At 34.6% G+C, this 58,789-nt stretch overlaps 3 protein-coding genes across 4 annotated transcripts; 2 read left to right on the plus strand and 1 right to left on the minus strand.

Annotated features, from left to right (window-relative positions):
- Positions 1-6,024: 6,024 nt before the first annotated feature.
- Positions 6,025-25,238, plus strand: LOC132565303 (uncharacterized). Its single transcript, XM_060229942.1, has 7 exons — positions 6,025-6,546; positions 16,558-16,575; positions 17,228-17,248; positions 21,189-21,245; positions 22,497-22,530; positions 24,580-24,661; positions 25,175-25,238. The coding sequence occupies exons 1-7, from the start codon at positions 6,025-6,027 to the stop codon at positions 25,236-25,238; spliced, it is 798 nt and encodes a 265-aa protein (XP_060085925.1).
- A 10,411-nt stretch (positions 25,239-35,649) lies between these two features.
- LOC132565312 (chromatin accessibility complex protein 1-like) lies at positions 35,650-38,892 on the minus strand. Its single transcript, XM_060229952.1, has 3 exons — positions 38,773-38,892; positions 38,322-38,442; positions 35,650-37,656 (listed from the first exon to the last, which is right to left on the minus strand). The coding sequence occupies exons 1-3, from the start codon at positions 38,890-38,892 to the stop codon at positions 37,586-37,588; spliced, it is 312 nt and encodes a 103-aa protein (XP_060085935.1). The 3' UTR covers positions 35,650-37,585.
- Positions 38,893-39,094: 202 nt separating this feature from the next.
- On the plus strand, positions 39,095-55,106 carry LOC132565311 (elongation factor 1-delta-like). Of its 2 annotated transcripts, XM_060229950.1 has the most exons (9): positions 39,095-39,162; positions 39,582-39,696; positions 43,131-43,220; positions 48,404-48,497; positions 52,049-52,245; positions 52,509-52,572; positions 53,344-53,469; positions 54,493-54,611; positions 55,006-55,106. In XM_060229950.1, the coding sequence occupies exons 2-9, from the start codon at positions 39,583-39,585 to the stop codon at positions 55,042-55,044; spliced, it is 843 nt and encodes a 280-aa protein (XP_060085933.1). In that variant the 5' UTR covers positions 39,095-39,162; position 39,582; the 3' UTR covers positions 55,045-55,106. The 2 variants fall into 2 exon arrangements, with proteins under 2 accessions (XP_060085933.1, XP_060085934.1); XM_060229951.1 differs by lacking the exon at positions 43,131-43,220.
- The last annotated feature ends 3,683 nt before the right edge of the window (positions 55,107-58,789 follow it).

The raw sequence follows: 58,789 nt of genomic DNA on the forward strand, positions 1-58,789 counted from the left end.
ATAAAAACACGCTTTAATTGATTTTATTTGATATTTTCTCATAAGGGCTGCCAATACGAAAAGAAAATATCTGAATATTGAACATTCACAAACGTATTTCTGCTGTCCAAACCATCCAGAAAGGTAACACAACTCCATAAGGTAACACAACTCCATAAGGTAACACAACTCCATAAGGTAACACAACTCCATAAGGTAACACAACTCCATAAGGTAACACAACTACATAAGGTAACACAACTACATAAGGTAACACAACTCCATAAGGTAACACAACTACATAAGGTAACACAACGCAACATCACTCGGGCCATTTTTGCAGATTTTTTTTTCATCGAGGGTCCTGTGACGTAAGGTGTGAAAAAAACGCGCTGAATGTGCGGAAACTCATTGTGTTATATGTTAGATCATGTATTAGAAAATGACCCCATAGAAACATACAAGTTGCCGACAGATTAAGCCAAACTTGTATATCCGCCATCTTGAATTTTGCATCTACTCTACAGGTTAGCATGGAAACAGTAACCGAGTACATTTTGACCAGTCAACACACCTGACACCGTACCGTATGCTTTGATAACAAAAATAATTTTGATGTTATGTTTTCGAGATTCCCGCGATCAGTGCTATATAATCTTTGTCATTATGTTACAAAATGACATGATACCATCGTTTTCTATGACTTCGGATAACATCACTGGGTTGTATTCTTCGAGAACGGCAAGTTTCACCGTATGAAATAAACAGAACCGACTCGATATTTTAAGATTCCGGAAACAACACCGAAGAAGGAACATATTTAAGGTTTCCGCGGGCGATCGTCAGAATTCCTCCTTAAATTATTTTAAAAACGTCAAATTCTAGCGACTGCTACCAGGGTCTGCATTCAGGCAATATTTTATAATGTTTACACCAGCGAAATAGATATAAATTGTCGATGGAAAGATAAAGCATTTCCAATCTAATCTAATTAATTGCTTATAACCCTTGTCTATTGCCTGAAAAGTCATTTGCCGAAAATATAATCCATGTCAGTGTTATCAAAAGGGTGCATCACAAAAATCGTCAACACGTTTGATGAATTTGAATTGTTCATTCGAAAACTTAAAGGATTTATCAAGGATTGTTGACATACATAACAGCCATGATGTAAACACTGAGTCCGCTATCAAGGGTTGTTGACATACATAACAGCCATGATGTAAACAATGAGTCCGCTATCAAGCGTTATTGACATACATAACAGCCATGATGTAAACAATGAGTTCGCTATCGAGGGTTGTTGACATATATAACAGCCATGATGTAAACAACGAGTCCGCTATCAAGCGTTATTGACATACATAACAGCCATGATGTAAACAATGAGTCCGCTATCAAGGGTTGTTGACATACATAACAGCCATAATGTAAACAATGAGTCCGCTATCAAGGGTTGTTGACATACATAACAGCCATGATGTAAACAATGAGTCCGCTATCATGGGTTGTTGACATACATAACAGCCAATATGTAAACAATGAGTCCGCTATCAAGGGTTGTTGACATACATAACAGCCATGATGTAAGCAATGAGTCCGCTATCAAAAGTTGTTGACATACATATCAGTCATGATGTAAACAATGAGTCCGCTATCAAGGGTTGTTGACATATATAACAGCCATGATGTAAGCAATGAGTCCGCTATCAAAAGTTGTTGACATACATAACAGCCATGATGTAAACAATGAGTCCGCTATCAAGCGTTATTGACATACATAACAGCCATGATGTAAACAATGAGTTCGCTATCGAGGGTTGTTGACATATATAACAGCCATGATGTAAACAATGAGTCCGCTATCAAGCGTTATTGACATACATAACAGCCATGATGTAAACAATGAGTCCGCTATCAAGGGTTGTTGACATATATAACAGCCATAATGTAAACAATGAGTCCGCTATCAAGGGTTGTTGACATACATAACAGCCATGATGTAAACAATGAGTCCGCTATCATGGGTTGTTGACATACATAACAGCCATGATGTAAACAATGAGTCCGCTATCAAGGGTTGTTGACATACATAACAGCCATGATGTAAACAATGAGTCCGCTATCATGGGTTGTTGACATACATAACAGCCATGATGTAAACAATGAGTCCGCTATCAAGGGTTGTTGACATATATAACAGCCATGATGTAAGCAATGAGTCCGCTATCAAAAGTTGTTGACATACATATCAGTCATGATGTAAACAATGAGTCCGCTATCAAGGGTTGTTGACATATATAACAGCCATAATGTAAACAATGAGTCCGCTATCAAAGGTTGTTGACATACATAACAGCCATGATGTAAACAATGAGTCCGCTATCATGGGTTGTTGACATACATAACAGCCATGATGTAAACAATGAGTCCGCTATCAAGGGTTGTTGACATACATAACAGCCATGATGTAAACAAAGAGTCCGATATATGGATAGTGTTGCCTGTATATGATAAGTTACACAATACAATCTCCATGGTTAAAATATCAAGAACATTTTGTCACACTGAAGCGTGGAAAAACATATGGATGAGATCACAGGGATTCGGCACGAATCCCCGACCCACGGTCCATATATGTGTATTATAGTGATAAGGACTTAACTCATAAGAAGGAAATATTGGGCCTATACTATATATGTTTTCAATGATTTTTTTATATTCCAGGGGTTGCTGTCTGCATTCAGTTCTTCGTAACACATACATTAACTTGAAGAAAACTGTTTTATCTTTCCAATGAGTGTTTCACCCCGAATGAACGAGATTGATCAAGTAGACACCAAGTTATAATCTGATGATAATAATTATTCGGAAATAGATGTAGAAATGGCTAGGCAGACAATTCCCTGTTCGGTTGAATTATTGGTCTCTAATGTGTACCTCAACAACTATGCCGAAATCGCAAAATCTACGATTATGGTGGTATACAGTACCTATGACCTTGTGGTGGTATACAGTACCTATGACCTTGTGGTGGTATACAGTACTTATGACCTTGTGCTGGTATACAGTGCTGATGACCTTGTGGTGGTATACAGTATCTATGACCTTGTGGTGGTATACAGTACTTATGACCTTGTGGTGGTATACAGTACCTATGACCTTGTGGTGGTATACAGTACTTATGACCTTGTGGTGGTATACAGTATCTATGACCTTGTGGTGGTATACAGTACCTATGACCTTGTGGTGGTATACAGTACTTATGACCTTGTGGTGGTATACAGTACTTATGACCTTGTAGTGGTATACAGTACTTATGACCTTGTGCTGGTATACAGTACCTATGACCTTGTGGTGGTATACAGTACATATGACCTTGTGGTGGTATACAGTTGCTATGACCTTGTGTTGGTATACAGTACATATGACCTTGTGGTGGTATACAGTACATATGACCTTGTGGTGGTATACAGTACATATGACCTTGTGGTGGTATACAGTGCTGATGACCTTGTGTTGGTATACACTACCTATGACCTTGTGGTGGGACACAGTACATATGACCTTGTGGTGGTATACAGTACATATGACCTTGTGGTGGTATACAGTTGCTATGACCTTGTGGTGGTATACAGTACCTATTACCTTGTGGTGGTATACAGTACATATGACCTTGTGGTGGTACACAGTTGCTATGACCTTGTGTTGGTATATAGTACCTATGACCTTGTGGTGGGACACAGTACCCATGACCTTGTCCACACAGCATGTCCTTTGATGTTGTCATGTTACGTATGTTGTAGTATCTCCACATTTGTAAACCATAATGTAACCTTTATGTCGTCGATCACCATGGAGTACCGCGTACTTGGTCTAGGCCCGGATCCTAAAACCCAATGTATGATTTTAATGAGTAATTTATATCTCAGAATAAAAAATCAAACTTTAATTTCAAATTTTCTTTAAAGATCTATTTCAAAGTTTTTAAAGTCTCACACTTTGAATGAATTCACCCTCGTTGACACTATTATATATGAACCGTGGGTCGGAAATCCGGGCCAAATCCCTACGGATAACATGGTGTTCTTAATGAGTGTTTATTGTCGGGAATAGATTTTCTTCAACTACCTAATGGACAATATTTAGATTTTGAACTAATTCAGTTTTAAATTCTGTATTTTGTTCCCGAACGGTTTAAACTCCCTAGCATAAGAAGGATGAGAATTGCCATACCAATGATTTCCGAGCTATAAGTTTAAGTTGTCTTGGTAAATTGTATACGTCATACTGAATTGTCGATTGCTCAAATGGAGTGAATCCTATGTCATAATATCTGATACCAAATCCGGATTACAACAATTGATGTTTTTTATTTTATTTTATTTTTGTTTATAACTTATAATACACGCTTACTTATAATTATACGACTCTATAAATCACGTATGTTGTAGTCTCCATGGCCACTACCGGTCCTTTCCACACGGAAAGTACAGAATGACAATCACGATGGTAACACACTCAGAAAAACAGAGCATAATATTTTCTTCTGGAAAATTAAAAACATGCAATATGTTAAGCAATCTTATCAAAATTCGAAGTTCAAATTAACTCCACAGCTAATTTGAACTTCGATATTTTTTTTATTAGATTCGCTTTATCGCCTTATCAACAGCCCGGGTCATTTTGAGTCTCTGGTAGTAGTCGGTGACTACCTCACTGAAAAAAGATACGGGAGGTCGCAAGTCATCCTGAGATCTTACGGTAAAGTGTCTCGGCCAAGGACACAACCACGTTAGCACTGACTGGTCCGTTTCTCCCTGAGAAACACAAACCACAACTGGTAGTGATCGTCGTGGATGTCAAATTGCCGTGTACATGTTATGAAATTTCAATATGGTTGCAGTATAAAAGCGCCATTTAATATTCCCAATATTTGTGCACCTTCATGGACACTATCTTTATTTTTCCTATTTTGCCTTCAGATGGCTCTAGCAATGTCACTTCAGGTACCGATGGATTTTATCTCATTATCAAATATTTACAATTTTAACTTCGCTTAAAGACATGCTGAATCGTTCTTTGCGAGTTGTCTCCCTTGTCACGATCACATCAAAATATCGATACCCCGTCCATAGCAACAAGTATTCAAGACGCGAGCGGTCGACTCATTAAATAGTACAATATTCACCTCGCGTTTTAAATCATTCCGCGTGAAAGCATCAATTCAATTTCCCATCAGGGAAAAATGCTATATCGTGTCGATTTTTTTTCTGCGAGATATTAAATCGATGCCATTTGCTTTGAACTACCTATAACACATCAGTTCTGTTTATTATTAGAGTTCACTGTACATACACCGGTCGTGACCAGTGATCAGCGATCACCTCTGTCAGAGTAATGGGATCGTCCGGGTTTTAATCAGGTATTTAAAGGTACATTGGTAGGTATAAGCCTACCTGAATATACAGGTGTTAAAAGTTGTACCACTACCTGTACAAAGTCTACCTGGGGTATTTTGAAAAGTAAATGTAAATATCAACCGGAGACCTATAGGGTTGTGTACTCTTGGGTTGGTGGCATAATTCTGATATTTTGTGATCTGACCAGTGGGATATATGGAAAATTATTTTACGAGTGATATTATGTCTTCAAGTCTGAACCACACGACACGAGGATAATGTGACAAATATCCACGGTAGGAGGTGTATATATTATATATACGTATATTATATGTTGGAGATTGTGTTTCTATGTGTACTGAATTTGTTCTAGGCTTAAGATATTCTTCAATGTTCCGTGGTGCTGTTTGATATCACATTGATTTGGCGGTGGAATGCACATTATAACACGAACTGGATAAAGTATTACATATTGCGTCGGACTGTAGGGCACTGAATCGAGTATTCAATATTGTGTCGTATCTTAGAATGATACTATAGTATACCGCATTGTGGTATTGGTTTGCTGTTGGGGAACACGAGAGAAATATTTGTTGAAATGTTGTGAACCATCACGGTGGGACGTATACAGAAAGAGACAAAAATGGGGTCAGGAGGAAGTAAAAAAGAGGAAAACAAACAAACAACTCCATCGAAAAAGTCAACGACAAAAACGTTGATGACAAACACTGAAAATGATAACAGAACAACTTCGTTTCAGAAACAAAATTCCGTGAACGAAATTCAATATCCTAACAACAATAGGACACAATTTGACAATAACCAAACATTTCAAAATAACAATGTCCAGAAATCTGTGATGTCACCTCGATCACAGAGGAACAAAAACGAAGATATTGACGATGTTTTAAATCTGGATTCCGAATGGACCTCCAAGAACACACGACAGGAAGTGTACCCTTCAACCATGTCAGATCGGGGAGGGGGTCGACGAGAGGAATCCCGAAATGCTTATAACAGACAAATAAATAATAGCAGAGTGATTGAAGACTACCCGGAAACATACGCCCAAAGAAATGCCAGGGAGCAATATAAACGGACAGACCTTCTTAGACAGAAAACAATATACAGAGATCCAAAGGAATGGGACCCAGACGAACCAAAGGTATCGTATGTAATTTGGTTTAGAGATATGGCCGCTGTAGGCAGTTAGTTTATCCTGAGATTAGGAAGATTGAGAACAAACGTAGAGTACAAAATACGACCGGTTTAGTCAGGCAGCTTACAACAGGAACATAGGAATCAAGAGGAGAGAAAGGTAGATTATCATAAATAATGATATGGCCGCTGTAGGCGAACAAACGTAGAGTACAAAACATGGTCACAATGTATGGCCGGTTTAGTCAGGCAGCTTAAACAGGAATCAGTAGGAATGTGGACAAGAGTAGAGAAAGGTAGATTATCATTAATAATACGGTTTCGAGATATGGCCGCTGTAGGCAGGTAGCTTATAAAAAATGTCAGAAAGGAATTAAAATGGAACAGGCGGCAAAGTTAGATAACAAAATATGATCCAGGGATATGGCTACTTAGACAAAGACAATAGATGTAGATTTTCGGACTGAAGATAAATGGAGAAAAGCAGAGGTCATATGGGTATGATGCATAGGACTTTGTCTAGTTAAACAGGATTCTAGGTATCTAGACAGAAGCAAAGAGAAAATGAAACTTACAGGGTAACGGTATACGATCACTGTTAGAGAAAAATATAGGATTTAGACATCATATTGGAATAGTTCTTAGATTTGTGGACAGAGTCAAGGAATAAACAGAGAGGTAAATAGATAAAGGTATAGTCAGTGATGCTAACTAGAAAGTTAGCCAGTAGTTGTATCAGCTGATGCTTAAACGTTACGAAGTTTACGGTTTTAATACAAAATAATACTCAAAATGTTGATATTTCTAATGGATTTCTATCAGATGCACCCTTTTAGAGAGATAAAATTGTTTGTTTATCAGATTTGTAGCAACAGCAACTTAGTCAATACAAGACCTTAGCGAACAAAGACATGTACACAGCTCTCTTTTCACAGATGGTTAGCTGCAACAACAGCTTCCTGGGGCGAATAGTCTGAAGGGTACAAACGTCGATTTATCAATTATGCGTTATACAGAGAGTTTGCTCCGAGTCATAAAAGATGTGGGATCTATGTACATAAACAACAAGCTTATTAGATTTGCTTTAGAATATCGTTCCATTCGTGTAAAGTCTAGTTAGCTTACCGTCAGAACTTTTGATATACAAAGAACAAGTCAGTTCGATTTGTTATGCACTCTTTGTCCATTCGTGTAAAGTCTAGTTAGCTTACCGTCAGAACACTTTCACACAAGGGGTATCAGACATAAACTGAATCTCGTTATTGTCTGTAACTTAAGTATTTTTTACGTTTTATTGTGTAACATCTGATCAAGGAAAGTTATGTTTCATGACAAAATGCATTATCTGGTTGCATTCAACATCGACATTCGGAAGTTAGGGGTGGTGGATATCGTACATTTCTTGCATGAAATAAAAATGAAAAACAAAAAAACAAAAAAAAAAAAAAAAAAACAGAAAACAAAATCTTATTTAGAGATGATAACGACAATATCAATGTTACACAGCATTTGTACAGCACACAATTCAAAACCAACAGAGTATCTTGAATGTTGTTGGTTAGCTTTCATTTGCTGTGCTTAACATCTCGTTAACGAATATCCCTAGATCTATTTACGGTGTGACATGATAAACTCTGCGGCTATAAATAAGACTTCGGTTACTGACGTATGTAAATGCAGCCATGGAAACTCGTTTCACTTCTATATATATATTTATATATATTTCTGACAAACATATGATGAAATTAGACAATGTTTATTTAATAAATCATTGATGATTCTAAAAACGGACATTTTTTGTTTTTGACATTTGTTTTTTTTATCGTTATATTGGAAGATTTGAGTTGACGCACAGATTGTGATGTATCCAATTAACGTTGTGATCAATTATGCTATATCAAAGGTCAAAGGTCACGGTCAAGGTCACATGGTCAAACACTTTGGTACTACGAGAAAGGTCATGTCACAAGAAACATACATGCCAAATATAGAAGTCCTACCTCTTACATTGCAAGGTTAAAGTTGACAACAGACAAACAGACACCACAAAAATGATATGTTTCCCTCGCATCTTTTATGCTCCCGGATCGAAAGATCCAAGGGCATAAAAAAACAAAACCAGAAGCATACTTAAAACAAACGGAACGAAATAGCGAATTTACCAATACTAAATAGAAGGTTATGTGCTCTGGTTAAACATTATACTACATTACATGTGGCACCCGTCACGATGTTTGTAATAAGACAGAAATAGGATATGTTCAGGCCACCACGATCTGAAATCCAATAGATCTGCTGTCAAAAACGAATCTAGATCCTAGTCTGTGTGAAAACTGAGAAAGATCCCCCGGAGTCTTAATGAATATTACAGATCATCAGTGAAACAAATAGGACCAGTTCCATTTGGAACAATACCGTGAATATGTGTTATTTAAACCTTCGAGCTCGTCAAAATGGATTACTGTGCATTACCGTCTTTACAACGTCTTAAATTTTAAATGTTGAGGGATACGTTAACACATGTATACTACAGCTAGGCGTATGTATAGAATAAACTCGAGCAAAGTATAACGTCCTTTAGACAAATAGGTATAGGCTAGACTTCTGCCAATAACTGTGTTGGATTTTTTAATTGGCAAAGACGTTATATTCGAATAAATAAGTGATTAACTCAAAACGCGAAGCTAGATTATGGGGTATATATATTTAGTTAAGTATAAGCGCTTTCATATGTTTATATGTAAACACGTGCCTTAGAAGACTTTTAGCTAAGAGCTACACGATGAAAAACCATTTCTCGTTTTGCATTCATACAAACATCTTGTATCTCTATTTTCGATACCACATTCCTTTTAATTCTAGTACATGTATAAACATGGAAACTAATAAAGAAATTTACTTTTGCTTCGATTCGTGCTCCACATAGATTTTTTTGTGGCACCAGAGCTGTGATATATCCATTAATCTATCGATTGAGGATACGATGATATTTCAAGATTTCTTGGGTGTGTTTGTCGCCTTGTGAACAGTCAAGGTCATTTTGAGACAGGATATCCTAGTTGTAGCTGGTGAATTCCTCACTGAATAACATACGGGAGGACATTTGCATGTTGTCAGTATCAGACACAACAACGCCAACTAAAACCGATCATTATTTCAGCCTCTTGACAAACCGCCGCGGGTAGGGAGTGTCGAACCACTGACCGGGTAGGGAGTGTCGAACCACTGACCGGGTAGGGAGTGTCGAACCAATGACCGGGTAGGGAGTGTCGAACCACTGACTGGGTAGGGAGTGTCGAACCACTGATAGGGTAGGGAGTGACAACCACTGACCGGGTAGGGAGTGTCGAACACTGACAGGGTAGGGAGTGCCGAACCACTGATAGGGTAGGGAGTGTCGAACCACTGACAGGGTAGGGAGTGACAAACCACTGACCGGGTAGGGCGTGTCTAACCAATGATAGGGTAGGGAGTGTCGAACCATTGACCGGGTAGGGAGTGTCGAATCACTAACAACTGACCGGGTTGAGAGTGTCGAACCACTGACCGGGTAGGGAGTGTCGAACCATTGACCGGGTAGGGAGGGTAGGGAGTGTCGAACCATTGACCGGGTAGGGAGTATCGAACCACTGCCCAAACTATCGTGACCCCCATTTTGCCAGGAATAACGAGAGTAATTATCATGGAAATTATTACACTTAAATTCGAAATACAGAAATGCATTTTGTAGGCGATTTACGTCATATTAAAACTTAAGGTGGGGAGGGGCTCATTTCTATGCACATTATCCTAGTTTTTAATTTTGAACAATTAGAAATGTTTATGCTTTAAAATGTGCAGGTTTCTCATTATCAATTGTTTGTTTTGTTTTGTTTTTTGTTATTCAAATTTTAGATGAAAATATATGTACATATTTATATCAATTTAAAGTAAGGTATCAGATCCAACACTGAATTCCTAATTTCAGAGGTATTTATTTCCGTAGGACAACATAGATCACACCGGTTGTTAACCTGTGCAATGTATACGTGTTACATATTCTACCCTTCTTGTGTATATAAAGTATATTACATGTGTGTGACGTCTAATGTAAGGCTGTATTGTGTAAACTTACAATACTTTTGTGAACTGGTATGTTAGCCTCCTTTAGACAGAAGTAAATGCTATTGAGGTGAAACAAAAGACACATTCTCAAAAAAGGCCCTACACAAGATTAAAACAGGGTAGAGTAGTCGGTATATGTACATATTTTTAAAGGAATGAACCGTACAGTGTTGATACAAGAACGCGACCATTGTCTAAAGTACGGTATTGTAATGTAAATCTGACAATTGACCCATGTCAAATATTTTTTAGGGTACACATGAGTCGTTAGTGTTTCGGATGCATGTGAAATAGTTGTGAAAAAATGTTAACTACAATTAACGATAAAAAGGGGGTATTTTAAATAACCTATCGAACCTGTTGAAATAATGTGTAGTGTTTTTTTATATAGTGACTGGATAACAAATAACGTCCACAAAAGAAATAGGAAATCTCAAAAATATCTAAAAATCAAGCAGCTGTCAATCAAATGAAAGATCGATGGAATCAGGAGAAAAATGTGGGAAAAAGGGCGGTCTAACAAATGTCATTCAGTACAAGAATTAATCGAAGTGTTCTGAACAGGATTTCTGTGTTGCTATGTATTTAAACAATGCAAAGTTCTTGATGTGAGAATTGCCATAGCGACTACATAACCTTAAGATAGAATATTCATCATGTTATTGGACTTCGATACAACATATAATATCGAGATTCCGATAGTAGAGAGCTTGGCTATTGTATGCTTGTTTGATTTTTTTTCATTTCTTACAAATACTATAACATGTTTTACAGTGAAATCATATAAATCCCCTGGGACTCGATTTTCTTGTGTTTTCAACAAATAGCTGATTTGTGGACATTTAATTTCATGGCTAAATATAGCTCGATGAATCAACTGATGTTACCTAGAACAGTTCATTGACATATGAATTCTTGGGTTAGGGTTAGGGTTAGGGTTAAGTTTCCACGAAAATAAATCCCCCAATAAAATTAATATTCCATATTATCAGTAGGTTCTTCTTTTCACTATTTTCAAGAATGATATATAACCGTGAATTATCGATAAAATGATGAAAAAATAAACTGAGAAAGTAAAGAGTCCGTATAATGATTTTACACGAAAAATAGCCCAGTTTTGGTATTTAACCATCAGAAAAATTCACATTTGCAGTAAGTGTTTTGTGAATATTACATTTTTTTCTTGTTTTTTTCCCCATAAAGATAAACTGTGGTGTATTATATTATTTCTATTACAAAACATGTTATGTAATCCGTTGGGTGTGGCGAGATATATGTAATGATAGCGACAGTGAAAAAAGAATGATTGTACATCGGCCAAATCCGACCTCGATCAGAAATGGAAATTTACAATATATACTTGTTAACTCAATAACCAATAGCTATCGAGCGGATTCTCGACTGATTTATTTTGATCGATAAATTGATTAATTCTAGAGTGGATAACGTATATATGGTTTAAATATAGGGCCGTCAGGTTAAAACTCATTAGTTTCACCTTAAAACTGTTTAATGTATCGGTTTTATTCCGATACAACTTTTGTCCGGTCCATTAGCTTTCACTCAGGTTTATAAGGTAAATCCTTTCACCAAAACCTAAGTAATTTTTTTAAAAAAAAAAATGTTAGATTTTGCTGATATGAAATTTAATTTTTTTTTTGTAAAATGAAATTTATGAAAAAAAATCTTAGGATTAACGTATCTCACCGACTAGGTTTCATTCACTTTTGCAATATACACCACTAACGAGTATTATAAGGACGAAACAGCTGTATGATGTAGTATCACTGACGAGTACTATAAGGACGAAACAGGTGTATGATGTAGCATCACCTCCTGACAAAACAGGTTTCATTCACTTATGCAATAAACACCACTAACGAGACAGCTGTATGATGTAGCATCACTAACGAGTCCTAGAATGACGAAACAGATGTATGATGTAGTATCACTGACGAGTACTATAAGGACGAAACAGTTGTATGATGTAGTATCACTGACGAGTACTATAAGGACGAAACAGGTGTATGATGTAGCATCACTGACGAGTCCTAGAATGACGAAACAGTTGTATGATGTAACACCGCTGTCGAGTACTATAAGGACGAAACAGTTGTATGATGTAGCATCACCGACGAGTACCATAAGGACGAAACAGCTGTATGATGTAGCATCACTGACGAGTCCTAGAATGACGAAACAGCTGTATGATGTAGTATCACTGACGAGTACTATAAGGACGAAACAGATGTGTGATGTAGAATCACTGACAAGTACTATAAGGACGAAACAGATGTATGATGTAGTATCACTGATGATTCCTAGAATGCTAAAACAGTTGTATGATGTAGCATCACTGACGAGTTCTAGAAGGACGAAACAGCTGTATGATGTAGCATCACTGACGAGCACTATAAGGACGAAACAGATGTATGATGTAGTATCACTGACGAGTACTATAAGGACGAAACAGTTGTATGATGTAGTATAATGCATTGATTCTAATATATCCACTTCTAGGTTAATATTGAAATGTGGTATTCACTTGTGTATTTTTTACAATCTTTAAATATCGATGAAATTATACCAGGAAAGGAATTCACAAACTAAAAGTAGTTGGAAAGAGTAACACACAATTAAGACAGATCTACAGGGAATTATTATCAGCTATAACAACTGAATTCTTATGATTACAATCTTTTTAAAACCTGAATTTTATACAATTCCATCAGCGTCAGCCTGAGAGTGCTACACAGAAAACATTTAAATATTTTAACATAAAACTCTAGTCTATTGGTTTCATCAGTAAGCTAACATTAATTTTACATATACATTTCTACGGAGCTGTGTCGGTTACAACTACCAAACCAAGACTGTAGTAAATACACCTTTATTATTCATTAAACTTTAACTCCTTTCATGGTAAGTGACGTCAATACGTAAACATACGTTTGATGTCATGGTGTCCGATGTAAATAGAGTAGATTTTAAGTAAAGGTTCTCGAGACCTGTAACGGACTCAAACCTGTATAAAACACCAACAATAACACATATATGCTTTTAACCATTTGTAATAATTTCTGTATATTAATGGTGAGTCTAGATTTTCCTTCTTCCTCCTCCAAACCATTAAAACATAAGATAATCGATTCCTCATGTTCTGTTAACCGCATCAATTGTTGTTATAAAGAACAAGTAAAACAATTTGTTTTAGACCCCTACCAATAGATTGTACAAAAGAAACAGAAGTGAATAACAGATTTCGATACAAAAATCAACAAGAAAATATATTAACATAATCTTAAACAAAAGAAAGATTTCACACAGACTCCTGAAAACGTACAAGGAGAATAAGATCAGGTGTTCCGGAGGAGTAAGCTTCTCCCTTATTTAATAGACTTACAAACATATTTACAGACGTTTACAAATAACACTTGTTGCATGCACCAACGTATTAGTTGATTGTTAATGGTATGTAAAAAGAATACCCATTTATCATTAAGTATAGAAACTACTTTGAAAGTAAATGAAATTTGTATGAGAAATAAAAGCTTTGAGTCTTTTTGTAAAAAAGATTTCAAGAATCATATTTTGAGTTTTAAATTAAGTGATGATAGCTGAATGAATGTCTTGTCAGATGGACAGGCTTAATGCAATATATCTGTTGAATAACGGACACGATAGTCTGAATGGACAGCACGGCGTTGGTCTGAAGTCTGAATGGAACAGGAGAAGAAAATGCTTCATGTAAAATAGGCATTACAAAGCAACATCTATATTTTAGGCCAGAGTTTGAGCTATGTACATACGTTAACTAGACCTCAGCACACCTTGTAAACATACTTACGTTTCCTAATTACCGTCACTGATATCATAATGATCTGCGATAAACCGACTCTTTAAAGTGACACGAGATTATCTCCATGTCCTATTTATAATATCCTAAGGTGACGTGTTCAAGTTTTTGAAAATTATTTCAAATAAAACAATTCCAACACTACTAGTCATTTTTCTCAAACGTTTTCTTTCATATCATTATACCTAAAGCAGCAGCTTTGACAACTCAAAATATTACAATATTGGGACCTGTTCACTGATATTTATTTAGATAGAAATAAAAATGATATAGCAGATGGGTCTATCTTAGGCAGTCATTCCTAAATGGGCACGGAATTAACACCCGTTTTACGTTTCAATGTATATTTTTTTTTTCAAAATGATCAAGATGCTTGTTTCAGAAATCATTTTTATGACAGTATGTATATATACATAGGTCGAGTATCCTTATGGATACACAAGTATCTTCGTGTAAAGCGAGGTAGATAAAAATGAAGACTAAAGTTTGCAGTGGGGGCCATTGTCGCCTTTTAGTTGTCAGGGGGTCAAGAATTTGTATATTATTTGTTGGTAGGTGTGTGGGCCGACACACCTGTGTGAAAACATAGGTCAGGTAAATCTATCACTTTATTGTAGATACAAGGATATAACGAGGTCAAAAGGTTGACAGAATTGTGACTTGAAGTGATGTAATTTGTCATGTTTAATAGGTAGATTTGATGGCTTGTAAAGCATTGTTGATGGGGGTTGGTTTATCCCAAGCCTTTGCTGTCATAGGGAAAACGCCCATTATGTGAACGTTATGTTGTTAAAGAGCTATATTACAAGTCTATATAAGCACTGGAAAGAGAGGAGAATTATGTAAAAAAAATAAAACATTCTAAAAATAGCTACAAATAAAATATCCTTTAAATATTTATGTAGCATTTTGTCTCAGCTTTTTAACTGCCTTGTGATTTAATGTGCTAACGTTGTATTTTGATATATCAATATTTCCAGCGACTTCGTCTTGTCAATTTCGTGATGAGAAAATGGTAATAAAATCACGGAGATAAATCAAAATACAGGTTCAAATCTATGATACTAAACTTACCTTTATACTGATTTATCGTGCAAATAACTTTTAAATCTATGACAGCACTACAAGTATTCCATTCCGCAAGTCACCGGGGCTAACATATTTGGCTTGTTTACACAGGTATCCAGTTGATAAGGATCTAAAATTGTCAATACACGGTTTGCATAATATTTAAAACTAAAAGGTTCACATTAGTGATTTGATTAGATTAAATTTTTTCACAGATAAAAAAGATAATGCAATAATGTAGAAAAAGAAAACACGACACAGTTCTGTAGATTATCACCTTAGTTTTTTTTTTATTAATTACAGCATTATATAAACAGATTTACAGCAGTTCGTAACACTAAGTAGTCAGTAATGATAAAGGCTACTGAGTGTAAGTCATTGTGTTGAGAAAAGTTCAAGTAAGGTTTAGGAAGGCCATTGTAACGAGTCATATACCAGGATAAGTTAAAACAAAGCTAGTTTTCAGAATAGGCAGGGTCCGGATTTCATTGGTTATAACTACTATTATGTTCAGAGCGAACATATTAAACAATAGATTCAGAAAAGACTCAGATCTGGCTGAGTAAACGTCCGTTTTGGAAGAGTTCTCTTACATTATGAAGTGAATAATTTGGTCAATTTAAGGTATCCTCTAGAGGAGTGATGTCAGACTGAGTGAGCAATTTCTGCTGTGATGCTTTCATATCGTTATTTCAGAATCTACAATTTATGCAAATGTTTGTGTTATGTCTCATAAATAATATGTTACCTTTAAAGTTTTAAAGTATTTTTATCATACGAAAACAACACAAGAATAGTATATATATAGTATCAGTATACCATTAAATTGCGTCATCATTTTACAAAAAAAAAAAAAAAAAAAATGCATTTGTGTAGATTTTCCTAATGGTGATTTCAGTATATTGAATTTCGTTTTACAAATATTTGTCACATCGCATTTGTTGCTAGTATACTCATGAACTGACCATGCTTTTTCTCATTTCATTATAGCCAGCAGAAGAGAGTCAGGTAGACCACATTTTTTTCAAATACATTTATCTTCATTCTGTACACATGATAACTGCAATGTTTCTCTATGTAAAATGACGGATTCACGACACACGATCTTAACAGAATACTAACGATGTTAAGATTTTAGAGCGTTGGAAATCTTTGAATCAAACTATAGATTATATTACACCTATCATAAGATAGCATGTTCATTCCCTCATATATGTGACCAATGAAATTATCATCGTTTCTTCCTTTCTGTAAAAGTTGTTATTTTCGAGAAGATACGATTTTCGAGAAATCAATAAAATTGCAAAAGATTCTATAAACGTATTTATTTTGGTGAAATCAAATTTGAGCGCAATATAAGTTTTGAACAAATAAGCACAATGTTTTACTCCAGTATAAACTGCAATGTGTTTAATGATATCTCAGCGCAATATCGTTAACGCTAAAGTAAGACAATGGCTAAATATATACAATAACAGCAAATCTCTATGAAAATGATAAAGATAGAGAATACCATAGCCCGTTTCATCATTTCCTTATTTCTTCAAATGTGTTGTTGAACAACGAAAATTTTTACCTTCGAGAAAAAACAACCTTTACAGTATTCATTACAAATTCTCAATTATAATCATAACCTATCATGTTTTCTTTTTACATTCAGAGCGACGAGGAACTCGCACAGGTATTCATATGACTGTCATTCCCATTTCTATTTACGTGTATATGTTATATGTGAAAGATTTCCCTCACAATCACTTTCATTTATATCATTATATCATTATTACAATAGCAAGACTTTAATAAAGAGATGTCATTTTGAAAGATAGTGTCTTAAGGAACCTCGCACTGAAAATTCACATTTTATTCACTTACTGCTAATCCTTCTATCACCTATCTGCCATTTCACCTCGTTGGGATAAAAATGTATCGACTCGTGTGCCAAGTCTTACAGATGCCAGTTATTTATGCGGCTATGAAGCCATATTATCGAACTTATACTGCCGTAAATCATGTTTCTTTGTGGGGCTCGAATTTCGTGAGTTATTTTGTAAGCTTCTGAATTTTGTTGAAAAATTGTACCCAGAAAATAATTTCTGCTTCAAAAATGTGATTAATAATTTAACATTTGAATAACTCGTGGATATTTGTAGAGTAGGAGTACCCAAGGAATGAAAATAAAGCCCTAATGGAAATTAATGATTTTAATGTAACTGAAGTGTGGAGCTATAATGTAAGGTTCGAAAAACTAGATTTATCATTTTTGATAACCTTATAAATAAAAAATTTAAAGTAAATAAGATAAGATGGAAACGTTAATCTCAGATTCAAAGAAGTGATAAATATTTTTACAATTTTGTCCATCCAATAGTTTATCATCGTTTTCAACATTTATGAATGATAAATTCTCTACCAATCGTTTGAAATCCTGTAATTCAATTTTCAAAATAATGAGTATTTTCTTTTCAATATAGAATGAGTCTATCGTATGTTTGTTGTTTATTGTAGTACAATTTCTAACACAAGAAAAAGAATTATTGACATCTATCGTATAAATAGTTTATCGAATTAAATGGAAACTAATTAATATAATGAATATACGATTGATTCGCTGCCAGATTTGGTCTCGTGCAGAAATGGACGCTTTTATTTTCTTCCTTGTTTGTTCTTCCGCACGTGTTCTCCATCAAACATGTATTTTATTAATATATTTCGCAAAATATAGTTTTTCTTTTAAACATTAAAATCGTTAAAGTAAATATACCAAAATACCTGAAACCACGTATTGATATAGGTGTTGTATTTGAGCTACCTTATTGCAGACTTAGGTGGATGTCCTAAATTGTCGTTCAGATTTAGAACTAACGCTTTAGGTGAATTTATAGGACACAAAAATAGACTATGGTTTGTGTTAACTGTAATATTTATTGACCTTCTCGGTGCCATTTTCATAAAAATAATATATTCAAGCATTTTCGTTATTTGATTACACAATATTTTTATAGATTGGCGATGTGATACGTCATAAACTGGACCTTTCCTGCCGTGTCGCATTTCCAAATTAGTCTTTGAACATAACAATTATCGTTGCCTATATTCCAACATAGACACAGAACTAGCGTAGTGAATTTTTTTAGAATCTATATAGAAAAAATTCATTTGAACTTCTTACATGTCACATGATGAAATAAGATTAAGTTTACTTACCGATGTTGGTTGTAGGGTTTAAATATTATTTACTTTGGAAAACACCTCAGTTCCTTGTTTTTCATTCTCATTTCATTGTTGATGTTGTCAGGCAATTTTGATATGAGTATCAGTATTACATTTGATATCATATTTAGCATATTTATAATCCCCAACGAATGTATCCATCTTGGAATTAATCTATAAGTTCGTGTATGTCAAGTGATTTGTCACAAGACCCTTGATATTGTGTAACTCTTTGTTTAAAGTTCATCTAAATACTTCGTTTTTATATTTCTATTTTTATACTTACTTTTTCGTGTCGTGTTCCAATACATATAAACATCTGTCTTCAAACTCAAAATTCGCGAAACGAAATGAAATTCTGAACGATAGAAAGATTTACATGGTGGACCTTGGCAAGGTTAGACCAGGAGTTCCGGAACAATAAACGTTTTTGGTTTTGCTTCATCGACGACACACGGCATGTAAACATTTATTTAATTGCACTCGGCAAGTAAATGTACAGTTGTAAATCTACTTGAATAGTCCTATTGTAAAGAACGATCAGTAGTTCATAGTCCTTTTTTGTGTTTTGGTACCCCTGTCATAAGATCGAACAAAGACAATTATGACCTCGCCACTATTATTTTTAATTTTTCCTCAAAAATGCTAAAACTTAGCTCAAATATATTTTGAAATCATAAACTATATATTCGAAGGAAATGTGTCTGTGTACCTTGGTCATGCAGATAAAGTATTATATATATATAAAGTATAATAAATTATAACATTATACATGTGTATTTTATTGCTACGATGTATCAACACTTCTCAGAAAAAAGTTTTCTGCACTGTATGTAACTTCTGCGGTCGCTTATAATGGATCATAAATCGAGCTTTCTGTATACATGTATACCAAGTAATGATTTCGCCTCCAGGTTTTGATAATACGTGTACTGAATTCTGGGTTAAGTTGACAGAGATATGTAAGTCATCTAGTACAGCAATACTTTCTGTACTACAGACTAGTTTCTACAAAAGGCAATATCTAGGTCCACAGTCTGTCAATATCAATATTGACAGGAGGAGTTCCTCTTTAGAGACTTCGGTCATTCCAATAGTAAGAGGTTCACAAAGGGTTTTATGATTAAAGTTCACTTGAAAATTAATTTCAAAATCTAATCACTTATTAATGAGCATTTAGGCGTGAAAAAGGAATTCGATGTTTATTACTTGTATTATTTAAAAAAGCATTAAAACGAACGCTGATCAACTATTGTTAAAATACAGTACATTTCAGTATTTAATAATGAAATACAAATGTATATCTAAAATCAAATATATCTAGTATATCATTTCAAATAACTTTGTGAAACTGCTAACATTTAATTTTGCAATTATGATCACTTAGTATTTCTCAATATTCCTTATCAGGCAAGTTCATTCTATGGTATGTATAAAACATTTATCGGCCTGTAAGATCAAAGCTTGTTCAAAACGTCGAACTACAATGTTCATCTCGCGTTTTAGTAGACAAAATGAACATTCTGAGCATCTAGTCGCTTAAGTGAAGGTAGATCGTCACGAGCAGTTCATTGTACAGTCTGGACTTGTTGGCTGAGAGTGTGCGACAATCAGAGAATCAAAATCTGTCACACTGTTCAAACAAAAATAATCGTATTTCAGATAAATCTTTATTGCAACGTTGAGCAAATAATATGAGTATCGATCAACCAGGGGTCTAACGATTTAGCTCCTGTGTTTTGACATATTGAAATATATTTACATACCATCTGAAATTTACTGTTCAAATATAGCTTAAGGAAGGTAGCAAATAGCAAATTCCAATTCAAATTTAGACACGATGCAAACCCTATCGTATACCTGTTCCGTCCATCTAAGACTCGTCAGGGATGCTAGGGGTCGGGACAGCGTAAATCGAGAGAACGAGCAAGGGAAATAGATTTTGGGAAACTTTACTTATATGCAATAATTCTATAAATTTCAATACTTGATAAAGAAATCGTGTCCATACAATTTGGATATATATTGCACACGTAGTGTACCTCAACTGGAAATGATATAGACTTCTGAGTACTAGTATATCACTTTCATTCGAAGTGAATGATGATGATGATGATGATGATGATGATGATGATGATGATGATGATGATGATGATGATTTAGTTTTTGCTCCTGTTGTCTCTCTCTAACCATCGCACTAAGTTCTGATTGTTGAAACGCGCCCTTACTTTAACAAAATCTAATTGTTGATGCGTAAGAATTCAAACCTGAAAAAAACTTATTAATTAAACACCTAATCATATTCTTGCATCGATTCTGCGTAAGAGTCAATGCATTTACAACGATCGATTTAGCCCGTAGTGTTTTACAACTATAGCGCTATACTGACTATTTTGTTTTTTATGTTTCAGCAGGAAACAGGAGAATTCGATGTTTCGAAGTTTAAAGCAGCGAATAAAGCAGCCCCTGTAAGTACAACTGGTAATATTTACACAAATGTAGCACTTAATTTTAAAACAAAACGGTCCCTTGTAATTACCCCTAATAACATCTACCAAACTAGCATTTTATATAATCAGATAATGAAGATGATAAATAGCCTAAAACTTTCTACAGGAGAAAATGTAACATTACGGCCCTGAGACATGGGAAGAGATCGACTGTTCTATACAAGATCTATTGATTCATTCGATATATCAAATGACAAGACATGCTCTTCTACATCAACCGCTTTTCTCGCTCTTTGCCTACCACGAACTCAACATAGATAACTTTCCACTAAGCTGTAAAATAAGCTTGATGATTTCAATTTCTTATTGTGAATTTGCCATTTCTGGATTACAACATTCCTGTATCCCCAATTTTTTTTGTCTACATGTCGCAGTTGATTCGATATCCAAGGGTCTCTTCTCATTATCACGATTTAAGTGCTAGAAGTCGTCAACAAACGGACAGTTGCAGGTCGATGAAAGTTATTGGGGAATTTTACGGTCGTCATTGTAATCTAATTGAGGCATATTCTATTTCTTTTTGCGATACCAAGCTAGACACAATTGATGTTGTTTAGGTTGCCTGTTGGTTCCATTGTTGTGTAACTGGCTCTCGTTTGAGAACATGGCATTAATTACTCGGATTGACCAAGATTTGCATGCCGGTATCGTCTATGAAGCAGAAGACGCTTACTCTTCCGGAACACCTGGTTTTATTCTCATTGTAATTTTTTCAGGAGTCTCCGTGTGAAATGTATTTCCTCTTCATCAGATTTGGGCTTGTTTATTGAATTTGAGTTTAGATTATGATCACGTTGACATGTTGGTGTTGTCTTGTTAGTTTCTTTTACTATATTTATGATATGGCTTATCAACAACAATACATATGGAACTATTGAATGGACTTTCTTGTTGAAATATGGTCTACGAATCATAAGTCCATCATCCAATGGTCTTGTAGATAATTTAGCCTTACTCCCTTCCGACAGCTGTGTATGGACTTGATTTGGAGATGACCGACTATATTTAGTCAGTGAAATCGTTGTTAACATGCATATGACATATTGAAAGGAATTTGAAAATACAATCAATGGTGTCAATCACAAAATGTCCTATCGTTCATAGGAAAGTAAAGCAACTCAGTGTCAAAATAGATAGAAAGGCAGCTACAGCTTATTTGAACAAACGAGGATGTTTTTTTATTGAATAAAATTTATTTTCTTTTATCAGCCACCGAGAAGAGATATCTTTGATATGACACCAGGTAAGTTGAAAACAATCACTGTGTACATGTACCTTCACATTTCTATCACTGAAGATCGAGAAATCTTAAAGTCAATATGGTTTATGTTTAGTGAAAAGAACGAGATTTCAGTATTGTCAAAATGTTTGAGCTGAACGAAAGTGTACAATAATGCATTTTGTCATAAATGATAAAGAGAAACTATTAAATGATGGCATCATTTGATTGTGAAAGTGACGTCATACAATGGATGTTGTCATGAATAAATTTAAAAGCAGAGTAAGAAATACATTCAACAGATAACACCGAAATCAAACTTCTTTTTCATCTCGCTTCTCGTTATTTGAGTGAATATTTGAGGGGAGAGGAGGGGGCATTTTTCTACACCATTAACCCCATAATCCTCATCTAGACAATGTTCGATTCTAGACTGTGACATACTATTGCCACAATATTGAAATATGAATGTGGTCATTGTTTTCTCGTAATGTAATGTGGAATATCAAATTGGTATTGGTAGCATAATCTAGTAGCTACTTACACACAAACTGTTTCATCGAATTGAATAAGAAAACATGTATATTGTTTCATCTAATCTTTTCGATACCTCGTTTAATGATTCTTCCATTACACAATCAAGAGCTGATAGTTTATTGATTTTGTCTTGAAAAATTGTTTACCGTGGACAATGTGTGAAAGCTTTGTTTATGTGAATACAACAGCTTTCGTCTTAAAAATATGGATTCGGGAAAAGAATCTTATTTTCAAATTATTTCACGTCCTTTTCATTAATTTTTAATATCGAAGTTTTACAAATCCTGTTTTGTTTAGAATGAAGATGTAAGAATATTTAGTACATATACACAACAAGTAAAGCTTAACATGCCTTAAACAAGCTGGTGTTGTGTATTCTTGAGGAAGTCAATTGTTATATACATGCCAATTTGGATCGGACGTACCAGAGCTGTGCATAATTAATAGAAGTCGGCTAGTGGTAAAGTATCAGAGAAATGTGAATAACAATGATATCTCGTTTCTCATCAATAATACACCACCTGAACTGGTCGTAGTAACAGCACTTAATCAATAATGACAAACAGAGAGTGAATGGTGGACCATGCATTCTAAAAGCATGGATAAGAAATTCTTAGCTGACTTTACAATAATAGTCATCATCGGACGTTACATTGTATTTGTGTTTTATGAAATGCACACGTAAAACGTATATTATATATGTGCATAACAAAATGCTCACATACATATTTTGTATATATTTTAAATACTGCACCAAAGTATTTTTACATGTGCAGAGTAAATATTGCACTGTTATATAATGTTTTGAATGTGTACAGTAAATAATGCAATATGTGCTTAAAATTTTGGATATGTGTATATTTAGTAAATGGTTTGCACGCGTACGCGCTATTTTAATATGGATATTATATATTGCATGCGTACGTGATATTTTCATATGGATATTAGATATTGCAAGCGAACATGATATTTTAATACGTGGACATTGGATATTGCACGCGAACATGATATTTTAATACGTGGACATTAGATATTGCACGCGAACATGATAATTCCATGTATACCGTACAACTGATATTATTTTGCTGCGTACAAATTTAGACATTTAGTGTCGAAACCGGAATTTTGCCAAAAAAGAGCGAGGCTTAAAATTGTATTTTACAACTCAGTGCTCATCCTTAATTCTTATCGCGAAAATAAGATTAAAAAAAGGGCGCATGAAGTTCAAAAATTGCTTTGTTAGGTGTCAATCTAATTTTTTTAATCCAGAAATGTTTACGAGATATCTAAACTTTAGACTATTTCAGACTCGTTTCCTAAATTTTCCATAAAATCAAAACACATTTCATATCATAGATTTATCTAACGGATTTACCGATCGGGATAGTGATCTTTATGCTTATATATATCAACAGCGCCTTAATTTTGCCATGTTTGCCTATAGCACCAAAGAAACGTCCATATATCGGAAATCTATAGATGTCCTTTTTTGCCAAGAAAAATAAATAAAGTTTGTTCATCTGATTCAATACACAGATCCATATACATCCCGGCAGAACTATGATGACATGCATGACCCAGATTCGTATTATGAACAAAGTCGTCAATCTAAACCCAGGTACGTTACAAACTCTTTACCTTTACTTCCGTGTTTTTACAGTACTGGAATGGAGTGTGTATTTAATGTTCTATGTATAAAAAGTGTCAGAGAAAGATATATAACATTGTACCATTCATAAATGGGAATACCTATCAAACAGTGTAGTGATTAATTGGTTCCTTGTGAAAACGTACAAATTTACTATATGCAGATAAATTTATCAACATAATCGAAAAAATCATTAACATTTTTGTATGATAAAATTTAAAGATAATATACCTGTAAGGACTTATCTCCTTTTACTTATTATTCCAATTAAATCAATTGCGATCCTGTTAATGTTATTAGTCAAGTTTTTGAGATCTGAGATATTGAAATTACATAACATTTAATTAATCATCAGAACACGCCAGGGAAAAATGGAAAGAAATTTATTTGTGTTTTTTTTTTTTTATCCATTTCATTATCATTATTAACGAAATCGAGTAATAATAGTGCTTGTCATTCAATGTTTTTTTTCTTGTAATTTAGGACAACGCCAACTTATGACAAAACGGAGGAAGACCTAATGGCAGACATAGAGAAAATCTTCTGATGAAGCAATGTACTGGCAGACAATTCATTCTAGTGAAAAGGCATTATCGTATTATTGTGTAAACAATATACATGTAGGCAGTGGTCCAGCGGCTGATCCAGTGAAGATGTCCTCGAATCAGGAAACGATACTTGTTAATTTCGGAACAATATCATTTAACATGAAACCACTGTGATGTCCCTACGATGGATATATTGTACTAAAGGACTTTTATATGTTCACTGCGCTTTAAAACAACAACCAGTGGTGTAAACTTACTACTCACATCTAATGTTCAAGGTTTGTTTCCAAGTTGATGTACAAAATGAATCAGCTTTCGAAAAACAGATGGATGTTTTCGAGATGTAATACATGATTTAATGACAGGCCACTTCTTATACGATAAGACTAAATACACCAGAATAGGTCCAGTTATCACGTTTTGGAAGAGGACGTAATTTACGATTGAGATCGTGTAATCTTTTTAAGTTTTACTGGGTACCTGTCGACAGAGTAATATTTACTATCGGCGAACTCCTGGATCTGGTACGATGGTGTAATATTCCTGTCTCAGAGGCTTTGTCACTTGGTACACTTTGAAATATAATGAATTTAAGCAGCTTTGCACATGTTTTAAAACAATATTTAAACATTCATGTGTAATAACATACCATTGAATTGTCATAAACAAATACATGTCGAACATGTGACCATTACCTAACAGAATGGAGGATAGAAAAAGCCAATTGATGCCAAATAATTTATGATATATTTATTCTTTGCTGTCGACTGTTATTTAAACAATGTTTTGAATTGTGTTGTATAGGACGATACGTTAGAGATATATGATTTTGATTGATGTGTGGCCCTGTGCTACTCATTTAGAGAAAGAGATCAGTAGATTTTAAGATATTTTAACAGGTGGTTGAGAATACTTTGTTCACTTAGTTGTCCTTGACATATATTTCGTTCAAAAAATAAATTCCTGGATAAAATGTTTTGCAATTAGAAATAGAAATGTATTTCTAAAGAAAAAATAATCATCAAACTAAATCATTCATTTACTTACTCGAAAAAAAAATCGTCTGATTAATGTAACCTTTTAATTGGCAATATTATCATGACATATATAGATACATGTACAGACATCCTTGCGAGAATATCGATCGGTCCAAGGTATGTTACATTCAACAGGATGAATTATTTTAGTACTGTAGCCTATATTCGTGATATTTATAAGGTAGAATACATATTAGAATAAAATCTCAAAATTAAACACAAAGTAATTTTTGAATTCGTAGATATACACCTTTTACATACTGACATCAAAATTATGAAAGGAACCGCTGTTTATTTTTTTCTTCAAATTAATGAAAACTGCAGTTTTTATTATTGTGTGCAATGTTGTTCCACAATATATGTATAACCAATAAATAGCATATTGACATCAGGAATCATTTGTCAATTATTAGCAAACTTGAGTATTCATTACCATTAAATTCCCGATGACTACCTTGTCCTTTGATTGTGTATCTTTCTTTACCGTTAAATATTAGGAAGTTGTCGATTAATGTTATTCCATGTCAGATGTGAAATAATAGGGACCTGTAGACTGTTAACCACATTAGATAGGACCAATGGCTAGGCTTGTAACGCCACTGATCAGTGTGATACGCGTTATCGTGCCATAGTGATGAAAATTGGACTTAAAGGGATGGTGATCAACACCCTGTGGCGCGTAGACAACAGGGAGATATTGATGGTCTACCGCGTACGATATTAGGTGATTATTGTTCCAGATCTTATCCTCATCCAAACTTAATTTGAATTTGCAATTCTAGCTTATATTTGCCTTAAAAATAATTCAAAAAGATATGAATGAGTTCTCACGAATGTCCTATTTTATTTCATCTTTTTTTTCATTTTTTAAAACTTGATCTTAACTGTAATGAAGTGAAGAATGCCATTTATCACAAAAAATAGATACATCGCCACGTACACACATCCCCGAGACTGATATTTTACACATGATGAATGAAATGTGTTTTACTGTATATAACTTGTTGGTTTCTGTATGCCATTGGCTTTTATATGAACTGGTGCATTTCAGACACATAAAAATGTTCTTGACTACATTTCTTGGTTCGTTTTATTATTACTTTTACAAGCTTAACTGCAATAACTATTTACATACTTTGAGCATTTCTGCTTTAATTAAAATGTCGCCATTTCTATCCCCAGTGATACAGATATGTATATATTATGCCACGCCCATTTCAAGGCCATATAAAACAGTCTCAAAGACTGACTTGTATACTTACACTTTTATCTTTTATTCAACCACCACGAAGCATCATGTAACCTACATATAAAAACGTCCATTTAAAGTGGTAAAAAGTATAATTTGGTAATATTGATTTTGTTCAAACTCAAATCATCATCAATTATTCAATAGTATGCAATATAAAGGTAATTATTACGTAGTTGATAGGAGGTAACTCTGAAAAACTTCAATTAGAATTTAAAAAGTCAAATAATCTTAATTTAGTCAAGATTTACTCAAATGAGCTGTTGTATGTGATGGTCATGGTCGTTAATATATATATATAATCGATATTAAATCGATATTATGACATTCTTTCTGAATACGTAAAGTAAAGTTCGAGTAGAAACAAAACGTCATATTGTCATTAATAATGAAAACACCACATCTAAACACCAGTTCCACGCCACCAGAACACTGAAATTCGTCGGTAAGACGATACATGGGCACAGGAAGAGTCTTGGAGACGGAAAACTTGTCAACCAACCAAGTCTAAACACCATAGATCTACATGGAGATTAATGAAAATGTACAAAGATAATAGGACCATGTGTTAAGGAATTTTACAATTGCGTGACAAACTATCAGCTTATATAAGCACTCTTGTTGGCTCCAATTGAGGCGAAATGATATTACAGTCGCAGAAAAACATGGTATTCGTGAAAGCCCACGTGGTTGGGCAGGTGACCCAATACCTTTTCATCTTAGTGAAAGGCGAGTGCGTGAGCCAGCCGACCACTCTAATAATGTAGATAGTGATCAATACAAATAAGTAATGTCAAGTTCCCAAATGAGAACAAGGTAAACAGCGTTGTCATCAAACACAGTCATGCAAGGGAATATATTTCTCAGTGACATAACTGTGACTACCATAAAACTTCCCTGACAATTTCCATCAATCTGAGGCTGTCAAAACCTTAGGTTGTGAATTTGTCGGTCAGTTGACGACTTCGTGCACGAAAATCATGATAATGGGAACAAGCCCTTGAATATCAAATCAACTGTGGCGCTTAAACACCATAGACTGGAGCTGCAATAACTTTGCAATCCATAAATGAAAATTCCATGAAATTGATGCTTATCACACAGATTGGCGTACAGCTGTTCACGTTGGTTTTGTTGTAGGAAAAGATAGAGATAAGTTGCTGAAGTAGAAAAGTCTGCTGTTACCTTGAATCATAGCTCTGATAAAAACTGCGCGATGGACATGGTCAATACATTGCTGTTATTTAAAGACAAGACGTCATCAATTTATTTGAAAGTGAAAACAAACAACTTTGCAAGGTCTTTGTGAATACATTTGTACGGGCGATTAGGCGGATCGAACTCTTGGTGATGGACGAGTGTGATATTGATCACACCACTGGCACCCGAACCAGCAGCCTTTGGCATCAAGACGCCCGAAAACATTACACAACAAATCTTGTGAAAATCGGTTTTGTAATTACCATAAAGTACACTCGAGTATTTTTTTTCTCGCAAATTCCCTTGGGTAAATATACATTGTAAATCATATTGAAGGGGCTTCATTGTAAGGGATAATGCAAAACACGTTGTCACTACTGAAGTTCAAATTAGCGAACCTTCACGATCGGTCCCAAACAGTACATCTCACCGCTCAATTAGAAGAGGCTAGCACATCCTCGATACTCCAGTGGTTACAATCACCTTCGCTCTCTGCACCTCTTGAACATATAATTGATTCCAGGAGAATCAGGGAGCGAAAGTGATCGTAACTCCTGGAGTATCGAGGATGTAAAGCGACCTGTAACTTCAACTTGTACACCACTACCTCCTTTACAAAGACTTCGACAACAATACAAGTTCTTTAACTCCAAGTAAGCATCTCAATCTCTTACAGCTTTTACCCTGGGAACGGTCAATGACACCAATGCTATTTCAGAACGTCTTCTCTCAGTTTTCAAGACTGAGTATAACAAAGTATTATCAGTTTCAGAATAAACCCGTTAGCTCCGTAAACTGCTAACGGTCAGGAGGTAAATGCGCCTACTCAGCTATATATCTAGAGCAATTTGTGTCATTAAGGCTATGCGTCGTGGATGTTAAACGCACCACAATATTGCTACCCGCTATAAAGAATCTCATTTGTGTAGTTTTATTTCGCTTACATAAAAATATACATATTGTTTCAGTGTTCACGTGGTATAAACACGATTTCGTAATAATGTTAATATAGACGTTTTTTTCCATAAAGCCATAGGTTTTAACATCAATAAATTATTCAAACCTTGAAACCACATGGCTGCATGTTTATCTCAGAGAACTGTAATACAGGTCTAGCTACTATGACAGGACACAAATGTATGTTTTATCAACATCCGCACTACCCTGATGTTTGAATAATGATCAATAGTAATGTGAAGCTCCGTTAAACACGCATTTAAAATTAATATCTTACCAACACTGATCGATAGGTGTTATATATATAATCAATTGATTACATGTATTTCCGGTCTCATGCGGCGCTAAACACTCACGTGAGGTAACCCCGACTTAATTACACGCCAAATTACAATTTCATTTGTAAACGAGTTTTCATGTTGGGTATTTTCTAAAATTGTCCACGGTGAACTGGTAACACGGTCGGATGACAATAACCTGATTACATCATTCTATAACCAAATAATCACACTTGATTTCTCACGTGAGTCCCGTACCTAAGGATATCCTAAAATTAAACGTCGACCAACAGGTGAAAACTAATCTCAAATCGAGACCAGACTAGTGTATAGTATTGTTTTATTAACTCATTCTGGCCAAAAGGATCAACCAGAATCTTATTCGAAATCACCAGATATCATGTCTCTCGTCATCAAATGTAATACCTGTCCTCATATCTCTCATCAGATGTGATACCTGACATCATGTCTCTCTCATCAGATGTGATACCTGTCATCATGTCTCTCTCATCAGATGTGATACCTGTCATCATGTCTCTCTCATCAGATGTGATTCCCGTCATCATGTCTCCGTTATCAGATGTGATTCCTGTTAATTATGTTTCTCTCATCACATGTGATACCTGTCATCATGTCTTTCTCATCAGATGTGATTCCTGTCAATTATGTCTCTCTCATCAGATGTGATTCCTGTTAATTATGTCTCTCTCATCAGATGTGATATCTATCATCATGTCTCTCTCATCACATGTGATACCTGTCATCATGTCTCTCTCATCACATGTGATACCTGTCATATCTCTCTCATCACATGTGATACCTGTCATGTCTCTTGTTACCCAATGCAGTGTCCATCATCATGCAGATCTCCAGCTACCAGGGACGACGATTATCATCAGTCTTCCTGTAAAATGCAGACTGTAAGAACAAACAAATAAATCTAACCAGTTCTTATTACATTTCCTCCCACAAGTCCGTAACAGTATGCATATATGGAGTCATAACATCTTTTACAGCACGGTTTATCCTAAAACTATCAAAATCTTTAAATATCAAATTTATCTGCAAGGACTAACTGTAATGTTTACTGAATACATTGAAACTGGTAGGTATTGGTAGAATTATTGCTGCCTTTATTGATACACGATCACAGGCAGCAGTTGTATATTGATATTGATGGTGCGTGTGTAAGGCTAATTAGTAATTGATTGTAATGAAGACATTAGGTCGTGATTGGTACAACGATAACTCCTATCCATTAAAAATTTGGATTTATGACACAGAAGGTAGATATAAAATCCACCTATATCTTCAGGTTATCATCAGTTGTACAGCAGGTAAAAGTAAAGACTGCCTTGTAATTCATGAGAACATTGACACAAACCGTGATAAACTTAAACTGGTTAAAAGCTGTTAAAACAAAACTTAGTTTGGTATGGTATAAACAGATTCCTGAATATCTCTGAATGTAGGCCAAACCTCGGATTTTAACCCACATATATAATGAAACTGACCAATGCCAGTTCTATAGTATCACTTTATTTGACTGCGCTCATAAACTATTAAAAATTCAGCTTCCTGCTATTCACAAAGATTGCTGGACATACCAAATGTTAAGCATGCAGATTAAAAATTCTGCATCATCTCCAACAAATGATGATAATAAAAAAATAAAATTTGGTCGGAACTGTCTTAGGATTCTTCTTTCCACTTGTGGAACTTTTGAAACCTGCTTTGTTCAGAAAAAACTAGGATCTCTAATCATGTTACACAACAGGCACCATGGCAGCTTTCTCCAGCATTTTTACCAAGTAAAAAGGTATAAAAACACCTTTTCACCATTATTTCCTTGATCCTCATCAATTTGCATGTCAATTTACTCATAAATTTGAAAACTCTGAGAAATCTGAAATGTGTTTTTCAAGATGGCAGCCATAATGGCCATATTGTTTTAATTTTAGACTGATCCCAAATTCACACCTTGTCAAAGCCAACTTAGATTCAGGCAAAGTTTTTTTCAAAATCCCAACATTGGATCCTGAGATAACATTCAAAATAGCTGTTGTTCAGGGCAACCATGACTGGACAATCACGCATGGCTGCTGTGCTGCCATGTTTGAATTTTGACCAGGCCAACAAATATTACACACAATGTCTGAATCCTTTCTGTAACATTCCTACCTATTTTCAGCTCATTGGAATCTTGTGTGTAGTAAAATGCACACTGTTATTTCACAAACGATCTTCCATTGTAAATAGCAACATCACAATATGCTGCTCCTCATTAGTGGTAAATTACTCGAAATTACATGAAAACTTTGTTTGCCATCAACCTCGGTTCCTGCTCATAGCAATAAAAAACTTATGTGAAAAGGAGTTCACATTGACCTGGTACTTTATATGGTAATTTAATTTTGATCTGAAATTAGAAAGGCCTGAATATTTATATCAATACTGCTCATTTTGATCAGTTTTAGGAAAAATCAAAAATAGAAATAAATAAATGTATTTAAAAAATCACACCCTTGTTTACATGCTTGGTGATATTAATGTACTGTAATAGTAGAACTTCACCTAATGTTGGTCTATTATGTTTCGAATATTGTTTAGATATATTATAGACGAAAACTTGATTACAAAACATATATTTTATTTACAAAACATAAAAATAATCTCCAGGAACACTGGTATTATTAAATATCAATTTTGTTGTTGTATGATGTGTCTTTATACTGTTAAAATGAATGATTTATATTGTGCAAGGATCCCTTAATGTTCTGTGTTGATGCATGCCTAATTAGGATGTATAATCTTAGATTTTTACTCCCCCCACCCCCCCCCACCCTTAAAAAAAACTTCTTAAAAAAAACCACTCTTCATTATCTCTTTAACTCCGTCTGTAAATTGTAAAATAACTATAATATCATAATATATATTATCTGGCTGTGGCGACAATGAATCCCATAACATCAATGAATGATTCTGTTTCTAAATCATCACCTTGTACTACATCATCATATAACACTATTTTAATAGTAATTATTAAAATAATAAATACAATTTGTCAACATTTCAGTACAATGTTACAATTATTTTACCCAAATTAGATATCGTCATGTCTGAACTTGACTTTGATATCAGAACAATTTCTAAACCATGGTTAAACTCTGCAATAGAGACTTTGATGAAATGCAATTTAGTAAATACCAGCCATCCATTTTAAATAGCTGACAAAATTGTACAAGGGAGATATACCAGGCAGCAGTGCATTACTGTGAACAATAATAAAAATATACTGCGACGTAACAATATGGAACTTTTTAATCCGGAATGTTTGTGACTACAATTTAGTTTTAAGAATACTGATTAACTGGTTGGAACTTTCAAGCTTTGGTGGCAATAGGCACAAGTATTGGTAACATTCTCATAACAGGGAATTTGAATGAAAACATGCCGAATACAACAGACACAAACAGACCTAAATGATTTCGTCAGTTTTCACTGATGGTGAATGAACCTTCTAACTGAATTATCTTCTTCGCTTGATATCTCTACTGCTATAACAACAATGTAGGCTTACTTATAAAAGGTTGACGTTGGTGAATCACAACGTAGGCTTACTTATAAAAGGTTGATGTCGGTGAATCACAATGTAGGCTTACTTATAAAAGGTTGATGTTGGTGAATCACAACGTAGGCTTACTTATAAAAGGTTGATGTTGGTGAATCACAACGTAGGCTTACTTATAAAAGGTTGATGTTGGTGAATCACAACGTAGGCTTACTTATAAAAGGTTGATGTCGGTGAATCACAACGTAGGCTTACTTATAAAAGGTTGATGTTGGTGAATCACAACGTAGGCTTACTTATAAAAGGTTGATGTTGGTGAATCACAATGTAGGCTTACTTATAAAAGGTTGAAGTTGGTGAATCACAACGTAGGCTTACTTATAAAAGGTTGATGTTGGTGAATCACAATGTAGGCTTACTTATAAAAGGTTGATGTTGGTGAATCCTACCAGCTATTGACAGATACCACAATCCTATATATATTCCTAAATTATCACCTGTTCAATAACAAACTTGGCAAAGTTAAATGGTTGTTTAATATATAACATATTACTTTGTGTTTCTTTTCACAGCAACTGATAGGGTTTGAGAATTACTAAACACTCAAATTACTGGCAATGTCAGGGAATCTGAATAAATGGTTTGAAAGTTATTTGAAAAATAGCAAGCAAAGAGTAGTCATGAGAGGAGGGTGGGGTTTCAGATTTTAAAAGTATTGTGGCCGGTGTTCCTCAAGGATCAACACTTTGGTTACTGTTATTTCTTGGTTATGTCAAAATCATTGTTGATCCCAGGTCCAAGTTTCATTAGCAACACATCTCTTTATATTATACTGAGTGATTCAAATGCAGCTAGAATTATGATAAATAGGGAATCAGATACAACATAAGAATGGGTATATAAACAGTTCGTTACCGAGTCAACAACAAATTTAATTGACCTGGTTGTGCCTTTGAAAATTTCAGAGAACCACATACACGATACAAGAATATCTCACCAATACCAAACTCTTCACATAGGAACAAATCTATATCTGGAATATGTTTCATCTTCATCAATCCGACTCTGGAATAACTGACCACTTCATATCAAGGACAATCTATCAGTTGTGGTGCTCAATAAACATCTTAACAATGAAAATACCAGTAAAGCTCCAAACAAATCTACACTAGATTCAGACTCAAGTGTAGTTCTCTGGACCAACACTTATTTCACAACAAGAGGCCCAATTGCCTTAACGCTCACTTGAGTTACAATGCTTCTTGTAACATGTCACAGAAATGATTTTGTTAAAAAAAAGGCAGATAACTTTAACTACATTGTACATATAATGCAAATGTAAACATAACATTAAATGCTGTTCCACACTAAGGCTTCTAACCAAGTTTGAATTAAAAGAAATTAAGCTCAAAAACTGATTTTTTTTCTGTATAAAATCGTTTCTCCATGAACAGTAGAACATCCTTGAAATTTTAGTCAACTTGACTCATTTTTGGCCCCACCCATCCGCCCCTAGGGGTCAGTCAAGGTCAATATGTGCATCTTATCGAATTGTCAACTTACACTTCTAACCAAGTTTGATCTATTTCTAGGAAAATAAACAAATTATGCTCAAAACTTGTAAATTTCCTATACGAACTAAAGTCAATTTTACCCCCTGCCCAGTGGGAAATGTGAGACCCTAGGATTATAAAATTAATAATTCTTATTAAGCCTCTGAAAGCCTTTTCATCCATGAAGAGTACCTGATTCTACCATTGCTTGGATAAGAGAAGAAAATGTTTGAAGTTTCAATCTGTATGACACTTTTTGGTCCTGCCCCTGAGGCTCTGGGGGTTGGTAATGTATAATTTAGTCATGGCAGGTTTTTGCAAATTTTCATAAAAAAAATCGGTTCGGGAGTTTTCCAGAATGAGTTGAAAATGTTGAAAGTTTACAGTACACAACATCAGACAAGACGGGAATGCAAGTGTCCCAGTTGACCTAAAAATCTAATTAAATAAATCTCTTTGTTGCTTGTAGTTTCACTACAGAAGACAATTTCTTTTCTTTATTGACTTGTAATAGTCCAAGCAGATGTCAGTACATTTGTATAATACATAAATAAGATATAATGAATAATGTTGATCTTCTTTATTGGGGTAGTCTAGCCTTGAATGTTTGGGAAATTGCCAAAATTTTTGTCGCATTTCAAAATTTTATCATCAACAGTTCATGACTTGAATAAATAATTTATATATTTTTTAGAATCACTGATGTTATACAATACTATTGTTTGTCCCCTTTGTGCTAATGAAATTATACATATGCATATATTCTAAATATTTTCACTTCTTAAGTTAATAGTAAATTGTTGCATTGCCATCTCATATCCATTGTTGGTCGTTCTTATCAGCAATTTCTGTAAATGTTTGTCTTAAGTGTAGCATCTTACACAGAAGAAGAATAAACATAATTTCGAGCTTGCAGCAACTCATATTATTTACTTAAATTTAGATTTGAAATATAAAACTGAATTAAATAAAATATTGTCTAAAGATTATTCACAACTAGCCTTCCAGAGTTATGTCCCTTATCCAAAATCTCTTCCACCAAATCCAAAATATTTGCAACAGATAAATTCTGCTTAAAACATCTTCCAATGTGTTATACAAATACATTTTTTGGGTGGTTGGGTGGCACAGTGGAAATGCACTTGCCTTTCACCTGGTTTGATTCCCAGAACTGATGTGAAAAGGTAGTAGGTTCACCTGAGTGACAAAGTGGGTTTTCTGCAGGTGCTCTGGTTTTCTCTCATAGGAAGACCCCGCACGCTTACATCCGAGCCAACAAGAGTAACTAGTATAAGTTGCAATAACTTATTTCACATTTCTTGTAAAACAAATAAAGTATATATTATTATTTTCTTCAATTCAATATGTTTAAATCCAGTTATTCTATTGTAACAGTTTATTGAAAAGTAAGTTTAAATAACCCACTAATATCTATGTTGGGTTTGGTCTCTCAATAAAAGAATTTTTAAAATAAAAATACTACCAAATGAGACCTTTCCTCAGCTCCAGGGTGGAATTCATCCACTGACTGACATGTTCCAGACCCTTTAAATCTTGGAAGGGTTTATCATTATGCTCTCATTAAAAAAGTCACCTTTACTTTATTAGGTTCCCACATGTCTATCAATGATGTAGGCATATTTTCAATCTAATTATCTAGCATTTGTCTATCACAGACATAAATTGATCAACACATTGTTTTTAATTACCTGCCTTTCAGAATTTTATGATAAAAATTTTCTTACTATAAAACATTCAGGTCTTTAACGTATGTAACACTTTCACTTTTCCTAAAATTACTGGGTTGTATAATTACATGTAGTCCAGTGGGAAATTTTGTAGGAGACTAATGTAAAATCAACTTCCTTTACAATCTTTTGGATTACAATACAATTTATCAATTTTGATTTTACATGTTAAGTAAACAATGGAATGATTTTAAATGCCCATTCTTGGTTTCTTTTAATTTCTTGATATCATTAAAACCTTTTTTGTCAATATAATATTACATGCTCGGAAATAAATGAAAAAAAAACACACATATTCAACATGGCATGGCTTTTAGATGAACCTTGAATGTTCTTCCAATGGCAGTTAATCATTTCTAGTTTTAAAAACAACCATCAACATGGAATGGTCTCATAACTGTATGTTGTATGCTCTTCCAATGGCAGTTAGTCCTTTCTAGATAAAAAAAAAAAAAAACAATCAACATGGTATGGCCTTATACCAAAGTTGAACCTTATATGTTCTTCCAATGGCAGTTAGTTTTTCTAGTTTAAAAATCAATCAATTGAATTGCCTTGTAACTGAATGTCACAAATCTTCTAATGGCAGTTATTTCCAGTTTTAAAAGCAACCAATCAACATGGCCTGGCCTAATAGCTAAACCTTATATGTTCTTCCATTAGGTCACTTGTACTTAGGGATGTCACTAGTATAAAGGCAACCTAGTAAATGCCTGATTGTTTATCCATTTTTCTGTAAATTCCATTCTCACGTCAGGTTTCCTCTTCATCATCCTCCAGCATGTCTAGATATTCTTGAGCTTTAATTTTTCGAGGAATAATGTCTGAAAAAGAAATAAATAAAACAGGATTTATCAAAGTTATATTTCACTAATGCTACTGATTACCATGAAGTCTTGTGAACGATGTCACATCTAATTATTTTTTTCCCTTTTAAAGCAGAATTTGTTTGTTATTCTCCTTCCTTTGATTTTCTTGTTTCACCAATCTATTTGCTCTTTATCCTTCAAATCTTATGAAAACGTTTACTTTCACATTGAAATTGAGTTTATGCAGCTCAAAACTTTTCTTTACCAAATAAGGAAGAAAATGGACAGTAATCTGGGACCATATTTGAAACAAAAACCTTGAAATTTGATAAAACTGACTTTTGTTTTCGTCAGATACTAAACCTCAATGGAAATCCATCACCTTAAAATATGTCTGACTACTACCTGATCCATATGTATTGTGACAGGGGTCATTTTTCATCTCAATGTCTCTGCTAGGAATCGAACCCGGGACCCCTGGCTTACTAGTCTGATGCTCAACCAACCGGTTGGCCTAGTGTGACGGCTAAATATAGATTGACTCACCTTGACAGCGGTACGTGCACATGTCCCAAGATAAACAATAACACAGGCACTCGATAAGATAACTCACGACGTATCCATACAGACATATACGTGCTAAAATATTCCTAAAATAGACTACGTGACAGTATGTTTACCTTGTAGAAATTGAAGGACATCGTTTGTGTTGACTACCTCAGACAAATCACCGTAGTGTAACTGATTCTTATCTTTACTTCGGTCAAGTGACACCTGGGCAAGGTTTTGTACAAACAATTCCTGGAAGAAAAAGGATAAAACATACGATAAAGAATATTTCAGAACATTTTCATCAGGATGATGATGTCAATAGAATAGAAGTTCAGATTTGAGAGTGAACTTGAGTTGACAATCCAGAAATTAAAGTGAACAATGAATTCGGGGAAAGCCAAAAAAAGAAAGAAAAGAAAAAAATGATAAAACACTAAGGAAAAGAACAAGAGGTCTATAGAGCCTTTAAAAAGTAAAAACCGGTCCATCAACTGTTGTAGACGGACAGACGTTAAAAAAATCACGGGACTGTCTGATTTTCATAAAAAAATAAAACCATAGAGATTATGTATAAGTTACCGTTGCTTTGCCAGTGAGGAATAATGCTTCGTGACTGATGCTTGACACATCTGGTGAACTTTTCATGATCGTTCGGATTCTCGATAGAGGCAATGAGCTCTTTTCGTCTTTGTCCGCCATCGTTATCGGAAGTCAGTGTGGAGCGAATAAAAAAATAAATTTGAAATTATCTATAAAAAATGTTATTCTGATAGACAGTATCCTTTTTCAAATTTTTTACAATTGACAAGATCGCATTCATTTCAAGTAAACATAATCAGTAAAATTTATTTTCACCTCTGTGTTTCGTCCAATCATTGCGAGATACTCGGAAAGTTCGAGGAACTGGCCATGTGTGACTTCCTTTTCAAAGCCAGATTTGACGACACCGTGCCGGTACTTCTGCTCGAGGTAGATATCAAGTTGAATTGTGTATTTAAAACACTTAAATCACGCTATTTACTTTCTTGTCCATTATGTAACATCATAATCTTGAAGAATTTACATAAATGTGATTTGTTGAAATTTTTTTAAGTGAGCATCTTCATCAGTGCATACAGTATGACTTGATATTTATAACCTTGATAACTTAATTACATCCAATTTTGTCATTGGTTCGTGGTGGTCACATTGACATTAAATGATGTGTACTCCAACCTCTAGTCATAGCCAATAGGTAATTAACTCAACTAAACAAGTCTATGTTATACATTGGTCACGTTCTCATTGATTGCCATGGACGTGTGTAGATAGAACTGCCATTGGAATCGACAAAGATTCATTCACAAAATACTGTGTATTTATTGTCATTTTTATCTTGTTTTTTTTAGAATGGCTTGTCCATACATGCATGATTCAGTCTGGCTTCAGCAAAGGAAGTTTGAAGATGCTGAAGCATTTTACCAGAAAGTCCTGGTAGGATCAAGCACCACAGGAGCCCAGCAGGTTCATAATGCTACCCTTCTCTAAAATCTGATATATGACTAAACACCTGCCAGTTAAATATTTATTATGTTGGAAAAAGAATTCTGTTGTACATTTTGTATTTTTTTAATTGTACATGAGTTAGATAAATGCAATGTTTTCTCCCTAACAGACCCCACCCTCACTAAACATTCTTGCAGCAGTAATAGGACTTTGCAGACTTTATGATAATTAATTACAGGGACACTAAACAGGATGACTATTTCTGCTTCTATGGTGCACTAACAGAAAATCACTTTAATATGATTTGATCTGATTACAATTTTTGTGTTGGATCAATAATCAGAATCGGACCTCAAAGAAATATGAACTGTTAGCTCAGAAGAGCTCAAATTAATATTACAACATACATGTAAAAAGTATCACAGATATCAGATAGGAAATCCATAAAAAAGTGAATATTTTCTGAATCACAAACATGATGAACGAAATTATTTGAATTTGTCATAATTGGTTTCAGCCATAAAACTTATTCATGCCATCCCAAAAAAAAAAATGTCTGGATGATCATGTTAATTTCTTATATTTTCAGTACTTGTTGATGGAATCAGAAAATGTTTTATTCTTCATATTCTGTAAACAAGCATTTTGCCCATTTCTGATAATTAATGCCAGATGAAACTATTCATCTTTTGATAAAAACTCTTTCCAATGCTGCATGATGGGACAATTTCAATCTCACACTACCCAGTTTATGTTTTTTGAATATTGATGTCTTGTTCATTGTTGAAAATAGAAGTATTTCATTAACAGATTTGTTTGGAAGCTGCGTTTCATTAAGAAGCTCTGTATTTGGAGTAGTACAGTGATCCCATTTGTTACTGATTTCAATAATTTGAGCGTGTGAAAACTATTAATAAATATATACCAGGTTCCTTCCTTAATACATTTTGCTGTGAGTGCTTTGTTTCCTTACTAATATTTTGTAAACAATAATAATAATTAAACTAATTAATACCAGTAAAAGTCATAATCTTTCAGGATTGCATTAGGTAAATAGTGATTTATAATTGGTCTGTTCTTTCATTTTGACCTTTGATGTATATAGCAAGAATCTGTGAAAGGAGCTTTATATTTTCTAGAAGAATGAAAATTATAACACATGTCGGACTGTCCAGTAGATTGTATATGTACAGTATACATTTTCAGAGTCATACAAAAGTTCCTTCCGAAAGATTATTATTCTCTTCTAAAAAAATCGGAAATATTGTTTCAAGGGTCAAATGAAAGTCATGTTGTGGAGGGGAATTATTGCTGGTTGTGGTACTAATATACTGATATTTATAACTTGTGGTCATGGCAGACACTGTGATTATTTTGTGGCAGTGCTTCCTGTGTGTGGGAAAACTATTCCAATAATGAGAAGTGGGGGTTGATGGTGGTGAGAGGTTTTTGCACACAGATTTAAAACATCCTTATCGCAGCCATAGTTCTCTTTCTGGCACCATCCTTTTGTTACAAGAACACAAGACTCACATTGATTTCTGAAAGAGAACAGATGGGGTGGTCGGGTGGTGCAGTGGTAACACACTCGCCTTTTACTTAACCGTTCAGGGTTTGACTCCTAGAATGGACGTGAAAAGGTAAGGGTCACCTGCCGACCATAAGGGTTTTCTCTGGGTGCTCTGCTTTCCTTCCACAATAAGACCCCTCGCATGCTTACATCTGGGCCAACAAGAGTGATTAGTATAAGTTGATGTAACTTGTTTCGCAATTGTTGTAGAATAAGTAAATTTTATAGTTTTATAGTTGGGAGAGAACAGGTGTTGTATAGTTATTAAAGAACCAACACTTGTTAAATGGGAGAGTGTTTTGATCTTAGAAACCACATGTCTATCAAAATATTTGAAAATACACAAAATTACAACTGGCGAAAGTGACACAATTACAAACTATCAAGAAAAATTGGTAGCCAATTTACATTTATCAATTTCTTTCTTGTTCCAATTGTTAGGACCTAATTAGAAGTCTGTATGTATGTAATTGGTGCTACCTGTGAATGTGTTGGTTGACTACACCTGGTACAGGTGACTTGATTTTACTTTCTGGTAACAGATGTGATTGGGCAGGGAGGTATCGGATGATAATTAGCGAATAATTTGCATCCCACGGAACAACCCAGGAATGAAATATGGACACTTGCTTATTGTTATAGCTTAAAATTAATCCTTTGAAAAATCAATTATTTTGATAACTGATATACCATGTTGGAATGTTGGACAATATCATAATAGATGTTTTCTTTACTTACCAGGTAGTTTACTTGTCTATAGGGAACATTCTGTACATGGAAAAATTATCATGATAAGTGAGATATCATAATATCCGATGTTTTAATTAGTGGTATCCACTGTACGTAAATTATCATTAGAATATTGACATTGGTGAAACCTTCATTTAACTATCTAATTTGTGTCTGGAATAACTCGCCTATCTAATAGTTTTAATGATCATGAATATCTAAAATCTAACATTAAAAAAAAAGTCTAAAATTAAAGATATTGTGTTCTATTCTTGTGTTTCTTCTCAGAAACATGTGTTATTCCTGCAAGGTATCATTATTAAACATGGAAAGAAAACTTATTAGAGTGTTTAGTCACCCAGTTGTCCAGGGTTCAATTCATGCAATGGACATGAAAATATGGGATCACCTGCCCAACCATTTGGGTTTTTCCCAGGATTCTTTTTGTTGTTACAGTATGACCCCATGTGCACTTCCATCCGTGCCAACAAGAGTGGTTAATTTAAGTTGGAAAAACTTGTTTTTGTTATTTGGTGTAAAATAAATAAAGTTTATATGTATATACTTCAGTCATTGTGTTTGATATTAAGAATACATAATCAAATTTCAACTTCAGTGATTTTCTAAAAGATTTTATTGAAACCTCATTAAAAGTGGCTTGACAACAAATTACCACCGGTTGAGCCAAATGTAACGTTTGATTAAACCAGAAATGTTAGAATTGTTTTGTGCTTGTACAGTATTTATGATAACCAAGAAGCTGATTAATTATCTAAGAGAGACATTTTTGAAATATGCAGATATATTTTTTACTTTTACAAAGAGACAAATCGATATTTGAAGTTAGGACTTATTTTTCAATTTCTAGATACACACATTTCTTTATACGGAAAATTATCAACTCTACCTAGTACATTTGATGACTTTGCTATCAGATGGTCTTTCTTTTTAACACAAATCAGTAATTCAATAATTTTTTAAGTATAAATAGAATCCTTTAAACATTTTTTCCGAATCAATACCAAAAACAAAAGTTGTCAGTGATTTTGGTGAAAAAAGAATAAAAAAACTTTGATGTCATTCTCTGCAGTATGTTATGAAGTAAGAAAGCATCTGAAAGGTCTTTGGTAAATTGTCTGTTCTGTATTTGTAGGCAGGACCATCAGGCCAGAAAACTGAGACAAGCTCTATCAAAAACGAAATCGCTCAGGCACGACAACATATACAAAATGTTTTGAGATCTGTGAGTAATTTCTGAGTATACAATTTTTTGAATGTAGTTTCTTTTTCATATATAGTTCAATGTTGTGAAAGTAGAATTTTTGTTTTTTTTAGTGTTTTTTTATTATTTTTTTTCATTTTTTGCAATTTAGATTCCTCTGGTCAAATTGAAAAAAAAAAAATTTGATTGACTAAACGATTACACTCGCGAACCTTTTTTCCAATTTTTTCTTTCAGTGTATGTGTTGTGACTAAAAACTGCTTTGTGTTGCCTAAAAATGCTATATATGAATCTCCTTATCACTGTCTATTGTCTCTAGGCAAATTGCTTTCAAAGGAAAAGTTTGATTTCCTTTCAGTCAATCAAACTCTAATTCATTTGAAAGTCCTAATAAATCCTTGATATATCTTATGTCAATTGTTGAATATTATAATAAACATTCTAAAATGTCGAAGTGGAGTTTTTTTGTAATAACTTACATGTAATATATATCATTGGTTGCCTTGTTGCTGCATTTTGCTAAAACAACCAGAACACTATAAACTGATTTTTCTGTATTTTTATTATCACTTCTCACTATCTTAGTCACTTACACTGTACCTGTATATGAATATTTCTGGTTCCTGGATAGGGACTTTGCCACAGATCAGATCTTCATTCAGTTACCGTCACAGATCATATCTTCATTCAGTTACTAGGCACCTCTTAATTTACCTTCTTGAATGCGATTTAAACATTTACACTTAAAAATATTGTCTATATGTCTTTCCTTTGTTCTCGCAAAATATACACATTATAACTCTTATATTACTAATAACATGTTACTTGGGATAAGCAAATTGGACGGAAAGGAACAAAAACTAAATTGAGATTTAGGGTAATACTCTTAAATACACATGTTATGACAAGACAAGGTCAGTTTTTTATTTTATTTGATTCACTAACTTAAAATGTAAAACAAATATCAAAACCTCAACATGAAATAAAATTCTAGTTTTTTATGTTCCTTATACATCTTGATTATGACTGAGTAATGATTTTTGAAAGTTTGTTGCAATAGAAATAACATTGTTTACTTTTTAAATGTTCTCTAATTGGTCATAAAGGATTCTGCTCTTCATGTCAAATCAGCTCACAGGTACTAGAGAGTTATGGCCCTTTATTTAGTGAGTGACTGTCAAATTTTTCCAGGAAAACATGTCACTGCACCTGTGCATACTTTATGTGTGAGTACTCCTGGGATAACCTGATATCTGGGTCTCTTACACTCCACTGCATTCAAAATGATTGCCTTTTTCTGTTTTTTTTTTTTTTTTTTTCAAAAAGTGATGCCACAGCTAAGTTGCATGACTAATCAGCTTGCAATACTTTTGCATTTTTTCATTCTGTTTTTAGCTTCATACTTCTGCTTCATTGGTACATTATATATTTTTTGTGCACATGAATGTTTCTTTGTATTATTGTATAGAATTAAATACTGTATATCAGTGAGTTTTGAAACTCCGATATTCGAGTCCTACACTCATGCTTTTCCTGAGGGACTCGCTCAAATTTCCAGACCCCTCTATATCTCTTAGTATTGGGACTCGTCAAAATTTAGGGATTAGTGTTATGGACATGCCGTTACAAATCCTACTTTAGTTACTGTATATATAGTATGGAATTGATGACTGTGTCTGAATATTGAAAAAGCAAGTTAAGATAAAATTAGAATTCAATATTGACTGTTCAATGCCAAAACTGTACAGAATATTTTCCAGACAGACTATCTCTCAACATGTGACTAAACAATGTGCAAAATGTGATACTTAAAATTCCATGTGAAAAAATGATTTTTTGAAGATCATTCCCTTCAAAATCTATGTGTAGTCGATTTCATTCATATCCAAAACAAAAAATGTTGAATTTCCATAACAGTTAATTAACACAGAAATTTCAAACAGTGGGTAAAATTTGTATATAAGTAATCTAAAATTTGATATACAGGATGCTAGGTAGCATTAATACAGTGATTACACTTTGAGCGAAGACATCCTCTTTAAAACCATTTCATTATTTTCTAATGATATTGCATGTTTTGATAAACTGATGTCTGATTGTGGCATGAAAATGTTTTGTCTGTACAAGGTATAAGACCATAGGGTGTTATTTTCAATGTTTCAGATTTTTCACAAGTTTACATAAAGCTTGAAAGGGAAACTGACATATTTATGAAAGTCATGAAACAGCCTGTGGCTTGCTATAAGTTTGATTTGAATATCAAGGTACATTATTTTGTCACATAATCTGTTTAATGTTAAACACCCAGGAACATTTGTCTTTGACATTGGTAACATCAATCAGAAATAAGTTGTCATTACTGACAATGATGTTACACCATGAATTGACAATGGTGCAACAAAATGGCTGCCTTCATTTGATTTTGTCCTTCACATTTTTACTTTAAGACAAAATACACCTTTTCTAAAACTAGTATTGAAGTTTAAATTTCGGCTCGCCAAGGCTCCCAAAAATATTTTCTTAGACATGATTCATAAAGTTTTATAGGAAATGAAAACTCATTTATGATTATATATGTGTCTGTTTTGGTTTTCATACCTTCCTCGAAAATATCTACGTTTAAAAGTATATTGAGTATACTATGCTTGTTAGATTCTGAGTATACTGTTTAACAGGAAGCTAGGTAATATTTCTAAATGTATGTCAAAATGTTTTTCATGTATATATATATAAATGTTTTTCATATATATATAAATGTTTTTCATAGTTAACTAAAACAGTAAAGTCTGTTAATGGGAGATAATAGTAGAAATATAAAGCAGAAAATACCTGGAAACATATACACAGCTATAGTTTTGACTGCGTGATGTGTTCTTTTTGATCCAACTGGTGTTGTATTGCCAATTATATAATGTGGTGATGATGTGATGACAGGAAATCTGAATCAGGGGACAACTGACCATTTTCTACGCTCGTCACTTCTGTACATGCATTTATTTTACTGTACTGTTCCAGTATCTTGTTATAGCTGAATATTTACCCTGCAGGAAAAAATATGATGTCATTGATGACATCACAATGATCATTCAACCTGGACTTTTGTAAATTATTGTAAGAAGTCATGTCTGATCTTGAAACAAGTGTTTGTACAATCAAAAGAATATTCAGATTACAGTATATCAATTAACTAATTGGTGCCTTGGTCACATGACATATACAGCTAGATCACATGACATTTACGGATTATAAACTTGAGGCAGAAGCCATATATGTCATGTGACCTTGGCTTGAATACTTAAGGCAGAAATATGAGGGGGATGCAGGTTGCCCCCTCATGTTGCCAGAACACTGATGTTAGTTTGTGAGACGATACCCAGCAACAAGAATAGTCACAGGGACCGAAAACCTGTCATCCAACTGACCAAATTAAGGCAGAAATGAAAGTCATCACATCTGTCAGCCATAGTAAAGAATTAACCAACATATGGTACAAGTATGTTAAAAACAGAATATACAACTCATTTGATTTAAGAACATTTGAGAGATGTATACTAATGGCTAATGTTCCTTTGAATATATTCCACATGAAGCAGGATAATTCATCATTTCTGAACTAACACAACTTACATTGTTTTAACCCACCATCAATTCCTCTCAGCACTAACTCAAAATATTGCATAATACTGACAAATTATTAATTTTCATAGGGGATTCATTTTCGTTGGTTTTATAGCTACTTTGAGTAAAAAAATTCTGATGTCCACTTACTGTTAATATTTATGTTCTAAGGAGATTTAGTGAGCTATGTTTATCCACAAAATCAAACACTAAATGAGAGTAGTAATTTAAAAAAAAAAAAAAACTTGAAAATTGAATCCCATAGAAATATAGGGCTTGTAGTATCATTAACACCTTTTCTTTAACTTACAGTGTTATCCATCTCCATCCATCATGGTTGAATTCCGAATCATTGTCATATGTTGAGATTCATATTTACCCGATATTACCATAATATGTATAGTTTGATCCTTTCTCAGATGGTGTTGGAGATCATTGCATGTTGTGGTATAAGTGAGAAAATTCATCTTCTGTAATTGACCAATAGTTCTCCCACAGGTTTTGATAAAATGCAATGTTAACCTGAAACTGGTGAATTCTTGCACACAAAATTATCATCGCAAATTAATAATCTAGATTCAAAATGGTAGCAGGGAGATTTTCATGATGTGAGGTTGTCATCACAAATTGGTAACCTAGACAAAAATAGTAACAAGGGGATCTTCATGATGTGAGGTTGTCATCACAAATTGGTAACCTAGACAAAAATAGTAACAAGGGAATCTTCATGATGTGAGGTTGTCATCACAAATTGGTAACCTAGACAAAAATAGTAACAAGGGAATCTTTATGATGTGAGGTTGTCATCACAAATTGGTAACCTAGTCTAAAAATAGTAACAAGGGGATTTTCATGATGTAAAGTTGTCATCACAAATTGGTAACCTAGACAAAAATAGTAACAAGGGAATCTTTATGATGTGAGGTTGTCATCACAAATTGGTAACCTAGTCTAAAAATAGTAACAAGGGGATTTTCATGATGTAAAGTTGTCATCACAAATTGGTAACCTAGTCTAAAAATAGTAACAAGGGGAATTTTCATGATGTGAGGTTGTCATCACAAATTGGTAACCTAGACAAAAATAGTAACAAGGGAATCTTCATGATGTGAGGTTGTCATCACAAATTGGTAACCTAGACAAAAATAGTAACAAGGGAATCTTCATGATGTAAGGTTGTCATCACAAATTGGTAACCTAGTCAAAAATAGTAACAAGGGGATCTTCATGATGTGAGGTTGTCATCACAAATTGGTAACCTAGTCTAAAAATAGTAACAAGGGGAATTTTCATGATGTGAGGTTGTCATCACAAATTGGTAACCTAGATGAAAAATAAGCTTATTTGTGATCTATATGGGCATCTTTAATGCTGTGTCAAATAGCAAAATGGTGATTGACACTTTTTTCTGGTTAATAAAAGGATTTTTTTAAGCACCTTATCAAGTTTTTCAAATACAGAAGTTAATTATAAACATGTTTACACTATAATTTTAATATACCTGTGTTAAAATTACTTTGTGTCAACCATTTTAGTTTACAGCACTATTAAACAAGCCTTTGTTGACAAGCACCTTCTCACTTTAGGGTGGATGTTCTGGAGCCGCAGCATCATCTGGTGGCGGGGATGCTACAGCAAGGATTGAAAACCTGGAAAAGGAAAACAAGGAACTCCGTAATGGTAGGTGTCTTTTAGCTGTGGTTACCACTCCACCGGCCAGAAATAGTCACACTGCTGGTTAGGATGAAATATCTCTTTCTTACTCTAGCAAGACGGCCTGCACACACAGAAAGCGACAATTTGGGTTAGTGTAATTGTTAATGATGTCATTTTATAATATGTCAGGTCAGTTGGGGTTATTGAGGAGATTCCTGACAGTTATACCCGCGACAAAGCCTCGGGTTTGACAATCCAGAATCTCCCTCTCAGAATGGGATTTCTATGACCTACACACCAGCTAGGGAAAGATCCATGTTATTCTCCATGATAGAAGGTGTCTTTTAGTGGTAAATCATATTGTCTAGTGGTGTTAGGTTTCCTGTGAATCATATTGTCTCTGTGATGTTAGGTTTCCTGTGAATGATATCATCTCCATAATGGAAGGTGTCTTGTGAATGATATCGTCTCCATAATGGAAGGTGTCATGTGAATCCTATTGTCTCCATAATGGAAGGTGTCTTGTGATTCCTATTGTCTCCATAATGGAAGGTGTCTTGTGAATCCTATTGTCTCCATAATGGAAGGTGTCTTGTGAGTCCTATTGTCTCCATAATGGAAGGTGTCTTGTGAATCCTATTGTCTCCATAATGGAAGGTGTCTTGTGAATCCTATTGTCTCCATAATGGAAGGCGTCTTGTGAATCCTATTGTCTCCATAATGGAATATGTCTTGTGAGTCCTGTTGTCTCCATAATGGAATATGTCTTGTGAATCCTATTGTCTCCATAATGGAAGGTGTCTTGTGAATTCTATCGTCTTCAAAAGGGAAGGTGTCTTGTGAGTCCTATTGTCTCCATAATGGAAGGTGTCTTGTGAATCCTATTGTCTCCATAATGGAAGGTGTCTTGTGAGTCCTATTGTCTCATAATGGAAGGTGTCTTGTGAATCCTATCGTCTTCAAAATGGAAGGTGTCTTGTGAGTCCTATTGTGATTTGTAACATCTGTGTATCATTAGGTGTCCTATGAATCACTGTTTTGCCATGGTGATAGGTGTCCTGTAAGTCAGTGTTTTGCCATGATGATAGGTGTCCTGTGAGTCACTGTTTTGCCATGATGATAGGTGTCCTGTGAGTCAGTGTTTTGCCATGATGATAGGTGTCCTGTGAGTCAGTGTTTTGCCATGATGATAGGTGTCCTGTGAGTCACTGTTTTGCCATGATGATAGGTGTCCTGTGAGTCACTGTTTTGCCATGATGATAGGTGTCCTGTATATCACTGTTTTGCCATGATGATAGGTGTCCTGTATATCACTGTTTTGCCATGATGATAGGTTTCCTGTGAGTCACTGTTTTGCCATGATGATAGGTGGCCTGTGAATCACTGTTTTGCCATGATGATAGGTGTCCTGTATATCACTGTTTTGCCATGATGATAGGTGTCCTGTGAGTCAGTGTTTTGCCATGATGATAGGTGTCCTGTGAGTCAGTGTTTTGCCATGATGATAGGTGTCCTGTGAGACAGTGTTTTGCCATGATGATACTGTTTTGCCATGATGATAGGTGTCCTGTGAGTCACTGTTTTGCCATGATGATAGGTGTCCTGTGAGTCACTGTTTTGCCATGATGATAGGTGTCCTGTGAGTCAGTGTTTTGCCATGATGATAGGTGTCCTGTGAGTCACTGTTTTGCCATGATGATAGGTGGCCTGTGAGTCACTGTTTTGCCATGATGATAGATGTCCTGTGAGTCACTGTTTTGCCATGATGATAGGTGTCCTGTGAGTCAGTGTTTTGCCATGATGATAGGTGTCCTGTGAGTCAGTGTTTTGCCATGATGATAGGTGTCCTGTGAGTCAGTGTTTTGCCATGATGATAGGTGTCCTGTGAGTCAGTGTTTTGCCATGATGATAGGTGGCCTGTGAGTCACTGTTTTGCCATGATGATAGGTGTCCTGTGAGTCAGTGTTTTGCCATGATGATAGGTGTCCTGTGAGTCACTGTTTTGCCATGATGATAGGTGTCCTGTGAGTCACTGTTTTGCCATGATGATAGGTGTCCTGTGAGTCAGTGTTTTGCCATGATGATAGGTGTCCTGTGAGTCAGTGTTTTGCCATGATGATAGGTGGCCTGTGAGTCAGTGTTTTGCCATGATGATAGGTGTCCTGTGAGACAGTGTTTTGCCATGATGATAGGTGGCCTGTGAGTCACTGTTTTGCCATGATGATAGGTGTCCTGTGAGTCAGTGTTTTGCCATGATGATAGGTGTCCTGTGAGTCACTGTTTTGCCATGATGATAGGTGTCCTGTGAGTCACTGTTTTGCCATGATGATAGGTGTCCTGTGAGTCAGTGTTTTGCCATGATGATAGGTGTCCTGTATATCACTGTTTTGCCATGATAATAGGTGTCCTGTATATCACTGTTTTGCCATGATGATAGGTGGCCTGTGAGTCAGTGTTTTGCCAGATGATAGGTGTCCTGTGAGTCACTGTTTTGCCATGATGATAGGTGGCCTGTATGTCATCATATTTCCACTTTTCCTTCATTTGTATTTGTTGATTATGTTAAATATTCACTTAAATGGAGATTTTAACCACAGATCTTATAAAACTCTGTTTTGTGTTTACATGTATATATTGACAACCAGTACTGTCATCATCTCTTTAACTTTAACCACAATTATCATTATATAACCAGTACTGTGATCATCTCTTTAACTTTAACCACAATTATCATTATATAACCAGTACTGTCATCATCTCTTTAACTTTAACCACAATTATCATTATATAACCAGTACTGTCATCATCTCTTTAACTTTAACCACAATTATCATTATATAACCAATTCTGTGATCATCTCTTTAACTTTAACCACAATTATCATTATATAACCAATTCTGTGATCATCTCTTTAACTTTAACCACAATTATCATTATATATAACCAATATCATTATATGTGATCATCATCTCTTTAACTTTAACCAACAATATATAACCATTATATAACCAGTACATTATATGTGATCATCTCTTTTTGATATCTTCTAATATATCAGAAACCAGTAATGTCATGACATTTCTGTTTACAATAACCAGTAATTACATCTCATATAACCAGTGTTGTCTTAATCTCGTTGACATTAACCAATCATGTTGACATATTCTGACCAGTAATGTCAGTATCTCCTGACATTAACCAGTACTGTCAGTATCTCTTGACATTAACCAGTAATGTCAGTATCTCTTGACATTAACCAGTAATGTCAGTATCTCTTGACATTAACCAGTAATGTCAGTATCTTGTCAGTATCTCTTGACATTAACCAGTAATGTCAGTATCTTGACATTCACCAGTAATATCAGTATCTTGACATTAACCAGTGTTGTCAGTATCTCTTGACATTAACCAGTACTGTTGACATTTCTTGACATTAACCAGTTTTGTCATCATCCTTATGACATTAGCTGGTGCTATCATCATCTTTTGACATTAAACAGTATTGTTATCATCTCGGGGTGTTACTCTGTTCTTTCATTAGTTTTTGACATTGTCCTGTATTGTTATCTTAACAGCTGTAGATGAAATGAAATCCCTTGTCCAGAAGTTGGAAGGACGTGTTAAGATCCTGGAAGGTGGATCAAGTGCTCCTGCTGCTTCAGCTGCTCCCTCTGCAGCCACTGCAGTGGCCCCAGCTGCTGCTTCAGCTGCTGCAGATGATGATGATAGTGACAGTGATGTTGACTTGTTCGGCAGTGAGGATGAGGAGGAAGTATGTGTATCAGTGTTGAAAGTTTTCAATTGGCCTTAAAGGGTCGGTAACTTGAGGAATGCACCTGATATGTGCGAATTTGATATAAAAAGTTTCAAATTTCATAAATTTTTTGAAATGTTAAAAAGTTGAGTATACAAGGTTCAGACACATTATTCTAGTTTATGCTGCAACTGTAGAGAACTTAATGATGACTCACCAGCAGCTGAACATCAGCCTATTATTTGATGAAAAAATCTTTCACTACTTCTTTCAATTTATAGGTAGCAGAGCGTGAAAGAGTCAAACAGGAAAGAGTAAAGGCTTACCAAGAAAAAAAGGCTAAAAGTAAGTTTACATTTCATTGTCTTGTCTTCATTTTGGAGATTCCATTTATTAGATGTCCTTATTAACCCCTCTCCCTAACACTTAATATTGTGACAGACCACAATAAGAAAATGGTTGACTGAGCCATTTTGGATTCTACAAATTAAAAGTTTGATATTGTTATAGGTGGATGTTTCTCAAGCTCTTTAGGTGGGTTTCCCTCTAGTGGTGCCATACAAGTTTTTTGACATGCCAGAAAAATATGGAAGATGGACAGGAATTTCTTAAGCAGTTCTGGATAGATTCTCATATGAAAACTTCCTGGGGTCCTTAAATATACATGTTTGATTTTTAGACTTTAGACTTTTAGACATTTAAAGTTATTACATTTTCTTTCACAAAGGACTTGAGGGATTGTTTTTTTTAATCTATCTTCAGGTGCCCCTCTGTCCATCTGTGTGATCAAGGTGGATAATTTAAAAAAAAAAATATATATATATAGGTTTCCCTTGTAAATTGGTTATATTACATATCAATACAGCAAAAGGAGGCATAAAGATAAAACTTTTAAGAAAAAGGAGAGATCATATGTAGATGGGTGCCAATGTGGGATCTATTGTTAGTCTGTTACAACTACAGCTACATCGCTTGTGGTTGAATGGAGTCATTACCTGTTAATATAACAATGATGTGATATATCTGGCCATATGCTAGTTGGATTGACACTTTTCATAAATGCTGCTTTTATGTTATCATATCAAAAACTGATGTAAAGATTTCTGTTTTTTGTAGAACCTGCCCTCGTAGCAAAATCTAGTGTTATTTTAGATGTAAAACCTTATGATGATGAAACTGATATGAAGGCAGTGGAAGATTCACTGAGGTTGATAAAACAGGATGGTTTAGTCTGGGGTGCAGGTAAGTACATATACTGTCATCATGGACAGAAATAGGCATAAGTAGAAAGATCGGTGTGGTAAGACATATCGAATGTGTAGCCAGATAGATAGGGGGTGTGGTCAGATAGATACTGGGTGTGGTTAGACATATCAAATGTGTAGCCAGATAGATAGGGGGTGTGGTCAGACATATCGAATGTGTAACCAGATAGATAGGGGGTGTGGTCAGACATATCGTATGTGTAACTAGATAGATAGGGGGTGTTGTCATAGAAATCAAGTGTGTAGTCAGATAGATAGGGGGTGTGGTCAGACAAATTGTGTGTGGTCAGAAAGATAGGGGGTGTGGTCAGACAAATCAAGTTTGGTCAGATAGATAGAGGGTGTGGTGAGATAGATAGGGGGTGTTGTCATAGAAATCAAGTGTGTAGTCAGATAGGGGGTGTGGTCAGAAAGATAGGGGGTGTGGTCAGACAAATTGTGTGTGGTCAGAAAGATAGGGGTGTGGTCAGACAAATCAAGTGTAAGGTCAGATAGATAGAGGGTGTGGTGAGATAGATAGGGGGTGTGGTCAGACAAATCAAATGAGTGGTCTGAAAATCAGGATTTTGGTTAGAGAAATGGGAATGTGATCAAGAAAAATAGAGGTGTATTCAGAGATGTGGTGATAGTGAGAGAATTAGGGAGTGTGGCCTGAGAAACTTCATTTGTGTACTTGTTTTAATTGCATAAGAAAAATTATATTTCTTATTGAAAACAGGGAAAGTTTTTCTCATTTCTTAAATAATTTTCATTTTCGGCGAAATATAGCAGATTTTTTTAAGCGTACATTGTAAAAATATGCTTTGACAATGTAGTAAGTAATGAAATAAATAATTGGAATGAAGATTTTAAACCTTAGTAATCTTAGAATATTTTTGTCAATCCTCATATCAATTGTATAAGAAAACAAAATTCAGAATGGAAACTTGGAGATTTAAGGATTGCTGTTTTAGATGAAAGTAAGAGATGTTTTAAATATTCATGAATGTTTTTCTTGCAGCAAAACTAGTTCCTTTGGCTTATGGAATAAAGAAACTACAAATTGGTATAGTTATTGAGGACGCTAAAGTCTCAGTAGAGGAATTGTCAGAAAAAATTACAGAGGACTATGAAGATCTGGTAACATATTTCTCAAACATACTGTCTAAGATTTTATTCAATGTCAAAGTTGTTTGTTCTACAATCTGTATATCATGTCCATTTCTATAGCTCGTTTCATCATATTTGATGTGACACATTGATAATAAACTTTTATTTTAAACATTTCTACATACCTATATTACACACTCATTTCACCACATTGAACCCAAATTAAATAACGTGAACTTTAACAGTTATTTTGAAAAATAAATTAATTCAAATTTTGACTTTTCTGAAACTTAATTTTGTAAAGTCTAAATTTAAAAGGGAAACATTTGATAGTTCAGCTGAATGAAGTCAGAATTTAAACAAGGGATAGACCTGATTGTTTTTAGTTTGATACAGTTTAACACTTGTACTCTGTTTCTTATAGGTTCAAAGTGTGGACATTGCTGCTTTCAACAAACTGTGAGGAGGTCTGGTGTCAGAGGCTGGAAATGTTCAGTGAAAGACAATAAATGAAATTAGTGCTAATTTCTCTGTTCTGTTATTGATTTAAAAGAGATTGATGAGAAGGCGTACAAGTACAACAGCACCTTTTAAGGCAACATTAGAATTATAGAAAAACTTTGACGTTTTGATGTCCAAGGGACTTCCAAAACAACTGTGATACATCCAGACTTTGAATCGTTCTTGGTGAGTTATATGGACGTTTTCACGTTCATGGCTATGTATAGTTAATGACACAATATTTCTACTTGATTCAATACAACAAATACCAAAACACAAGTTTAAACGAAAAGATGCATTTTTATCTTAAAACATAACATTTTCATTCATGAAAAAATGATAACTTTAGAAATCAACGAGAAATTGATAATACATGTTTACTTTAGATTCGTGCCTTCAAATCACACAGTATATACATTTTACGGATCAATTTTAAATGAAACAACGCGCAGCATTAAATTGGTCTTCGCGTGTTGCAGTAATTATTTTAAGACTGATACGTAACCGTCATAATGACTAATGAATTTAAAAGAAAGCAAATTAATATCATAATGTACTAACATCACACATCTTAAGTCGTAGAAATTACAAGAGTGTGGCTAGTCTAATTCAATCGAAGAACACGTGACTGACAGGGTGCTTTGCATGATTTTATGCATAAAACTGAAAAGTGGCGCTTCGGGAATGAGTGAAATTATTTAATAGGATAATAGTGAACGCAGACATTTCTGCCTCTGTATTCACATCAATACAATGTATTAATATAAACATAATATTAGACTAGATAGAAGACGCTGTATGATCGTACTTCAGTTCAAGATCTTTCCAGAAATCGTCTAGGTGTTTTTTTCAAAATCATGAACGTAAAGTGATGAAATTACCCATTGAGGGAGACTATTCCAAGTATCAATTATTCTGTGAGTAAAATAATGTTTTCTGACATTCAAATGACAATGTTTTTTTTAATAATTTTTTACTCCGTCCACGAGTTTTTCCTTGCGCTGCAGGGTCGAACAAGTGATAGGATTTCCTCCAATTGTTTTCGACGTTCCGTAAATTAGACCTAACTAAATGCTATTACCGCAATGGCGGCGTGAACATCGCGCGATATTTCATAATCTTTTATTAAATATCATTGCTGGTAAGTAAGCAATTAAATTTTGATCCGTGTCCAGTCATTAATGATCCTCGTAACACAGAACAAATGATAACGGGCTGTTGTAATCTCATTGTCAGGTAGCGCGCTTCATGGAAAAGTGTGAAATTTTGCTGCTGGGCGAAAATACCTGTACAATACAGGTAAATGCTTTGTTCCAATCATGAGGTGTCAAGGACTGTTCTGCCATAGCTTACGGTCGTGAAATAACCTTTGAAGATACATCGAAAAGTTCAATGTATGAAATGTCGATTCATAAGGGGTTAAGTTAATAGTAATATATAAGAATAAAATTCGGGACTGGACAAAAACTTTAAATACGATAAATCGAGAAGTTTGATTCATAGAAGTTTGACTAGTTACAGTGGACTTAAATAAACTGCATGATACAGCTATTTCGTCCTTTTAGGACTCGTCAGTTTTAAATCGCTAAACTTATGAGGCAAGCGAGAAAAATCTAAAATGGTTAAAAATTATCAAGACACATTAAGACATTCACTAATTCCAGAATTCAATAAAATGTCATAGAACATCAGATACATTTGTATTATCTGAGCCGTGCCTCAAATCAACTGAAATAAAACCTGACATGCAATCATTTACAGCAATCCTGTCGACTTTAGTTTACAATCTGTGTCTGCCACATCTGTGTTCTGAAAAATTGTATAAAAAATACACAAGCATATAGCGTCTTTAAAAAAATCAAAAGCGGACACTTATAAAAAAAATTAACTGCGTCGTTCAGCCGATAAAAGAAGTCTTCACAGTGACAAAATTGAAAACCAAAGCAATAAGTTACAGTTCTGAATACATTGGGAACAGGAGACAAAAACGTGATGGATTTTGAGAAAGAACATGTTCTTTTTACATTAAGCAAACTTTTCTAGAAGTCAAAAATACAGCTTCCTATTGGAGTCCATTCGTGTGCTATAGAACATCTTCAAAGAGTATATAATTAATTACCAAAAAATATAATTAGGAGTTGTGTACAAAGTGATTAACATTAACTGACAATATTGGTCTGTACTTTTTAAGGAAGAACCAGCAAACAGGAAAATGTATTTTGGATTGAAGTATGTAAAGTGAACTGAAATAAAATGTTTACACTTTGTTTTATTAGCACAAAGGGACTATCACCTACACTAATAACCCACTTAAGTGAAATTTCAACCATTTCAAAATGGCCGTCATGTTTAGTGATAACCACAAAAAATTAATGTTCTTATAATTGCTGAATCAACATTCGAACAGGAATGCTAAATGATAGATTTACATTGAACCACCTAATCTGGAATCCAACAAGGCTTCTTCGTCCTAGAATCTGATTGGCTATGTCAGTGTTGGTATACATCGTACGGTAACGTAGTTCTAATTGTCCAAGTCGACCATACCTAATGCCTTGACATAGCGGTTGATAGCGAAAACTACATTACTTAAGGTTTGCCTCTTAAACTTTTTGACTTTTGTATATAATTGCTTACCAGTTTCCAAATGTATTTAGTATGATAATTGATACAGGATACTGGCTGCTTGGCACATACCCCCATGGTTCTCTGTCCAGTAAAGCACTGGCAATGATAATCCTTTATGGGGTTAATAGCGTCAGAGCAGTCAAATTGGATCCAAACATAGTGCTTTACATTGCTCTTACGCCTCGAGTGGATCTGACATCATACAATGTCTCGCGAGTGCTGATAGATCCAGATCTCGCTATCATCATCACTGAGGTGCTCACTTATGTAGCCAGCTGCCAATGATATTTTGTATGTATCAGGATATTGACGGATGGTTTTCCATGTCTAACCGGAAAGTCACAATTATCCACAGTAGAATTTAGTTTGACAAATTGTGACTTGATCTTCCTGGTGAGATATGGCTTATTTGTCACACGCTGAGTTGTAATGAACACGAAGGCGCTTTTTCATTTTGGCAGCCAGGGCCCTATTCTTTGCATTTCGCTCTTGTGTTCTAACATATATGGGTCCTCAGATTTAATCGAGCCAGATTGTTACTATAAATAGTGCTTCGATACCACAAATGGAATAGTTTGAGGCAAGTTGTGTTTTGAAAAACAGCGATTGCTTGAATCGTCCTTGATATGACTCTACTACCCACCTGGATTTAGTTATGATCTTTTCAATGTTAGTTTGTAGGTCGTCATGTTGATTGCTCAGGTATTAGATAAGACGGCATAATTGTTGTCAAACCACGTGATTCCAAATCTGGCAAAACATCCCTAAACCCTCTATCAGCAAGACGTCATCTTTCGCCAGTCAAGAGGGGCTATCCATGATAGCTTTTGTAATCTTCGCATTATTATCGCTTCCAGGAAAAGGACCTACTGTGTCCAGAATGTAACCATCAGGCAAAGCTATGTTCATGAACTTCAAATATTTCTTATTCTTCTGGCCACAATAGGAGATTCTGGAGCATGTGATCAGAACTCTTAGGGATAAAGATATATGTACCGGCAGGTAAGACAGTCGCCCGCTGGCCAAGAAATGCTTCTGAGAACACATTGTTATGCTCCAGAATATTTTCTCTTGTAAGG

This window comes from Ylistrum balloti, unplaced genomic scaffold (assembly GCF_031769215.1).
Source record: "Ylistrum balloti isolate Yb309-2 unplaced genomic scaffold, AGI_CSIRO_Ybal_v1 Utg369712, whole genome shotgun sequence".
NCBI lineage: Eukaryota > Metazoa > Mollusca > Bivalvia > Pectinida > Pectinidae > Ylistrum > Ylistrum balloti.

What these genes read in the sequence shown, in the direction of transcription:
- LOC132565303 (XM_060229942.1), top strand. Translation starts at nt 6,025, where the DNA reads ATGGGGTCAGGAGGAAGTAAAAAAGAGGAAAACAAACAAACAACTCCA. An exon ending in TATCTTTGATATGACACCAG is followed by an intron (nt 22,531 to 24,579) that starts GTAAGTTGAAAA and finishes TTCAATACACAG; the next exon opens with ATCCATATACATCCCGGCAG. An exon ending in AGTCGTCAATCTAAACCCAG is followed by an intron (nt 24,662 to 25,174) that starts GTACGTTACAAA and finishes CTTGTAATTTAG; the next exon opens with GACAACGCCAACTTATGACA.
- LOC132565312 (XM_060229952.1), bottom strand. Translation starts at nt 38,892, where the DNA reads ATGGCGGACAAAGACGAAAAGAGCTCATTGCCTCTATCGAGAATCCGA. An exon ending in TCCTCACTGGCAAAGCAACG is followed by an intron (nt 38,443 to 38,772) that starts GTAACTTATACA and finishes TTTTTCTTCCAG; the next exon opens with GAATTGTTTGTACAAAACCT. An exon ending in TGTCCTTCAATTTCTACAAG is followed by an intron (nt 37,657 to 38,321) that starts GTAAACATACTG and finishes TTTCTTTTTCAG; the next exon opens with ACATTATTCCTCGAAAAATT.
- LOC132565311 (XM_060229950.1), top strand. Translation starts at nt 39,583, where the DNA reads ATGGCTTGTCCATACATGCATGATTCAGTCTGGCTTCAGCAAAGGAAG. An exon ending in CCAAGAAAAAAAGGCTAAAA is followed by an intron (nt 52,573 to 53,343) that starts GTAAGTTTACAT and finishes TGTTTTTTGTAG; the next exon opens with AACCTGCCCTCGTAGCAAAA. An exon ending in TGGTTTAGTCTGGGGTGCAG is followed by an intron (nt 53,470 to 54,492) that starts GTAAGTACATAT and finishes TTTTTCTTGCAG; the next exon opens with CAAAACTAGTTCCTTTGGCT.